This window comes from Pongo pygmaeus, chromosome 21, assembly GCF_028885625.2.
Source record: "Pongo pygmaeus isolate AG05252 chromosome 21, NHGRI_mPonPyg2-v2.0_pri, whole genome shotgun sequence".
NCBI lineage: Eukaryota > Metazoa > Chordata > Mammalia > Primates > Hominidae > Pongo > Pongo pygmaeus.
In genome coordinates, this window is record NC_072394.2 from 16,990,225 (window position 1) to 17,062,313 (window position 72,089).

Sequence of the window (72,089 nt, forward strand, 5' to 3'; positions counted from 1 at the left end):
CTCTGGCTTCCAAAGGTCCTGTCATCCTCTGGTCCCAGGGGCCAACAAGGGAGTGAACGATAAGTCCTCGCCACTCTTAAAACCCTAGATGTCTTCCTGCTCTCAGTCTCAATTTAGATATCCAATTTTGATGCTGCCTCTATGAGTTTCTCTTGAGTTAGGAAAGGTTAAGGGTTTGGACTGGTTCCTTGGTGAAGAGAAGAGGAGAAAATCCAGAAAGATCAAAATACAGAGGGGATTGAATATCAGGTTTGCAACGCCTGATGAAACTTAGACAACCCACAGTGTACTCTGTTACTTTTGGTAACTTCTGTGGAACCAGACAGTGTTCTCGCTTTCTTAGAAACAGGTATTGAAAGAGAACAATAGCTGCTGAACCCAGCAAACCCTCCATATGGCAGGGCACTGTGGGAATCCCCCAGCCTGCTTGGCAGAAAGAAGCCTGGGAGAGTTCACAGACAAACCACAAAGATTTTTTTCCCTGTCTTCAAGAAAGGGTCAATTCAAGATTTGATTTAAGGATCATTTAATGGCACCAACTGAAGATATGCTTATTTAACTTAATTCCATTTTTTGGAATACAGTTTATTTAATGTTCTTTCAAGTGGAAAAAATAAGAAACAAATAACATTTGAAAAGTAGACTTCTATTTTGAAAAGTTACATGATGGTTAAAAGTTTCTCCTCTCCATTCTAGGGACAGTAAAGAACAACCCAATTATAATAATAATTTTACTTAAATACCATTATGAAAAGATTTGACAGGAAATCACTATTAGGCTGCCATTATTGATAATTTTAATAATACTTAAAGAGAGCTGTGTGTATAGTAAGCATTACACACGTATGCATTCAAAGGCTCTGTTATTCCATGTGGTCTATGCTGACTAGGTCAGCATAATTATGTGACTTGGTCTCCAAAGCTAAAGAAAAAATGCAGTTTAAAAAAGAATGCAGTTTCTCAAGAGAATGGTTAACAAATTCTAAAAGAAATGAAAAGGCAGAGAAGTTCCACACTAAATTTCCCACTCTGACTCTTAGCCTTTTGGAGGGGACAAGTCCTAGTTTCTGCCTTCATAGAAAGCAATGTGGGACTGCAGATGGGTGGCCACTGCACCTCCTTCTGTCCTCTGGCAGTGGGGTGGGGTGGGGGGGGTAAAGAGCCAGGGGCGTTTTTAATGTAATTTAGTCCACCTTGCCAGGGTATGAAAGAAAACTGACTTTAGCAGATCTAGCCATGTGACTTTGGACAAGTCACTGAACTCTCTAAGACTTCATCTTCCCCATCTTCAGCTCTCATTGTCTGTGATTTGCATGATTCCACCTTTCAAAGAACATACAGCATGGTTCAAAAACTTTGAAGTTAGATAAGCTGGTTTAAATCCTAAAGCCAGCTCTTGAGTGCTGTGTGACTTTGGGTAAGTTATAGAACCTTTCTGGGCCTCAGTCTCTTTACCTTTTAAATGAGGCCAAGTGTGTACATGATGCTAATTAAGTGAGACAGTCCATGTGAAGGCTTAGCACAGTCTCTGGCATTCAATAAGAACACAGTGAATGAGTTGTTTTTCTTCTTGTCATTTTAGGGGTTGTAGCAATAGTGTTTTTGATCGCAGTGGGTTGTTGACTGCCAAGTGAATGATTATACATGGACATGGAAGATGAGATATGAAAAAAGTCACGTGGGTCAGAGTCTCATGGTCAGCTACCATGGCAATCCTGAAAAGCTCCTCTACCTGAATGGCCTCGTCTTGCAATAACTCCCCTGGAGATACAGTTCCCTTTCTAAACCTTGGAACTCCATATATTCAACCAGTTGAGTCAACCCCCAATGGAGTGAGATCAGGCATCTTCAGTGACCTTAAAAAGCCAGCTTGACTCTCTAGCCAAGACTCAGAGCGCTGGAGCCAAATCAGAATTACAAAGATACAGAAAAGAATGCGTGGTCGGAAAGCTGCAGTTGCAGCCTCAGGAGACACTGGTAGAAATGCTGTTCGGGAGAACGTGTGTGGATCTGGTGGGCTAGGCACCCCAGGCAGCCCCCTGGCCTGGGTGAAACACTCCTGCTTGCTCTTCCCTTTACCAAGGAAGCTTCGGGTAAGAGCGAACTTTACCTATCCACTAAAAAGGCAGAGGGAGGGAGGGTCTGGTGGTCTGACACGCATCTACTGAGGCAGAAATGGAGAGTGTCTCCCACATCCAAGCATCTTAGGGCCTTAGTAAGAGGGGGGTGATGTCTGAAGGCCTGGCCATGGGCTGCCCTTAAGACAGGTGGCTGGCCAGTTGGCCAAATGGCCTTCCACTCGTGACATAACAACCTGGAAGTGTTCCCTCTGCCTTTGTTCCCTTTCAGTCAAGTAGTGGCACTCTTAATAGAGAGAACAACACCTTGGTATGAATTGATTTGTCATATTTTTGACCAGGCCCTAAGGAAGGGCTCAGCGACACACTTAGGAGGAAAGGGTAGGAATATTCACTCCTGGTGACAGTGAGGTTTGGGGTCTGATGACTGATAGTTTCCCCCAACTTTTCTGCTCATCTGAAACAATAAAACCTCTGCCTAGGTTTTAATCATTGAAGGAAAGCTAATATCTGACTTGTTGCCCTGGTTTTTTTGTTTGTTTGTTTTTTGTTTTTGTTTTTGTATTTTAGATAGCAGTGTATTTATTGCATGTTTCTTACTGCCTTTGGAGGGATTATCTGGTGCAGGTAAGCTCTGACTCCTTAGAAAAACTGAGCATCGAAAATAATAAGAGCAAACTGTAGGATATTGAATAACATGACAGAGGGAAGACTGCAGTGGTCTTTTCTATTAAAGTAAAGCAGTACTAATATTCTACATTAATGTCCAAATTATGCAAAAACAATAATCAGTGCTCTGTGAATGATCAGCCTAAGGATTAGTTATGGTGCACAGGGGTTTTGATAGGGCATTAGGTTTCATTTCTGGACCAGTGGATGAACATTTTAAGAAAGTGCTCTTTACTCTGTGTTAACCGCAAGTAATAACAACACTCCACTTTCATAAGGTGGATTTTAACTCTTGTGGTAATACTGGTGCTCTCGAAGTCAAATCATCATGGCCAAAGAGCTTCTCCAGTGCCCATTCTTTCCGGCACTGCCATGGTCTTCATGAGCTCTTTATGACATCCTGAACCAAGGCCAAATCCCCTTCTGGACGTGCACAGACCTGCCCCACCTCTTGCCCATGCCCTGTGCCATCTCTTAAGCCTCCCACCCATGCCCCTTCCTGAAGTCATCCTGACTGCTCTGAGGTTCCCGTGGCTCTTTCTTTGTCAGCTTTGCAGACGAGGGCACATCAATGCCTTAAGATCCTTCAAGCACATGGACTATGACTTCGTGCCTCTATTGTCTTCTCTGGTAACCAAAGGTACTTTGCTATGAAGAGAAAACACCTTGGTAACCAACGTGGCTCTTAATCACATCCTGCACTTTCTCTTTTCTTTTATTTCTTTCTTTTGTGTGTGTGTGTGTGTGTGTGTATTTAGTATTTCTCAGCCGCTGGCATTTAATCCACCAAGGGGGCACCTGTGCTTCTGTATCCACACGGGGTGCTGGAGACACCCTTAGGGTCAATCAAAATGTCCCCTGTGTCCAGCACTGCCCCAGACTGCAACATGCATTTCCCTGGGAAAATCAGAAATGATGTATTTTGTCCCAATTCTTCCCTATATCAAGCATTTAGGGGCCCCAAGAGAGACCCACATAGAAGTACTTCCTTTTCTTTCCCTGTTCAATAAATAACATTCTGAGGCCGAGGACAGGGAGATGTGGAGAGCAGAATCCAATAGCGGAAGCCACCCAGACTGGATAAACAGGAGGGGGCAAATGAAAATAAGCAGGTGAGGAGGAGGTTGGGAATGGCCGGGAGGGCTGGGGGTGTGTGGCAGGGAGCTTGGATTGTGGACAGCTATTGAGCAGAGCACCAAGGCCAGGCACGTGTGTGGCTGAGGTGAGCTTCAGCACAGCAGAGGTTCTGTCCTTGTAGGGGGCAGGGCCCAACCTCCAGGACAAGGAGTGGACCTAGCAGTTACCATGTTCCCACTCAGTATCAGAGACACTGCTGAGAGCTTGGCACCAACGCTTTTCATTCTGATGAGCGCCCAGCCCTTCAGATTATCCATAATTACACTTCTGTATATGGAGAAAAAACAGACTCAGAAAGGTTAAATGCACCTGTGTTCCCATGTCACTAAGACAAAACTGAGGTTGGAATCCATGTTTGATTTCAGTTTTTGCTCTTTCTATTGTACTGGTGTTTCTCGAATTGCTCCGATGTGAGAGAACCTGGATGGTCTGTGCATTCTTTGTGGTGTATGAATCATGTGGAAATACTGGATGGGTCAAGCTTACAATAGCTGAATATACAATTCCACATTAAATCAGATGCCGCCTTATGTAGATTCCATTTATGAAGTGTTCAATGATTTTTTAAATTACAGGAGAGAAACACAAAAACATTGAGAAAAATCTGTTGATTTGATTTTTCTGTGGCCCAGGAAAAAGGTACCTCTAAAAGTGAATAATAGCAGATGCCCCATGTCTGGCTTGGGGACCACTACGTTTTCCGAAAGTAGAGTCAGAGACCACCCCTCACCTGGACTCCGGCTCTCCACTGGAGAGCAGTGAGGAGGTGAGAGTCCCCTGCCCTGCCTCCACCTCCCTCAGGTCCGTCTGGCTTGCTACAAATGCCCACCAGAAAAACAAGGCAGTGATTTTTGTTTTAGATTTTATCGTTTCATTTTTACATAAGTCACCCAAGCTTCTTGTTAAAAATTACAAAACACAGATAAGCCAAAAAGTATATATAAATGAATTAGTTGTAAACATTCTCCACTAATATGCCACCAGCAATAAAAATTTGGACCTGTAATCATTCAGATACTTACTTTCTGTGCATATCCAGGCTGTAGATTTTTTTTTCCTGGCATACTTACTGTTCTACATCAGTTAATTCACAACTGCACTAGCATTTCCCAAAGATGGGTTCCCACGATGTATACAGTAAAATTGTCCAAGATACAATTTAAAAATGAAGATTCCTAGACTCTTTATTCTATAAAATCAGGGTCTTGCACCCCAGTCATGCTGACAGTCTGCTTTTAACAAACTTCCTGGTGATTCTCACATGATTCTCACAGTCCTCATTTTTATCTTGCCCAGGAATACTTCAATGTATTCCAGAGCCTGATTTAGTTATTCAGAGCCCTACTGATAGACATTTAGGCAATTCCTGATGTTTTTCTCAATGGTGTCACCTATATCAATGTATATATTGTTTTCTTTGAACAAACCCCTGTTAGTGGAGTTGTAGGGTTATGGACTCACTGGTATACTGACACTTCTTATATGTGTTGACTGTTGCCCTCTGAAGCAGGAATAGTGATGGGCAGACCCCAGTTGCACCCCCAGCAGGCAACACAGTGTTTTAAGCTCACGTAAAGATTTGAAGTATCAAGAGGACGTGCTGAAAGCTGAGGGCTGCTGAGATAAGGGAGCCAGCCTTTGTAAGTGTGAAGCCCAGAGATGAAAGCCGACTTGAGCCATGCCCCACATGCATTGGACCTGGTCCTGCCCACTAGAGCAGTCACCCCCATGATCCCTGCATCTGCCATGCACAGAGAGGCTCCCAGAGTAATCACTCCCACACTGTCATCTCCGTGAATGAATCTTCCACGGGGAGACTTCAAAAGGGGTTTGTAGGGGAAAGAAGAGCGGCCCCCATTGGCACCTCCATGGTTGGCTCACACACCAGACCTGGCAGAGGTGGATGAACTTTCACACATCCCATGTGGCATTCCTTCATTCAGCAGATAAAGGTTAGAACATTCACCTGTCAGCAACTATGATGGGTGCTAGAGCCACAGTAGCAGGTGGGACTCAGTCCCTGACCTTGAGTTCCTTGGACTTAATTTGGGGAGACCAAATTATGGAACAATTAGAATGCCACATGAGTGAAAGTGTAGCAGAGGTAAGGCTTATTATCCAGGGACACAGGGAAGAAGCCCAGACCTCCTGGAGGTCCCAGGAAAGTCATCAGAAAGGTGACACTTTCTCCATCATCTAAAAAGGAAATGTTTTTAATTATGAAAGGAATACACAATTGCAAAAAGTCTAAAGCATACGGAGGCATAGACAAACTTTAGAAACCCAACACATCTTCATTTCCCTAACATAATTACTGTTAGGTTCTGGACTCTAAAAATGTATATTAAAAAGATATATGTGTAGGTATATACATAATGAGATCATAGTTTACAGGCTTTTCCTTCAACTAGTTTTCTCACTCAACAGTATAGCATGGGCGTCTTCTCATGTCAATATATTTGTGGCCTCCTTTCACAATTATTTCAGTGGCTATAGAGTCATCTACATCACAGGTGTTCCATGAGGCATTTAAAACGATAGCACTCATCCTTGTTATTGATTAGTGTTGTATTATGGATTTTGTGGCCAGGCTCCCCTCAGGCCCTATCAGAGATTCCACTTTGAGCTGCTTTTTTGGACACAGATTCCCTTATCAGCACCAATGGGTCTCTTAATGAAAATCTAGCATCTTAATAGATGATTAAGTTGAGTCCTGAATATACTGTCTTACAAGTAAGCCTTAAATGTAAAAATCAAGGAAGCTCAAGTTACGATAGACCTACTAATATTATAGGTGAGAACACTAAAACTAGAGACAAATTTTCCTGAGGAATGTTCTAGACTTCAAAATGTTGGCACTGTGGGGGCCGCCTCTCAGCGAGTTGACTGCTGGTGACCTCTAATGGCAATCCAAGATACTGCACAAAAACCCCGTGGAAAACTGGGAACTGCTTGTATTATGTGTGGTTAATTCAACTGCAGTTGTGAATTCCCAAGGTCTTTGAAAAGGTGCTAAGTTATCTCATGATTAGAAGGGGGCTTAACAGAGTATCATGATGTAGATCCAGTGAGCCATGCCTCAAATTGGACCACTTATTTTCTGGCTGGAGCAAACGATCATTTTCATAGATGCGTAATATTGTGCATAATGTAAAGATATACACACATTTAAATGTCCACATTAACTCACACACTAGTTAAATATCAGAGGGCATATTAATCCTATGCCTTGAAATGTCCTGTTATTTAGCACAATATTACCAGGGCAGTCCGGAAATACCTGCAACCATTCATTGCCTGCCTAATGTTTGGTTTTGAAGGAGTGGGTCAGGCAGAGGGTCTTAGGCCACTGCTGGTAAATGCCAAACTAACTCTGAGGTCAGAAGTGCTTGGTGCTACATCCCCAGGTTCAAAAGCCTAAGAAGCCCTCATTTGGACTGGGCAGTGTCCCTCCACCTGAGAGAAATCAACAACAGTGAGCTTCTGAATAACTGCTGAGATCCACACCCGAACCCGGATGGACCAGAGCGGCCACAAAGGCTTCAAAGCACCTGACCAGCTCCCTCCGTGGGCTATTTTTGTAGAAAAAGAATGAGTCCTAGAAAACAACCAAATACCCATTGTTTGGCTGCGTTTATTTTCCATCAAGAGTGATGCAGATGGCTTGCCCAGTAGGGACCCACTCAGCGTCTAAAGACTTTAGGCAAATGGAGGTGGGTGGACTTTGGCAGTGCATGGTACTCAGTGGAAGGAAAGAGCAGGGGAACCAAGGAAAGAGTGAGGAAAAAAAGATCCTGACCATCAGGAAAAGTACAGCCAAGAGAAACTGCTCAGATAGGGAAAAGGAGGAGCACTGGGGGTACATTTTCACATAATGCAATGACACAGTGGTGATGTGAGAACTCATTTAAGTTTTCTCTCCAAAACTTCAGGGTGAGACTACTGGAATTAATTTCTATTTTATCAATACCAGAGGGAAAAAAAGGATGAATTTTGTTATTTTTAGCAATACAATATGTGTCACATTCAGACACCAGAAAGACCAAGTCTGGTTTTTAACCACTACTTTATGAGGCTGAGTAAGCTGCTGAGACTGACAAAGAGATCTTCTCCTCCAACTTTACAGAGTTCGTTTACCCCCAATCACCTTTCCCACTCCTGGAAGATGAAGGTGTGGCCATAATGCAATGAAATAATTAATGGTGATGTTTGAAAATTAAGAAGGCAAATCATTATAGGCTATTGGTGTTCATTTTTTGTATGTATTTTAAATGACATAATTACATGTGCTGAAATATATATATATATGCTGTTACATAGATGTATATTCACTGTAGAAAATTTATGAAATACATAAAAATAGTAAGGAATAGTTAAACCACTCAGTTCTACTACATGACAATGATAATGTCCAATATTTTTATGTGTATTCCTGTAATTCTTTATTATTTATATCTGCTGCCACATCTCTATTTCTTTATCCACTAATACAGAGTTGGAAATAAATTACTATTGTATTTTGTGAATCTGTTTTATTTTGCTTTAAAGTGATAAAGATGTGTATTACACATTCTTGTAAAATATGACTTAAGAGATGTACAATATTCTGTCATAAATCTACCACAATCTATCGTTTAAATCATTTTCTTTGCTTTGTGACTGAAAATAACGCTGTAATGAACATTCAATAACATTTCCTTTGTTTACTTATGTGTTTTACAATTTACTAATCATTCGGATCACTGAATAAAGGTGAAAGGGCCTTCCCAATTTCTTCAGTTAATGGGTGAAGATGTTCAGGTTCAAAGGTGACAAATGGCTTACCTGAGGCTACTCAGAACAAGTGATGATATAAGACAATCAGTAGGGAAATGAGAAAGAACCCTCCCCTGAGCCCATTGCCTGGTTCAGGACAAGTGTCCTGTGTCCCTGCCGGTTCCAAGGCTCAGTGGGTTGGCTTTCATGCATGGTTGCTACGGAGGCCTGAGTGGAAGGGAGGTGCCCACATTATGGCTTGAAACCTTTCGCTCTTCACCTCGTTTCATCCTCACAGCACACCAGGAAGTTGGTGTGAAGTTTCCATCTGACAGATAAGGAATCGGAGGACCGGGGGCCCAGAAAAGGCTCCAAGGAACAGATCAGAGATGGGGCCTAGTTTCTAGAGAGTTAACTGAAGCCCTTTTGCGTCAAGGCCTTTGGAAGGAATGGGTGAGGAGGAAAAGAAAAGTAGGGGGAGAGGAGGAGGAGGAGGGAGGAAAGAAGCATAGCAGGAGGGCTGGAGCAGGAGGAGGGAGAGGGAGGAGTGGAGGGGTCAGGAAAGAGTGGAGGAAGAGAGGAAGAAGTGGCTCTGCATTTGTAGGCTTCAAGGCATGCTGGATTTTGTTTATGAGTAAAGAGACCTGGCTCTCAAGGTTAACTTTTATCCTGACACCAGCTACGAAGGTCAAGGGGTGCAGAGCATCCAGAACTGTGCTGGTGTATGATTAGGCAGATCCATGTGAAACTGCCCTTCTTCTAGGCCAAAAGGGATGACTGCTGGCAAGTTCATGGGGTTTAAATCAATCTTTTCTCCTCTGTCTCACTATTACGAAGGGGTTACTTGTTTCTACAAATGCAGAAACCGCAGAACAGAGAAGTCAAACAACTTCCAAGGGATTTTACTTGTGAGTAAACCGGTTTTTATACCTGAGCTATGTGACTCTGGAATCTGCCTGTTCAGTGCACATTTAAACAAGTGCCCTTTCTGCAAGTGTCTCTCTGAGCTCTCTTTCTGTGATTTAAAATGTCATGTATATAAGAAAATACTTCCACTGCTTGACCCTACCCACACTCACACCAATCACTTCTGCCCCTCAATGGCCACAGAACATTAGCAAAAGCAATTGCACAGTATGATATGAAGTAAAGAAAAAGGTTGCCACAGTCACTAAAAGGGAGAAAATGCACAGACCATGCCAACCGCAGCACAAAAACAAGCATAAAAGAACAAAACAAGAGAAATTCAAAAAGAAAATTGAACACATTTGGGATTTTAAAAACAAAAGTGGAGCTCTGCTCTAGAGAAGGCTTGTGTCCTGCAGGAGCCAGAGGAGCTACAAACAGCCCAGCCGACAAAGGCAGATGGAGCACAGGAGCCGCAGAGTTCTCTCTGCACATTCACAGAAGCACTGTACATTTCACTGGGAAAAGCAAATGCACAAAAAAGTTGTCTTTTTTTTTTTTTGTAAGTGGTTGACAAAGAAGAAATCAAGGATTCTCTGATGATCTCCATGCTTGTAATGTTCTCTTTCTTTTTCCCCCACCAATATGTGGACCACAGTCTTCTTAACAAAAGAGCTGCAATATGTGGTATTAATTATTATGTACACACACAGACACATACACAAATACAAAGGAGATTTGCTATTAACTTAGATTGTAAAATTAAAAACCAAAAGCCAGTCATTACCTGTGTTTTAGTTCCAATACCAGGTAAATATGTTATTACTGAACTAACAATGTAAGAAAAAAATATAGCTTCAGTGATGAAGCAATATCACATGTTAGAAATATATCAACTTACCATAGTGAATGCTTGAAATTGATGCAAAAGCAGAGGTCAAGTGCTAACAGTTATACTTCTTGACCTGCGCAGTGTTTTCCTTTCAAGATGTGTGGCACCCAATGCAATGGAATGACTCAAAAATATAGTCTCTGGAAGCCACATCTGTTCAAAAATGGGGCCAATTCAGTCATACAACTGGATAATATGTTGAGCAAATCCAGTGAAACCCAGTTATGTCACCATGTGTAGCATCCCAAAATAGAGGCCATTCCTGACTCTCAAGTTTGAATGTTGCGAGTTTGCAGACAAAGACAAAGATAACATCTCTGGGAACATGTTCTGAACCCTGCCCAGGGCATGTAGAACAGACAATCTCATTAAGTGAGGCTGCTCATGGTTTGAAGATGAGCATTGGTCTTGCTGCCCTCTAAATGAAGACATAGGACACTCAGTTGCATCCTTATAAGTGGGCCAGTGAGAGGGAGGCATGGCATGGCTCACGGAATTACAGACATATTACAGAAGAAATAGAAAACTTTATAAGCATGAGGTTGTCATAGAACCTTGGATTTTGGTAACAGAGGCAGAGAGCTTCATTTCTAAAAAAGTCTCTGAGGCAGTCATTATGAAAAAGCAGCTCTTTGAGTACAAAGATAAATGTTCACTTGGGAGATGTCACCTTCAAGCTTTATTTCTGATGCCAGTACAGGGAATGATCGATCCTGTCACAAAATAGAGCTGCCCCTTGTAGTGCCTGAGGTCTGAATGGCCTTGAAATTGGCCTGCCTCGCAAGAGCAATTGGCCAACTCTCAAGGGAGGAAAACATCTGTACATATTTTTTGATGACCATGTATCTCACTAATAAAAAAAATTACTAATCAAAGAGGAAGGTGTTTGCAGACTACTTACATGAAAAAAGACCTAAAGTATGTCAATGCTATTATCATGATTAACCTAATAGAGAACTCGTCTCTTACCTAAAAAATGTACTCTATTTCTCAGAAAATTCTTAAATTGGTGATGTACATGAGTGCTTCTACAGGGTATTAGGTTTAGCTGTTTCAGCTGTTGAGTTGGTTGACATTTGTATTGCTTACTGTTGTCTTGGTCTCTCTGTTTATGCGCAGACAGTCTAACAGTAAAACAAACAAACAGACAAAACCAAAACCAAAATTTCAAGAGTGGAAAGGAGTTTTTCCCCAGATTGACATTCAAATTCATCTGACCACGAGTTTTGGGAGGCATGATATATGATGCAGTGTGAGTATTCTATTCTTGAAACTAGGAAGCAAGGTGCACAGCAGCCCAGCCAAGCCTGCATAGATGATAATGTGTTGTCTCTGTTTTATACTGTTATTAATATGAAATGCTTCCTCATTACATTACCTTAATTTGAGCTTTCAGCAGGATGGTGACAGTTACACTGCTTTAGGAAAGCAGATAGCTAGAACATCATGGGAAAGCACTTATATAAAAACTCTCTCTTTCCTTCTTTCTTTCTGGCTTGCTTTTCCTCCTTTGCTGCTGGTGACCACCCATGCTTGAGCAGTGTTTTGGCTGCTTTCCCACTGATGAGTTTTCCAAACCTTGTCAGGAGCTGGCAGTTAAATGTTCTGCTGCCAGCTTACAGAAAATACAAGTTGGATTGCCTTGTTCCTGCTTTCTTTCAGACTTGCATGTTTATCCATCTTCACCTTGATTCCTAGAAGAGTCAAACATCTGATCCTCAGGTCAAGCCTGAAGGAAATGGTAGTCCCAGCTGAAAATAAGATCGATCCCAATTTGCTTTATAGTGCTCTTGTTAAAGATCAGTGTTTAATATTTTCTCTGTGTGATGCAATGCTTCTTAATAAAAACAAAAAGGGATGTTTGACATTAACTTTAAAAGGTCCAAGCAACAGTGACATTCAGCAGAGAGAATATTATTCCATTTGCATGGGTCCGATGAAAGAAATAATTCTGACATTGGATACCATAGCATAGCTGAGAAGGGAGGAAAAGAGGAGAAATAAAGACAGAACTAGGTGACGGGCCCCAGCAAAACAACACACCACAAGACATTCAATTCCAGATTAGATCTTGCTTTTATTCCCTTCTCTCGAAAAAGATGCTTTAAATTATTTAATGGAGAAAGGTAGTACTTTGAACTCCAGGAAAATCAAAATGTTACAGCTCTGAGGGGTTTTTTGGTCTTACGGTATCTCGTGAATAAAACCAGCTTTAAAAAAAAAAACTAAAAAGCAAAGTTGTCTCATCTTTTATAAAAGCAAGTTCAAACATTTGGTACAGATGAAGGCTGGTCAAGCATTTAAACACATAATTTCAATGTCTGATGGCTCTAGAATAAAAGGCACTTGATTCAAAACGGAATGTCATATTGGTCAGCAATATATGCTTCCACTAAATAACCAAATACACAAATTGAAATAAAGTGAAATTCTTTTTCCAGAGTTAATGAAAGGTTCCTGTTTGTGAATTTGGGGCTTTGAAGTCCAAGCCTTCCAAACAGCACCAGGAATTTACTGGTGATTTATTACTATTTGGACAAGTGGCGAACAGAGCATTACTCTACGGAAAGTCCGCATTCCCTACCTGTCAAGGGAGCCTTCCTGAAATGGGGACACCAGTTCCCCTTGCTGCAACTCCTCTTAGGGCTGTGCCTCAAGTGGGGTCCACATAGTCTGGTGTGGTCATCTCTCCTGGGCCAGCACCCTCCCCCTCTCTCTCCTCTAACCCCCACCCCATCCTGTGTCGCTCATCTCCCAGTTGCTCTTCCCACTCACCCCAGGATCCAACAAAGCTCACTTTCTCTGCCCTGATCCTTTCTTTGTGACACTTGGGTTATACCATGAACTGATTCCAGGGACAGTTTCGCCTGCATTATTGCTCCATAATAACTGAATGTGGAGAGACTTTTTCAGACCCTTCTCAGTTTCTCCCAGGTGGCCAATTCCACACATACAAATAGTGGCCACTCTCCCTCCCCATGCTTAGATGCCCACACTGTGCATCCTGGGAAAGGACCATGCCCTGGAACTGTCTAGACTGAAAGGACCTCTGGGAGACAGGGGCTTCCCTGACATGGGTGGGTTCTGAAATAAGAGCATCTGTGTGCTCAGGTGTTGGGGCACTCACAGTCATTGCTGAATGGGACCCAAGGCAGCGACTCAGGGTGGGGGTGAGTATGTGTTTTGACACTACTCACATGGGGATGGCTGGACAACCCCCCCCATAACTTACTACAGTGTGGTCTTACATAAAACTGATCATAACACATTCACAAAGCTTAGGGGTATTACTGGATTATTTTCTTATTGTATTATTTGCTTGGAAACAACACGATTCTAATGACCATTAATATAAACTACCACCAATAAGCTATAGAATGATTACCTTATTTAAAGTTCAGTTTGCTATTTTTCGAGTCTCTGGTTTTACATATCCACATATCCTCACATGATCCATCTCAATCAGTGCACGTATGATAGACTCCTGCAGGTATTCTTTTGTGAAGTGGCTATCCAGATGCAAAAAAAAGTACAAGACAAAAGCTGTCATCAAGGGCTTCGTGGTTTAGTTGAACATAAAAGAATAGGCCTTAAAGGAATCCATGCGTGAGGTTAACACGGAGGACACAGCACTGCAGAGAGTTTCAGCATGGACCCCTCTGAAGCTGGACAGTGGGGTCGCAGACCCTGACTGTTCACTTACTGATGTGTATGGCCTTGACACATAGACTGGTGACAGGACCTCTGAACTTCAGCTTTCACATCCAAAAAGTGAAGACGATGTGGCACCCACCTCACAGGTTCCAGGGAGCATGAAATGCCACCACTGTGCTGTACTTGGAGCTCTAAAATGTGTGGGGAAGGATATCCACAACAACGGCTGATAGAACGTCCTGGAGTCACGAAGAACAAGCACTCTTAGGAAAGGTGCCATTTTAGTTAGATATGACACAGTGAATAGGGTTTGGATCAGAAGGGAAGGACTGTCTATTTCAGGAAGTGGAAAAAAAAAGAATGAGCAATAAGTCTTCGTCTGCCTTTGTGTCCCACATTATGTCTTGTCTTCCAGGTCTTATGGAAACACTTCCCTCATGTAAAAGAGAAAAAAATAAACATAATCGTATTACATTTTGGGTGAAACATTTAAAATCAGAGACATCACGCACAGCTTTGCTGCATACTAAAACCCTAAAGGAGAAAGAGGAACAGAAAAATGTTGTTTAATTTGTATGGAGGTTGGAGGAAAGAATGATCTTCAAATAGTTCAGAGTCCTGTCATTTGGCTGAAATCCATTTCTAAGTAAAACTCTCCATAGCGCCCTCCCTGCTCTTCTTCCCCGCCCTTCCTGTCCTAACCAGCTCTTCCCTAGAAGAGCTCTCACCTTCCCAAAGCAGAATAAAGCCCAGGACAGTGTTGAAGGAAAATTGCACTTTTACATTTCTAGATGATTTCCTAACAGAAAACATATGAACTCTCAGAAATAAAACAGGTGAGGATTCCAAGCTCCAACCTATGACCTGAAGAAACCAAGTTCATTGGGTGACTTACAAATGTGTTGATTATAACTCTCTTCATAGAATGACATCAGGACATTTGAATAGGAAATTAAAGAATTTACTCACCCGCCTTCTTACTTCCATCAGGCCAAGCAGCTGGAAAGACAGGGTTTTTGCTTTTTCCAGAACATAGCAATATTCACTTTCATTCACATTAAACAAGCTGAAAAGTTGTTGAAGTTTCCTTGAGATGTTTGTAAAGAATAGTGGAGCAAACATTTGGAAATTTGGGTGAGGAAGAATGCATCTCCAACACTGTACTAGACTCTTGCTTTTTAGTAAATGTTATGTCTGGCTTCACTTTGAGTGTGAAGGATGAATGTTTTTCAAAACTGTCATTGCCGTACAAATATGATGTGTTAATGCCTCAAAATCACTGTTTACCCAGCTGCTTCCATGTAAGGTACCTGGAACTCTCGCCAGAACTTTTTCTCTTTATGCATCTACTCTCATTTTCATTGCCATTTCTGTAGATTATTCTAAGAGGCAAAAGAAGCATGGTGATTTTGAGGAGGTGGCTCCAGATACTCTTTTATTTCCACAGGCACCAAATCCAAGCTTGATGGCAGGATGGAAGTTAACTTGGGCAACATAGGCATGATTAGAGAATCCATCATCGGGGCATTTCCACCCACAATTTTCCTCCCAAGATTCTGTTATTCTTTGTTAGGACAAAGACTACCCAGGGGACATAATTGGAAAGTCTGATGTAGCTATGAACCACAACTTTCCTGCAGAAAACCCTACAGCTGTCCTTGTAATTAGATATGTTCAATTTCAGAAGCCTGGAAAAGTGGAAATACTAGGTTGGCAGTTAGAATAAAATTCAGGAAAGATTCACATAGTTGGTAATTGAAGCTATAAGCATGCGCGAGGTCATGAAGCAAGAGAATAGAAAGAGAGAAGGCCCAGAACCAAGCTGCAGGGTTCTCCAACATTTAAAGATCAAGAAGGTGGTTTATTCAGGTATGATATACAACAATTCAAAATCTTTAAAATGTAAGGTATTATATCTGAAGTGGATCAGTGAAATGAGAGCTTCAGAAAGACTCCAGCAAGTCTCGTATCAGAATCAGTTACTGAGGGGCTGTGGCAAGGGGTGGGGACAGAGTGGAGAGGAAAATGGGAACTAGGAACCCCCAGCACCCCTCCACAGGTGCTGAGGTTGGTAAGGTTCTGCAGCCCAAGGTAAACTCTATGCAGTGCATACCTAGTCACCTTCAAAAGGCAAATGGAGAGTTTCAAGCAATGCTTCACTTCCAAGATCAGGAGACATTTCTAATCATCTTTACAACCTCCCAAGTAAAGATGTTCAGAGGCTTTCCATGTCAACAGCAGGAGGCTTATATTCCATAAAGTTAAGCCTGTGCCATTCTCAGCCTCAGCCAGTATGTTATGAAGAGCATTACCATGGCGATTTCACATTCTGGAACTGTGCTTGTCTCTCAAATGCCACATGCCAATGAGTCATAGAGGTGTTTCATTCTAGAACAATGTACACCCCAAAAAAGGAGTTTGTACAGATTTACCAAGAAACTATTGTTATTGTCTACAGTTCACACAGTTCCAAAACTATCTTTGCCTCCTTTTACTTACAATTCGAGCCCAATCTTTTCTAAGGCACTGGCCTCCCAGTATTGCTGTAGATAATTCAGCCTTGGTTTCCTATGGTTAAAGATTATGACTCACACCAGCCTACAAGCCTGGAGAATTACACTGAAGTTGATGCCCACAGTGATCCGATCTGGAGATTCCACACATAGAATATGCTGCTACTACCATGAGAGACTTATATTGACACAAATCATGTATTTACCTCTTTATGACAATTAAGTTACAAAATAGTCTATGCAGTGATCCACAGTGTCATCTCATCTTGATAAGGAAGGGGTAGCTAGAGGAAGAATTGCTGGATGCCTTTAAGTCATCCTTCAACATGAATCACTTTCTTATAAAAGATGAGACAGTTTCGTTTACATATCCAAAGCTAGCTGCTATATTTTCTAAGTCATGTCTCAAGTAGAGCATCTAGAAAAAACTTACATCAGTAGTGCCTAAGTCTGGCACTGCAGGGAAGCTGGTTTAAAATTACAGAGCCTCTGGAATTTTCAAATGTTCAAAACATCCAACCTACAGCCTGGGAATCTGTATTTTTAATGAGCATCACTCATGCCTTGCTATGGAACACACATTGCATATGTAGCATTTTCTAATATATAGGATCAGGCCAGAGGAAGAATGTCTGTGTATGAGAACTCCCTAAATGATGCACAGTTGCACTGTCTGGTTAGAGTTGAAACCATTTTTGTACTTACGACCATCCCATACAATGTCACTGGTTACATATGGTTTACCAGATATGATCATTACTGCACTCACCTTGGTTGATATACGGATAATAAAAGGGCCTTATTAGAGGTTTTTATTATGCCCCACAATCTTTGAATACCTGCTGATTAGAAAAGTTAGAGCAGTTATCTAAGAGAGCCTGAAGGATGTCTTCAGTATATGTCATCAACAAACCCCATGATTACTCCTCTCTTGGCTTGGCACTTTGGTGGGTTAACAATGGAGAGGTGTTGCAAGGCTTGTTCCCACCACCTCCACATATTTGCATGAGGCTTGGAAGGATGTGTTCCAGGCATTGGCCCAGACTGCATCTATGTATTCCTTTCTTACACAGGATCTCATTGCCTGTGGGATCTTTGTCTGTCAGAGGTAATCCAGGAGAGACCAGCTGATGGCTGATGGGGTCACCTCAGCAGCCCAGGAGACATGTGTCCTTCAGGTTGTTTTTGACAACACCAAAACCATCAGGAGCATCCCCTCCATTATGGGACTTCTCGGAGTGTGGTCCATGGATTCCTGCATCAGCTTCCCCCGGGTGGTTGCTAAAAAACACTCAAAGGCCAAGCATGGTGGCTCATGACTGTAATCCCAGCAGTTTGGGAGGACAAAGCAGGAGGACCACTTGAGGCCAGGAGTTTCAGACCAGCCTGGACAATATAGTGAGACCTTGTCTCTAAGAAACTTAAAAAAGAAAATTAGCCAGGCATGGTGGCTCATGCCTGTAGCTACTCCGGAGGTTGAGACAAGAGGAAAGGTTGAGCCTGGGAGTTCAAGGCTGCATTGAGCTATAATTGTGTCACTGCACTTCAGCCTGGGCAACAGAGCAACACCCTGTTTTACATCATAATAATAACAAAATAAAAAAATAAAAACCACTCAACTTCTGAATACTTCCCCAGGCCTACTGAGTGGGAATTTCTGCTGGCCTCTGGAATCTGTTTTTAACAATTTCTCCTGGTAAGTCAAATATACAGTAATGTTTTGGAATGAAGGTGCTAATTACAGAGGCTGAGAGGGAAGGAAGCAGTAACTTGCCACCTTTCACCATGCCCAGCTCTGGAATAACACAAGGAAGCCTTGGAAGGGCGAGCTCCACTCTAGTACCTGGCTGTTAGCATAGGAGTATTATTGCCAGATCCTAAACCCACTACACCTTTGGGATTACTCATCTCAATAAATGATATTTCCACTTTATTTATGTATTTATTTATTTTGAGATGGAGTCTGGCTCTGTTGCTCAGGCTGAAGTGCAGTGGCGTGATCTCTCCCAGGTTTAAGCGATTCTCCTGCCTCAGCCTCCCAAGTAGCTGGGATTGCAGGCAGCTGCCACCATACCCAGATAATTTTTGTATTTTTAGTAGAGACGGGGTTTTGCAGTGTTGGCCAGGCTGGTCTCAAACTCCTGACCTCAGGTGATCCATCCGCTTCAGCCTTCCAAAGTGCTGGGATTACAGGCGTAAGCCACGGTGCCCAGCATTTTCCACTTCTGAGGGTCTCTTTAACTCTTTCCCTCACCCTCCTCATCCAAAATACAGCAGGAAATTCTGCCTGCTTTCACCAAGTGCCATCACTTTTACCACTTTGCCTGTACCATGGCAGGTGCATCTGCTTCTCCCCCCAGGCCCCTCACCCACTGTTGATGTCCATGTAACAGCCAAACTGCTCCTCTGAAAACAGGAGTCAGGATATGTGATATCACAGCCCAAACTTCTCAATGACTTCCAACTTCGCTATAGAATAAAACTGAATGTCCTTACAGTGGCCACTGGGTCCCTAAATATCACATCAACCTCTGAGAAGCCACACTGACTTCTCAGACCTTCCTTGTCTCCCTCCACTTCCCCAGGACCTGCCCCGCCACCGCTCCTGAAGGACATCAGACTTGCCTCCCCCAGGACTTTGCAGGGCTGCTCCCTCTGCCTGGAATCCTCCATCCCTAGAAGCCCCTCCAATTATGCTGGTCTCTGCACAAATGGCATTGCCCTGTGGCGTCTCAGATGACCTGTCCTGTAGAGCTTCTCACCACTTCTTCTCCCTTGCCTTACTTCACTTTCATTCATAGCCCATTTTATTTCCTGACATGTATGTTTTATTCGGTCCAGTTCTGTTGAGAGCCCTCTCCCAGGAAGCAAACTGCCAGTTTCTCACTGTATCTTCCATGGCACAAAGGGAGTTAGCTAGCTAGCTCTCTGGCCACTGCTGCTGCTTCTTCTTCTAAATAAATTTTATTGTGCATATTTGGTGCTTACAACATGATGTTATGGGATATGCACAGTAAAATGGTTACAACAGTGAAGCAGTTTAACCTGTCATCTCAGTTACTTTTTTTGTGGTAAAAGCAGCAAAAATCTACTTACTTAACAAAAATCTCTAATGCACTGCAGTGTTATTAACTTTAGTCCCCAGGATGTGTATTAGGTCCCTAGACATGCCACGCTACATATCTGCTATTTTATATCCTTTCACTTATATCTTCCCATTTCCTCTACCCCCACCCCACACCTACCACCACCTGTGGTAACTACTGTTTCATTCTTCGCGTATTTGAGCCTTTAAAAAACATTCCATCTATAAGTGAGACCATGCCATATTTTTCTTTCTGTGTCTGGCTTATTTTACTTGGCACAATGTCCTCCAGGTCCATCTATGTTGTGGCACATGGCAGAATCTCCTTTTTAAAGGCTGATTAATATCCCTGTGTATGTGTATATATCACATTTTCCTTATCCATTCCTCTATTGATGGGCATTTAGGTAGTGTACCTAATGATGCAATAACATGGGAATGTTGATAACTTTAGAAGATGGTGATGTCATCTCCTTTGGATATATACCCAGAAGTGGGCTTGCTGGGTATTATGGCAGCTCTATTTTTAATTTCTTTAGGAACCTCTATGCTGTTTTCCATAATGGCTGTACCAATCTACACTTCCACCAGCCATGTACTAGGGCTTTATCCATACCCTGGCCAACATTTATTATCTCTTGCCTTTCTGATAATAGCCATCCGTACAGCTTTGCTATTTCAGAGACAGTCAGAGATATGACATAATATCTCATAGTGATTTTAATTTGCATTTCCCTTATGATTAGTAATCTTGAACACCTTTTCCTATACTTATTGGCTGTTTGTATATCTTTTTTGGAGAAATGTCTGTTTGGGTCCTTTTTTTTTTTTTGAAACGGAGTCTCACTCTGTTGCCCAGGCTGGAGTGCAGTGGCGCGATCTCAGCTCACTGCAAGCTCTGCCTACTGGGTTCACGCCATTCTCCTGTCTCAGCCTCCCGAGTAGCTGGGACTACAGGTGCCCGCCACTACACCTGGCTAAATTTTTTGTATTTTTAGTAGATACGGGGTTTTATTTATTTATTTTTTATTATTATACTTTAGGTTTTATGGTACATGTGCTCAATGTGCAGGATAGTTACATATGAATACATGTGCCATGCTGGTGTGCTGCACCCACTAACTCATCAACTAGCATTAGGTATATCTCCCAATGCTATCCCTCCCCCCTTCCCCCACCCCACAACAGTCCCCAAAGTGTGATGTTCCCCTTCCTGTGTCCATGTGTTCTCATTGTTCAATTCCCACCTATGAGTGAGAATATGCAGTGTTTGGTTTTTGGTTCTTGCGATAGTTTACTGAGAATGATGATTTCCAATTTCATCCATGTCCCTACAAACGACATGAACTCATCATTTTTTATGGCTGCATAGTATTCCATGGTGTATATGTGCCACATTTTCTTAATCCAGTCTATCATTGTTGGACATTTGGGTTGGTTCCAAGTCTTTGCTATTGTGAATAATGCCGTGATAAACATATGTCTGCATGCGTCTTTATAACAGCATGATTTATAGTCCTTTGGGTATATACCCACTAATGGGATGGCTGGGTCAAATGGAATTTCTGGTTCTAGATCCCTGAGGAACCGCCACACTGACTTCCACGAGGGTTGAACTAGTTTACAGTCCCATCAACAGTGTAAAAGTGTTCCTATTTCTCCACATCCTCTCCAGCACCTGTTGTTTCCTGACTTTTTAATGATTGCCATTCTAACTGGAGTGAGATGGTATCTCATTGTGGTTTTGATTTGCATTTCTCTGATGGCCAGTGATGGTGAGCATTTTTTCATGTGTTTTTTGGCTGCATAAATGTCTTCTTTTGAGAAGTGTCTGTTCATGTCCTTCGCCCACTTTTTGATGGGGTTGTTTGTTTTTTTCTTGTAAAGTTGTTGGAGTTCATTGTAGATTCTGGATATTAGCCCTTTGTCAGATGAGTAGGTTGCAAAAATTTTCTCCCATTTTGTAGGTTGCCTGTTTACTCTGATGGTAGTTTCTTTTGCTGTGCAGAAGCTCTTTAGTTTAATTAGATCCCATTTGTCAATTTTGGCTTTTGTTGCCATTGCTTTTGGTGTTTTAGACATGAAGTCCTTGCCCATGCCTATATCCTGAATGGTAATGCCTAGGTTCTCTTCTAGGGCTTTTATGGTTTTAGGTCTAACATTTAAGTCTTTAATCCACCTCGAATTAATTTTTATATAAGGTGTAAGGAAAGGATCCAGTTTCAGCTTTCTGCATATGGCTAGCCAGTTTTCCCAGCACCATTTATTAAATAGGGAATCCTTTCCCTATTGCTTGTTTTTGTCAGGTTTGTCAAAAATCAGATGGTTGTAGATGTATTGTATTATTTCTGAGGACTCTGCTCTGTTCCATTGGTCTATATATCTGTTTTGGTACCAGTACCATGCTGTTTTGGTTACTGTAGCCTTGTAGTATAGTTTGAAGTCAGGTAGTGTGATGCCTCCAGCTTTGTTCTTTTGGCTTAGGATTGACTTGGCGATGCGGGCTCTTTTTTGGTTCCATATGAACTTTAAAGTAGTTTTTTCCAATTCTGTGAAGAAAGTCATTGGTAACTTGATGGGGATGGCATTGAATCTGTAAATTACCTTGGGCAGTATGGCCATTTTCACGATATTGATTCTTCCTACCCATGAGCATGGAATGTTCTTCCATTTGTTTGTATCCTCTTTTATTTCCTTGAGCAGTGGTTTGTAGTTCTCCTTGAAGAGGTCCTTCACATCCCTTGTAAGTTGGATTCCCAGGTATTTTATTCTCTTTGAAGCAATTGTGAATGGGAGTTCACTCATGATTTGGCTCTCTGTTTGTCTGTTATTGGTGTATAAGAATGCTTGTGATTTTTGTACATTGATTTTGTATCCTGAGACTTTGCTGAAGTTGCTTATCAGCTTAAGGAGATTTTGGGTTGAGACAATGGGGTTTTCTAGATATACAATCATGTCGACTGCAAACAGGGACAATTTGACTTCCTCTTTTCCTAATTGAATGCCCTTTATTTCCTTCTCCTGTCTAATTGCCCTGGCCAGAACTTCCAACACTATGTTGAATAGAAGTGGTGAGAGAGGGCATCCCTGTCTTGTGCCAGTTTTCAAAGGGAATGCTTCCAGTTTTTGCCCATTCAGTATGATATTGGCTGTGGGTTTGTCATAGATAGCTCTTATTATTTTGAGATACGACCCATCAATACCTAATTTATTGAGAGTTTTTAGCATGAAGGGTCAATGAATTTTGTCAAAGGCCTTTTCTGCATCTATTGAGATAATCATGTGGTTTTTGTCTTTGGTTCTGTTTATATGCTGGATTACTTTTATTGATTTGCATATATTGAACCAGCCTTGCATCCCAGGGATGAAGCCCACTTGATCATGGTGGATAAGCTTTTTGATGTGCTGCTGGATTTGGTTTGCCAGTATTTTATTGAGGATTTTTGCATCAATGTTCATCAAGGATATTGGTCTAAAATTCTCTTTTTTGGTTGTGTCTCTGCCCGGCTTTGGTATCAGGATGATGCTGGCCTCATAAAATGATTTAGGGAGGATTCCCTCTTTTTCTATTGATTGGAATAGTTTCAGAAGGAATGGTACCAATTCCTCCTTGTACCTCTGGTAGAATTCGGCTGTGAACCCATCTGGTCCTGGACTTTTTTTGGTTGGTAAGCTATTGATTATTGCCACAATTTCAGCTCCTGTTATTGGTCTATTCAGAGATTCAACTTCTTCCTGGTTTAGTCTTGGGAGGGTGTATATGTTGAGGAATTTATCCATTTCTTCTAGATTTTCTAGTTTATTTGCGTAGAGGTGTTTGTAGTATTCTCTGATGGTAGTTTGTGTTTCTGTGGGATCGGTGGTGATATCCCCTTTATCATTTTTTATTGCATCTATTTGATTCTTCTCTCTTTTTTTCTTTATTAATCTTGCTAGTGGTCTATCAATTTTGTTGATCCTTTCAAAAAACCAGCTCCTGGATTCATTAATTTTTTGAAGGGTTTTTTGTGTCTCTATTTCCTTCAGTTCTGCTCTGATTTTAGTTATTTCTTGCCTTCTGCTAGCTTTTGAATGTGTTTGCTCTTGCTTTTCTAGTTCTTTTAATTGTGATGTTAGGGTGTCAATTTTGGATCTTTCTTGCTTTCTTATGGGCATTTAGTGCTATAAATTTCCCTCTACACACTGCTTTGAATGCATCCCAGAGATTCTGGTATGTTGTGTCTTGGTTCTCGTTGGTTTCAAAGAACATCTTTATTTCTGCCTTCATTTCGTTATGTACCCAGTAGTCATTCAGGAGCAGGTTGTTCAGTTTCCATGTAGTTGAGCGGTTTTGAGTGAGATTCTTAATCCTGAGTTCTAGCTTGATTGCACTGTGATCTGAGAGATAGTTTGTTATAATTTCTGTTCTTTTACATTTATTGAGGAGAGCTTTACTTCCAAGTATGTGGTCAATTTTGGAATAGGTGTGGTGTGGTGCTGAAAAAAATGTATATTCTGTTGATTTGGGGTGGAGAGTTCTGTAGATGTCTATTAGGTCCGCTTGGTGCTTGGTGCAGAGCTGAGTTCAATTCCTGGGTATCCTTGTTGACTTTCTGTCTCGTTGATCTGTCTAATGTTGACAGTGGGTGTTAAAGTCTCCCATTATTAGTGTATGGGAGTCTAAGTCTCTTTGTAGGTTACTCAGGACTTGCTTTATGAATCTGGGTGCTCCTGTATTGGGTGCATATATATTTAGGATAGTTAGCTCTTCTTGTTGAATTAATCCCTTTACCATTATGTAATGGCCTTCTTTGTCTCTTTTGATCTTTGTTGGTTTAAAGTCTGTTTTATCAGAGACTAGGATTGCAACCCCTGCCTTTTTTTGTTTTCCATTTGCTTGGTAGATCTTCCTCCATCCTTTTATTTTGAGCCTATGTGTGTCTCTGCATGTGAGATGGGTTTCTGGAATACAGCACACTGATGGGTCTTGAGTCTTTATCCAATTTGCCAGTCTGTGTCTTTTAATTGGAGCATTTATTCCATTTACATTTAAACTTAATATTGTTAGGTGTGAATTTGATCCTGTCGTTATGATGTTAGCTGGTTATTTTGCTTGTTAGTTGATGCAGTCTCTTCCTAGTCTCGATGGTCTTTACATTTTGGCATGATTTTGCAGTGGCTGGTACTGGTTGTGCCTTTCCATGTTTATCGCTTCCTTCAGGAGCTCTTTTAGGGCAGGCCTGGTGGTGACAAAATCTCTCAGCATTTGCTTGTCTGTAAAGTATTTTATTTCTCCTTCACTTATGAAGCTTAGTTTGGCTGGATATGAAATTCTGGGTTGAAAATTCTTTTCTTTAAGAATGTTGAATATTGGCCCCCACTCTCTTCTGGCTTGTAGGGTTTCTGCCGAGAGATCCGCTGTTAGTCTGATGGGCTTCCCTTTGATGGTAACCCGACTTTCCTCTCTGGCTGCCCTTAACATTTTTTCCTTCATTTCAACTTTGGTGAATCTGACAATTATGTGTCTTGGAGTTGCTCTTCTCATGGAGTATCTTTGTGGCGTTCTCTGTATGTCCTGAATCTGAATGTTGGCCTGCCTTGCTAGATTGGGGAAGTTCTCCTGGATAATATCCTGCAGAGTGTTTTCCAGCTTGGTTCCATTCTCCCTGTCACTTTCAGGTACACCAATCAGACGTAGATTTGGTCTTTTCACATAGTCCCACATTTCTTGGAGGCTTTGCTCATTTCTTTTTATTCTTTTTTCTCTAAACTTCCCTTCTCTCTTCATTTCATTCATTTCATCTTCCAGGGCTGATACCCTTTCTTCCATTTGATCGCATCAGCTCCTGAGGCTTCTGCATTCTTCACGTAGTTCTCGAGCCTTGGTTTTCAGCTCCATCAACTCCTTTAAGCACTTCTCTGTATTGGTTATTCTAGTTATACATTCTTCTAAATTTTTTTCAAAGTTTTCAACTTCTTTGCCTTTGGGTTGAATATCCTCCTGTAGCTCGGAGTAATTTGATCGTCTGAAGCCTGCTTCTCTCAGTTCGTCAAAGTCATTCTCCGTCCAGCTTTGTTCCGTTGCTGGTGAGGAACTGTGTTCCTTTGGAGGAGGAGAGATACTCTGCTTTTTAGAGTTTCCAGTTTTTCTGCTCTGTTTTTTCCCCATCTTTGTGGTTTTATCTACTTTTGGTCTTTGATGATGGTGATGTACAGATGGGTTTTTGGTGTGGATGTCCTTTCTGTTAGTTTTCCTTCTAACAGACAGGACCCTCAGCTGCAGGTCTGTTGGAGTACCCGGCCGGCCGTGTGAGGTGTCAGTCTACCCCTGCTGGGGGGTGCCTCCCAGTTAGGCTGCTCGGGGGTCGGGGGTCGGGGGTCAGATGTCAGGGACCCACTTGAGGAGGCAGTCTGCCCGTTCTCAGATCTCCAGCTGTGTTCTGGGAGAACCACTGCTCTCCTCAAAGCTGTCAGACAGGGACATTTAAGTCTGCAGAGGTTACTGCTGTCTTTTTGTTTGTCTGTGCCCTGCCCCCAGAGGTGGAGCCTACACAGGCAGGCAGGCCTCCTTGATCTGTGGTGGGCTCCACCCAGTTCAAGCTTCCCGGCTGCTTTGTTTACCTAAGCTAGCCTGGGCAATGGCGGGCGCCCCTCCTCCAGCCTCGCTGCGGACTTGCTGTTTGATCTCAGACTGCTGTGCTAGCAATCAGTGAGACTCCATGGGCGTAGGACCCTCTGAGCCAGGTGGGGGCTATAATCTCCTGGTGCACCGTTTCCTAAGCCCGTCGGAAAAGCACAGTATTCAGGTGGGAGTGGCCTGATTTTCCAGGTGCCGTCTGTCACCCCTGGAAAGGGAACTCCCTGATCCCTTGCACTTCCCGAGTGAGGCAATGCCTTGCCCCTGCTTCGGCTGGGGCATGGTGCGCTCACCCACTGACCTGCGCCCACTGTCTGGCACTCCCTAGTGAGATGAACACGGTACCTCGAATGGAAATGCAGAAATCACCCGTCTTCTGCGTCGCTCACGCTGGGAGCTGTAGACCCGAGCTGTTCCTATTCGGCCATCTTGGCTCCTCCGGGCGAGATGGGGTTTCACCGTGTTAGCCAGGATGGTCTCAACCTTGGTCCATTTTTAATCAGGCCATTTTATTTTCTGCAGTTGAATTATAAGAGTTTCTTATAAATTTTAGGTATTAACCCTTTATCACATACATGGATAAGATAAGGATCCAATTTCATTCTGGTCTCATAAAGGCACTAATCCCACTCATGGGGGCTCTATTCTCATGACCTGTATTAGCCAGGGTTCTTCAGAGAGACAGAACTAATAGGATATGTGTATATATGAAGGGGAGTTTATTAGGGAGAATTGACTCACATGATCACAAGGTGGAGTCTCACAATAGGCCTTCTGCAAAGCTGAGGAGCGAGGAAGCCAGTAGTGGCTCATTCCAAGCCCCAAAGCCTCAAAAGCAGGGAAGCCAACAGTGCAAAGCCATCTGTGGCTGAAGCCATCTGTGGTCAAAGCCCCGAGTCCCTGGCAAACCACTGGTGTAAGTCCAAGAGTCCAAAGGCCAAAGAACCTGGAGTTGATGTTCAAGGGCATGAAGCATCCAACATGGGAGAAAGACCAAAACCACAAGACTCAGCAAGCCAGCGTATTCCACCTTCTTCCACCTGCTTTTTTCTAGCTGTGCTGCCATTTGATTGGATGGCGCCCACCCAGATTGAGGGTAGGTGTGTGTCTCCCAGTCTACTGACTCAAGTGTTACTCTCCTCTAGCAACACCTTTACAGACACACCCAGAAACAATACTTTGCATCCTTCAATCCAATCAAGTTGACACCTAATATTAACCATCACGTGACATAATCACCTCCCAAAGGCCTCACCTTTGAATACTAGCACATTGAGAGTTAGGATTTCAACATATGAAATTTGGAAGGACACAAACATTCAGTCCAATACACTGCCCTGCTAATTCAAATGGTGCCTGGCACACAATGGGCCATGAGTAAGTGTTTGTTGAGTAAATAAATGAATGAGTGCTCGGACACTGACACTGTGCTTGGAAATTGCTGGAGCTTGTGAGTTAGGTATTGACTTTTGTGTTTTGCCTGGATCATCTTGGTGAATTCTCACCCAGTCTTGTGTTGTGGTTGTTCTTGTCTCAATAGAGACAAGTAATCATGGCCAATTGTGGCACATGGTGCTTTTCCCTCTTCTTTCACTTAGTTGGTGCCACCGTAGTAATGTGGACCTATGACTGACAGCTGGTAGCCCAGGATACATTTCAGTTGGAGGCTTTGCTGCTCCTAGGCCGACCTCATTTCACCAACACCACAGCTGACATTTTTCAGAAGCCTACTCCACTTGTAGCCTCATTTCCACATCTCCCTTTCCCACGTGATTTCACATCTTCTGATTCCTTCTCTGCTTCTTACATTCTCAACGTGCTTTGTGAGCTCCAAGGTCAAGGGCACCTCATATTCCCTCTTCCCATTTGCTGGTGTCCTCTGTTACTGCTGCTGCTTCCCCTCCCTTAGAGCCATGCATAGAAGTGGTGCCCAGAAACTTTCAGAACATGTTATTTGCCAGGTGGAAGATGGTCAGTGTCAGAGCTGTGTATAGGAGACCTGTTTGCAGAGCATGGATTTTTCCAAAGGTTTGCTTCTGGGAATGCATTTTAAATCCACTCATCTCAAGTAGGCTTAGAGTGGGGGCCTGGGACACAATTTCTCATTTCTAACTCAACTCAAGGCCCTTTCTTGCACAAATTTCCCTTTTTCAACCTGCTTTGGAAGCTTTAAATTGAATGAATTTAAAGAAATTTAAAATAAATGTGATTAAGTAATTTGAAAAACAAAGAAAAGGTAGCAGCTGCCCAGATCTCCATCTGCTCTGATTTGTCTGCAAGAAGATAAGATGTTTCTTTCTCTCCTCTGTTCGTAGTATTCAGCTCATATCTGACATCCCCAACAAAAAATGGACTCGTAGCCCAGAACCATGCCAAATGAGAAACACAAACACAGGCATGATGTATGAGGTCTTCATCTCTTCCCTGTGATCTTCTCTGTAGTGCCATTCCCTCCAAGGTCCTGAGGTAACAGATGTCCCCATTAACTCAGCCAGGAGGGGCTGAAAGGCACATCAGACTAAAGAGAGAGAGAGAGGTAAAAGGTCCTAACTCCTCAAACTGAGTGCCAGTGGATAGTGTTGCATAGAGTGGGAAGAGGGTTCATGGCAGGAGCCAAACCCAAGTGTCCCACGGGATGTGTGTCTTGAGACAACATGGCCAGCCCCACCCCTCACCTCATCCCTCAGTGAAAATGACATCCAGGTGGGACAGCCCAGTGCCATGGCAGCAAGACAGCTGAAGCTGGAAGCACAGGGGAGTGGAGAGATCTCTGTGGGCTGGTGGTGGGGCTGCTGGTTTATGCGGTCACCCCCAGGCACCTGTCGTGCCACGGGATGCATGGATGGATCTACAATAGTGTGACCGTGAATGTGTCTGTGATGGTTAGTGGCGGTGGGGATGGAAATGCTGCCATGGTAATTTCAGTCTTGGTCTTAACTCAGACTAGCAGTGCAACATTTAACTTCTGTTTGAGGGGGTACTGTAAAGGCGCCCAACATCAAGACTCTGCCCTTTGTGGGTGAGGACTGTGCAGTTCTCCTTCTGTCTTCCTTTTTTATTTTTCAGAAGAGGAGTTTTACTTTTACCCACTTATGGTAATATTTGCAATATTACAATATAATTAGGTTAAATAAATCAAATAAGGAATCCAGAAGAAACTGTTCTTGAGTTAAGCCAAGTAAACACTGGCAATTTCAAGAACAGAGAATTCTACGCATTAACAAAAAGAACACACAAGCTCAAATGCAAGTTTATATGGTGAGTGTCTTTAAAGGATTTAAAAAGCATGCTCCATCAGCATAATAGCTTTTTCTCATTTATGTAACAGATGCATTTCTGTCTGCTTGTGTACAGCAAAGGGTTAGAACCTGAATAAACTTATTTATGATTTCAGAAAGGTGCTATTTTAGAAATGTACTCCATAGAATTTACTTCACTGCTCCTACCACCGATACTTCAAATAAACAAGGTACGGAAGGTCTTATCCCTTGAAAATGTTTTTAAACACTAGCACTTTAAATTGAAACATTGGTAGAAAAGTAGCAATGTCAGGTACAATGCCTATACTTAGTCTTACTTAAAATAAGAATTGAATGCACAACAGAAAATTTATCATTTTCTTTATCATTGGAGCGGAGGGAGAGAAAGCAAGCAGAGGTGGGGGTATGGTTACACTGTTTAAGGAGGAGCTGAATACAAAGATAATGAGTCTTTCATAGTCTCAACAACTCCACAATGAATAACTGTGGATTATCTCATTTATAATTCACATTGGATAAAAAAAATTGTTTCCCCTCTGTTTATATCAATTTAATTCAAACCTTATTATCTTCAGAATACAAAGATGAATACTACAAGGTAAACTAACTGCAATAAGTATTTTCTAAGTAGAAGAACAAACACCAAGGGGAATCCCTCTTTCCAGTGTCTTCTGATATGGCAAGATTTTGCCAGAATGGAAGTCTAACACTTAAATAAGCATTCTCTTGGCCAAGTAAGAGACTACAGTTGTTGTGGGTATTACCCTAAAATTACCATATGTATTACATATTAAATTAAATTCAGCATTAAATATGCTTGTATAATTATGCTGTTAATGATGATAGCAGTGATGATGCTGGTGGAAAAAGCCTGTCTAGCAAAAGAAAAGTAAGGGAGAAAAATGTAACAAGCAGAAAGCTAACACAGAGTTGGGCAATTTTTGAGTAGGAAAGAGAATTTTAAACACTTTTTAAATCTTCAAAATATTTAAAACAAATTTAAAGGGTCTGTTAATTCATATATTTTTCTTTACTAATCATTTTAGATTTTTTTTCTTTGAATTATTGGGCAGGGAAGATATTTATGTATGGAAGATTATTGCTCTAATTTGAGTGAAATAAAATTTATTAGTGTGAGGCAAACATAACTCATTTGAGGATAAAGTTTGTGTTGGATATGTGGTTCCTGATGCATTTTTACTTGTCTTTTTAAATGCCTTATCTTTTTCTTTAAAGATTTATTTCAATAAAACTAATTGGGACCACCCATATTTCAGCAGGACCTGAGTATGGATTGGAAGTACTTGGCAGGGCAGCAGCAATCTTGCTGTGTTTTATTTAACATGCATCCTTGGGCAGGTTGCCCTTAAATCTTACACTGTGGTGAAGGGATGATTTTTTTTGTAATGCTGCAGTAGAGTTGGAGTACTTAGTTCTCTTGTTGTCCAGTATATCTAATAAGTGTTTCATATTATTTCCTCATAAGGGAAATAAGGGAGTACTTTTCTTTTTCCTTCTGTCTTTCTATCTAGACATCACCATTCATCCATCACTTAGGCAGCCATTGATTCAGCATGTGTACATGCATGTGCAAGTGTGTATGTGTGTACATGTGTGTGTACATGTGTGTACGTGTGTGTACATTATCTACTGTGTACCAGGCCATATTTCTGGTATCAATCTCAGTTCCTCTTCTCCAGTACACAGATTCCTCTTGTCTATAAATTTCTGTGATAGAAATTACTTTCTGTCACCAGATAGAAATTCTGTCTGGTGCTCAGATTGTTGTTGTTGTTTAATTTATAGTACATTTTTAGCTCTTTATTTCTAATTTTTAAATGTACATCATGTGTCCCTGCAGGCACGGCTCCAGGAGCTCTGCATTCCCACGCAGGCTCAGCCACTACACACTGGAGCAAGTGTCCTGTGGCCTCCTCTGTGATCATGACCACTCATGGCCTGAGCTGGCCACGGGGAAGAGCAGCCGGCTACACTTCAGGTTTATAAGCGACTTTGAAGGCACAAAACATGATGTCTGACTCTCCCTCTCCTGTGATTCCCAGGGCCCAGACTGGGATCTAAAGAGAGGAAGAAGGGACACAGGCCTCCTTATTACTCTCCTTCATTAATTCATTCACTAAACAAGTACTTACTGAGTGCCTACCAGTTATCAAGTATGATGTTAGTGTTGCGAATCCAGAAGGGAGCAAAGCAGGAAAGTTCTGCTCTCGAGGAGCCACGTGTTTCCTGTTCCCAGGAGCATCAAGGAAGCCCCTGCAGGGTTGCGTCATCACCGCCAGCAACAGTTGAACCAAATGGGAAAAGCAATCAGGGAATACTGTTTCACAGTACCAACTATTTACATATTTGGTAACAATTTAGCTGTTTTTTAGTCTTACTTTGATGATTTTTCTTTTCATTTCTTATCCAGTCTTTTATTCAACAATTTTCTGCTGATTTAAATAATAAAATTGCTTATTTAAAATCAACAAATTATTACACTAGTGATTAAAAATAAATCAAAGTAAAGGTACATTCTAATGCACATTCTCCTTCTCTGCTGATGAGAATGTAAATTGGTACAATCTTTCTATCCTTAAAACTTTAGTGCTCATTAATGAAATAAGTCACCCTTAAGCAGTGTATTCTAAAGAAACAATCAGAGATTGTCAAGGATTTATATAAAGGATGTTCATGACTATGATTTTAAAACCAAGGGAAATTTAAAGCAACCTCAATGCTCAACAATAGCCATTAAATTAGTGATGGCATATTTTTTTCATTATACTTTACGTTCAAGAAATACATGCGCAGAATGTGCAGGTTTGTTACATAGGTATACACGTGCCATGGTGGTTTGCTGCACCCGTGATGGTGTATTTTTGTGAGAGAATATTATGTAGTTATTTAAAAGGATGCCTTTATAGTATGATTTTTTTTAAAAAAAATAGTGTATCAGTAAAGAAAGTACTCTTGTATAAGACTCAGTATGTCTTCATTAACAGCAAGTCTTGCCAAGCTAATTTCTTTTTTGAAGCAGTAACTAGACTAATGTATAGGTGGAATTCAACACATCTAAAAGGGCATATAGAACTCTTCATATACATGAGCTCCTGGAGCACCTGGTGGGTTGTGGTTGCCAAGTGCTAGAAATATACAGGTAAATAAAATATAGCCCCCGTATTCAAGAAGCTCATAATGCAAAGATAGGGGAAACAAACAAATGGAAAATTACAAGAATACAACGTTATTCAACAAATGTTGACCACACATTTACTGTACGCTGACTCTGCTGAACAAGCCATACATATAGCCTCCCTTTTGGAGCTGTCCAAACCCATTTTTAAAAGCTGATATAACAGAAAAGCTAAATTCAAGGAAGCACAAAAGCAAAGTTGCCTATCGAGTATCTTCAGTCTAAATTTGGTGACCTGAGTGGGGATGGGAGAGTGGAGGATGATGAGTGAGTGAGACGTAGCACCAGCCCTCAGGAAGGGTGACAGCAAAATGTGTAGGGACAGAAAGACTAGAAAGGGGAAAACAGGGGAAGGAAGTCACAGGGTAGAAGGAATCCTGCTTTATATTAGGAGCCATCATCTTTTGAGGGTCAAGGAGAAGTCTCCAGAAGAAAAATGAAGATTGAAGAATGAACGCTAATACAAATAGATCATGGTTCTAAAAAGGAAAGAAAGCTGAGTTCAAGGGCAAAGAGTTCACTTTGACAAGGAAAGAGGTACTTACTCCTCAAATATGGCAGGCAAAGAAGGAGTCAGTAATAATAGAATCTGAACTGGAAATAAAGGAAGTTGAGAAAGTTCATAATAAAAAATAGTAAATTTCAATCTTCCCAGAAATAATGAGCTCATCACCTGTGAGAAAAGGCTTAGAAATGAGAACTTAAGGGAACAAAAAGATCTATGGCAAACTTGCTAATTGACTGATCTCTTGCAAAACATTGAGTATTTACCATATTCTAAGTTCAAATACCCATGACTCTGGGAGGACATGGAGCTGGCCTTGGAACCAGTTCACATGATGAGGGGACCTGCAAACACACCTGGAACATCTACAGGAGCAATACGCATCACAGAAACATGCATGTCATGGCCAACACCCACACATGGCCTCAGAAAAGCTAGGTAAGCTTGGCTGTTCCCTTACTTGCCAAGGATCATCAGAAACTCAATGTTGTAGAGTAGAAAGACCGTGGGCTTAGGGTCGCATGGACCAGGTTGTAATCCAGCTCAGTGGTTCACCAACTGGATGGCCTTGCAGAGAGCTCAGTATCTGCCCAGCTCCTCCATGGGCACCGAGGTGCCTGCCAGCCATGTGAAGCTGTGGAGCAGACTGATGAGGAAGTGGAGGTGAAGCACTGAACACACAACAAGAACTCACTACATAACTTATTTGTCTGGTTATGCTTTTTCAGATTTTGCTATAGGACAAAGATTGACTAACAGGAGGTGGCTTTAGGTTCAGATTTTCCGTTGTCCCCAGTAGACCTATGAAGATGATACCTCTATTAATATTTAATGCTGTCATATTTTAGGTACAGCCACTGCAAACCACCCTGCCTAGAACCCATATTTATTTAGTAGGATCTATCTATCATCTATCAGTAAATCAAAAATGGCCTTACTGCCCAAGGTAATTTATAGATTCAATGCCATCCCCATCAAGCTACCAACAACTTTCTTCACAGAATTGGAAAAAACTACTTTAAAGTTCATATGGAACCAAAAAAGGGCCCACATTGCCAAGACAATCCTAAGTCAAAAGAACAAAGCTGGAGGTATCATGCTACCTGACTTCAAACTATACTACAAGGCTATAGTAACCAAAACAGCATGGTACTGGCACCAAAACAGAGATTATAGACCAATGGATAAGAACAGAGCCCTCAGAAATAATACCACACATCTACAACCATCTGATCTTTGACAAACCTGACAAAAACAAGAAATGGGGAAAGGAGTCCCTATTTAATAAATGGTGCTGGGAAAACTGGCTAGCCATAAGTAGAAAGCTGAAACTGGATCCCTTCCTTACACCTTATACAAAAATTAATTCAAGATGGATTAAAGACTTAAATGTTAGACCTAAAACCATAAAAACCCTAGAAGAAAACCTAGGCAATACCATTCAGGACATAGGCATGGGCAAGGACTTCATGACTAAAACACCAAAGCAATGGCAACAAAAGCCGAAATTGACAAATGGGATCTAATTAAACTAAAGAGCTTCTGTGCAGCAAAAGAAACTACCATCAGAGTGAACAGGCAACCTACAAAATGGGAGAAAATTTTCACAATCTACTCATCTGACAAATGGCTAATATCCAGAATCTACAAAGAACTCAAACAAATTTACAAGAAAAAAATCACACAACCCCATCAAAAAGTGGGCGAAGGACATGAACAGACACTTCTCAAAAGAAGACATTTATGCAGCCAACAGACACATGAAAAAATGCTCATCGTCACTGGCCATCAGAGAAATGCAAATCAAAACCACAATGAGATACCATCTCACTCCAGTTAGAATGGCAATCATTATAAAATCAGGAAACAACAGGTGCTGGAGAGGATGTGGAGAAATAGAAACACTTTTACACTGTTGGTGGGACTGTAAACTAGTTCAACCATTGTGGAAGACAGTGTGGTGATTCCTCAGGGATCTAGAACTAGAAATACCATTTGACCCAGCCATCCCATTACTGGTTATATACCCAAAGGATTATAAATCATGCTGCTATAAAGACACATGCACACATATGTTTCTTGCAGCACTATTCACAATAGTAAAAACTTGGAACCAACCCAAAGGTCCATCAATGATAGACTGGATTAAGAAAATGTGGCACATACACACCATAGAATATTATGCAGCCATAAAAAATGATGAGTTCATGTCCTTTGTAGGGACATGGATGAAGCTGGAAACCATCGTTCTTAGCAAACTATCGCAAGGACAAAAAAACAAACACCACATGTTCTCACTCATAGGTGGGAATTGAACAACAAGATCACATGGACACAGGATGGGAGACGAGGGAGGGATAACATTAGGAGATACGCCTAATGTAAATGACCAGTTAATGGGTGCAGCACACCAACATGGTGCATGTATACATATGTAACAAACCTGCACGTTGTGCACATGTACCCTAGAACTTAAAGTATAATGAAAAAAAAAAAGAAAATCAATCTATCTACTAATCTATCTATCTATCTCTGTGTGAAGGGTTTCTTAATGGTTATTTCCTTTCATTTGGTTACTATTATGCCCTATCTTCTCACTTTCACTTAAAAAAATAGAATTTTCCCCAAATTATCAGTACTTATGTAAATAAGTAGCTAAAACATAAATACTAATCCATAATAGTAATTAATACTAATTTTATTATTAATAAGTAATAGCAAGTAATAATAGTGCTTCCTTGACTATTTTATCACCTGCAATTTACTTTAAATACTGCAGCACAGACACTGTGGGATTACATGCCTGTTACTTGGGTTGAGCTAAAACTCAGGCCCTCACAGAATTCATCCAGGCGGCACACTTGCCTCAGGTGAGAGAGGAAACCCCTCTGCTGGAACAAGTATTGCAGAGCTTCTGTTATCTGTATCTAACTGTGGCTTGTCTGATTAGCATGCAGATTTGGGTTAAACTTGTGGCTTGTTAATAAGCTGATGCATGCTTAAAAGTGTCCTCTTTTGGTGAAATTGAAGGTAATCAAAGTATGTGGATTGGCTAAAATCTTATGGAAATACTCCCCTGTATTATAACAGGGTATAAACAACCAAAGGATCAATGATATTTGGTGATTTTACCTGAATCTTGATCTTTTTATGGTTCTGTGTCCAGCCAGGAATCCCCAGGGCTCTGCCTGCCTGAAGCTGCCCATACGGTTAGCAGAAGCCCCTCTGCGGAATTGCGGGTGTCTATCTCGAGTGAACTTCCAAGGAAGGTCTGAGCACCTAACAGGACAGAAGCCTGAGACTTCAGTGAGCTCACAGAACAAGTTGTATGAGCTGCTTCTGTGCTTGCTTGATAATAACTCCTCAACTGAAAAGAGCTGGATGTGTGTCAGAGTTTTCTTTGAAATTAGCTTTCCTTAGAGTCTCCTAGCCAGATTGTAGGGGGAGAAGTGAATGCTCAGCCACCTCTAACCTCTTTAAAAGCTGCCATTTTCTACCAAAACAAAAACAAAAACAAAAGAAAACAAAAACAAAACAAAACAAAAAAACCCTAAGAGTTTTGTATGACCAAATTGCCTGAGGTCAGCTGGTATGCTAATACATTAAGCAATAATCATAAAAGTATTTCTACTAATATTTAAGTAAAAGTTCTCCTTGAATTCCAGATAGAAGGAGTTTCTACAGTAGGAGTAACAATTTAGTTAGTATGCTCAAATCTTCACATTTTGGTGTTCATGTCCATCAGATGGCTTTGAATTGTTACATTTGTGGCTTATGTATATGCTAGCCGAATTGTGCTTTGGCCTTTCTTTTCTGATCAGCCATTAATCTGGGTAAAAACTGCTAGCTAAATGAGCCCCCTGGTATGACACTCTCTATCCAAATCTCTAGAGCAGAGATACCACTGTAAGTCCTATAAGGGAAAGACAATGACTGTCTTGTTCGCTTCATGTCCTCAATGCCCAACATGGTCTGGATCATAGTAAGTACTCAGTAAATACTGGTTAAATGAATGAAAGAAACAAGGAATTAATGAGCATTTCTCCCTTTCTATTCATGTTTGTGAGTGGCTTGCTATCTTCCTATCTGTCTGCCCCATAGGAGTCTGTATGGGAAGGACTGGCAGTTGGTGCTACTAAATAAACCCCATCTTGGGTAAATCACTGTCGATGTGTCTTCTCATCTCCAGTTTGGTCTCCACTGGTTCTTGGGCAGAATTTCCCTGAGATGTATCCAAGTCACAGAATTAAAAACTGAAAAGGAAGTTTGAATTCTCTGGAAATTATGATGTACTCCTCTCAATGGGGAAAAAGGAAATTATACATATGAAGAGCTGCTTAAAATAAAAACAGATACAAGCAAATGTCTCATTTCACCCAGTTTTGGAGGTCAAAGCTCTTGTCCATGTAAAGCAAAGAACTGAGGGTATAATTTATCTTGTGCAATCCTTGAAGAAGCCATTTCCTTGAGCACAAGACCCAAAATTTTCCTCAGAATGGCTTGTAAAATCCCTCGGGGGGTCCTGTGTCCTACGTCAGAGGTGGTAAATCCTGGCTCTTGGTCAAACTCAGCCTGATGCTTGGTTTTGTAAATAAAGCTATATTAGTGAACAGCCACACCCATTGATTTACATATTATCTATGGCCACTTTCCCACTACAACAGCAGCATCAAGTTGCACAGAGACCTTCCTGCTGGTAAAGCCTAAAATATTTACCATGTTTAGATAAAAGGTTTGCTGACTATATCCTAAGTGTCTGGAAAGATTTATCCATTAGCCAGGATGGACAGTGATCCTTTCTACATCATTAAAACAACCAAAATGATAGTAGAAGTTATATAACACACTTCAAAAGCACTAAGATTAATGTCAGACTTGTTTCAATTATGCCAATATAAAAATAGTTGCATGTCTTGTCTGTTCATTTATACTGTGCCTCATTCTACAAAGGATGTGAGCTGGTATATAAAAACACATACAATATAATAAAAGGTTAAAGAATTAATAAAATTCTAGCCTGAGAAGATACAAATTAAAATAGGAGGTGGAAACAAAATGAAAGTGTTTTTCCATTTAGGAGTTAACCTTTTAATTCTATATTATTTTATATTAATTTGCAACCACTGCCTTTTTCTATTTGCTGTTATATTAAATCTATTTGTTCTTTTACAGGTTTTTTAGAATTATCAAATATTTCAAAAATTTTAGTTTTTTGATTAATATTACAAACACTCATAACACATTTTTCAAACTAATATTCAAAATAATGGTGCCATATTTGTTTAGAACATTAAAAAAAGTACAATGTTAGCTGGCACAATAACTTTCCCTCATCCCACTGGCTTCTCTCACCCAAAAAGACCTCTGACCTCTGTCTTGAAGGTGGTTTGCATCTTTTCAAATCATATTTTAAAATTTATAACATGTGTATGTAACCATTGTATATGGTGTTGCTTTCTGTTTTTTAAAGTTTACATGAATAAGGAATTATTTCATTCATAATATTTTCAACTTGCTTTTATTTCCCAACACTAGATGTTAGAAATTCATCTATTCTAAAATAAGTAGATTTAGTGTATTTATTTTAACAACTGTGTAGTAGTTAAAATATACCCCCACTTTGTTTATCCATTACCAATGAATAAATATTTTGACTGTATTTTAAAGTATTTTTTAAAAGCTTCAGTGGTCATTCTCATACCTTCCTCCTTGTGCAAGGCGGAGGTTTCTCTAGGGCTTATTTTTGGAAGAGAAATGGGTAGGTCTTAGAGTACCTCATGAAGATGAACTTTACTAGATGATAGCCAAATTGCCCTCTGAAGTGCTTACACTACTTCATATTTCCACCATTAGCAGAGAATTTTCCTATTTTGCTGTATTCTAAAGAGTAAACTCTCAAAAGGAGGTAGAGGCAGAACAGGAAACAGATAAAATTTAACAAGAAGATACGGCTGGGGATTGTAAGATCCAGTACCATGGAAGACTTCTTAGGTCCTCCTGAAATGTCCTGACTTTACTTTGTAAGTAGTGGAAAGTCTTCAAAATCTTTAATATGGATTTTCATTAACACGGAAATATTCTCTTTGCTTCTTTCTTGAACTTTAAACAAGTTTCTTAAGCAAAAGTTCTAAAAAATGACCATAGCCTCAAATATTTATTGATTCAGATCTCAGGAATCTAGGAGATGAAGGGCTAAGAATCAGGTGTGGGTGGCTCAGTTCTGTCCTTAGTTTCTTGGAGATAATTTGCTGAATGTTCTCTTCCCCTCCATATCTGCCAGTTGGAAATCTTATGAGAAATGCTCCCTGTTCAAGGACACGAATGACAAGATCCGCATCCAGCACCCTCTGGGCCTATGGGGAAGCCACCAAAGTAGACCCACATTTTGTTTAAAATGATAGGTGATTGTTCCATCAAGCTCTGACGTTAATGGCTTTGGTTAATCTGATACAATTGAGACAATATTTTCTCTAGTCATTATTTCTTCATTTTTATCAAAGGTCACTCACTGTTCTGGGTAAAGGCAGATCTAGCCTTCTTCTGAAGCTGCACCTCCAACTTTACGTGCTGACTTGAAAGGATGGCTATTTACAGGACTCCTGGGTTGGTTCACCTTCCTTGGATACTCGAGTACTGGAGTGCTCAGATGCATATGTTCTAGAGACAGTTTGTTTCATTATAAGATGTGACTAAATATGAATCTGAAAGAGCCAATCCAGAAAGATGGATCCCAAATGTAAATAAAGTTATATTAGTGAACTGGGCCCAAATTTAAAATGAAGCCAAGTAGCTATTTGCTGACTAGACATCACACACATACTTTGAGTTCCCTGAAAACCGACCCTTGTGTTCAGCTTTGGGACTTGGTTGAAGCTGAGCCCTTTCTCAACCAATCATTGTTCAGCTGCCTCAACCAATCAGGACTCAGCTGCCTTGACCAATCAGGGTTTATTTGCATAGGTGAACCTGATTGGGAACTTGGGCAGGAACTTTCACTAGAAAACCAGAGCTCTCCCTTTGCTTTCTGGCACACATCTTAGTTTTTACACTGAAGGCTGCATGTCCCCAGTTTGCAAACTGTACACCAGAATAAAATCTCTTTTCTCCAAACTCCTTTTCAAAAAAATTTTCATTCACAAAAACATGTTCAACATTCTTTTCTCCCTGAGCAAACCCACTTACTTTTCTCCTCCAGCCTTCCTACGTCAGAGTCACAAGTTGTGCCAGAGGCAGAACAAACTAGACACTTAGGAACACAATAAATAGCAAGCACCCGCTCCAGCACCGCTGAGGAAGGTGTGTACATACATACAGAGTAGGGCTTCTTTCATTTATAAATGCCCTACATCTGGAGCCTTTTTCATTTGCAATTAAAAGAAAAAGACTTTAAAAATAGGAGAGATGAAAACAGAAGCCAAAGCCCTAAGCAGTGTGGGTGGGGACATGGAGCTGGGTGGGGACTTGGAGCTGGCCCTAAGGATGGCTGGGGACTGGTCCTCTGCTTCCTGCATCCGCTTCTCTCTGGTGCTTGCCTCGTTTTCCCTGGCCCACTGTCAGAGTGAAGCCGGGATAATGGCTTCTTCTGGAACTGTGGGGCTTGCCTCTTCACAATATTGGGACCAGTGAGGAAACAGGACCCTCCACATTGATTCCAGCTACAGTCCTCATAGAGAACTCTGACTGGATCAGCCTGGGTCAGGTGCCCACCAGGGTCCAGGATATCAGAGAATGATGATTGATAATTCCAACCTCAACAAACAAGTAAACAGGAGGAGTAAACATTTTACCTGAAAGACAAGAAGTACTGTTCTGGACAGACAAAACCATAGATGTGATATACTCTGATTTTGCCACAAGGGCTTTATGCCACAACATACCAGAATTTTCCAGCCTCAGATAGCTTTGTCTTGACGAATGTTGCATAGTAAAGACTTTTCTTCGGTTACAGAATCCTTTTTTGGTTTTCCAATTCTAATGATTATTTTACTTGTTATTTCAAATATCCGAGCATCCTCTGAACTTTCCTTTGGCCTATGTATCTCTTGAGGGCAAATAATTGCTCCAAACATTACCCAAAACATTAAGGTTCAGGGGCTTTGCTGAGATCATAGTGCCGTGTCCTCTCCTGTGGTCAGTGATGCCAGTTTTCAAGTGGATCCTTGCCTTGTAGTCATTTTGGCTGGCTGGCGATCATGCTGAATGACTCACATGCAAATAAAATGAGGACAGCACAGAAGGAGCACTCTTAGGCCGACTGTGCGAAAGTGGGAGAGCTGCTCATGGCCGGTCCAACTGTGCTCCCTCCAAGTCTGCCTTCAGTGGTGGCTGCCTTCACAGGACAGATTTGGATTTAATGTGTGTTTCATAGAGAGTAAAGGGAAGACTTCATCTCTGGAAAGTCATTTTGCAGATGAGAAAACCGAGCCCCAGAGATGTCACATGACATGAACAAAGCCATGCAGCCCATGAGATCCCCTAAGGAATTTCACAACAGAAAACATTAATTAGGTGCCTGCTGTGTGCATCCATCGCTGGGCTCTTTGAGTAGGATAGAGAGTAGAGGAGGCTTAAAGCATGGTTCCTGCCCCCTGTGAGCCTCCAGTCCCAGCTCTGCAGCCACACACGTCAAACTCTAAAAACATAGGGGCACATTTGACATTTTTCCAAATAAAAGACCTCACAAAATAGTCAAATGAATTTCAATATTCAGGTTGTCACCAACCATCTATCCCGTATGTAGGGCTTACTTCACCAAGTGAACAAATTTATTACAACACGGAGATACTTCATGCTAATTCTAACACGTTGCCTGTTGTACCTTGGCCACAGCTCTGCAGGTAGCAACACTGAATAAATACTATGACCACCAGCGCCTCTTGACTAAGGATGATCTCAGGATTGGCCCCTGTGATCTTCTAAGGGTTAACTGGGGAAAAGAGTGTGGGATTCCAGGGTCTGCAGTTGATTTCCAAGAGTCACTCCTTGAGGGGCCACTGCCGGCGCAACATCTGGCATGCACCTGAATAAATCCCAGAAGTTTCCTTTTCAATATTGTATAAATTCTGCACCTTGGCTCATGGCTATTAAACCCACCGTGGCAAGATCTCCACAAGCATGGCAGTATTTCCTTCATGAGGGAGGACCACTCCAAGGACAGCAGTATGAAGCCATCTTTGCCCACCGCACACCCCAGAGCCTCCAGATACAGCTGTCGTCTATGCTCCTGCTAATAATTCCATTTAACTCGCTCATTTTTTGGAAGCAAGCTTTTCATTTGGAAATGGGCATTCTCATACACTTTCCTACCACCAGATTTCTTCTCCTCCTCTTCCAGACTCAATTTCACCCTGGAAAGCACAGCCATGGGTACCCTGCCAACCCCTCCCTGTGCATTCTGGTCAGCCAAGCCCTGTCACTCAATGTGGCTTCAATTAAAAGCAGACCCCTTGGAGAGGGCCGCCACCTGCCTGCCCTCCTTCTTTCTCCTTTGTTCCAAGCTCGTGTTGCTGAACAGAATTCTGTAAGGGACTCTTGGCAAGGTTGATCATCCACAGTCCTGGCCTCCAGTTGCTTCCCCTGAATGAGAGTTAGAGCTGGAATTACAGTATATTGGAGACAAAAAGGTTCTATAAGGTTATTTGGCCCCATAGCCGCATTGTGCAGATGAACAAAATGAGTCTCCAACGGGATCCTACTGCTCTCAGGCCAAGCAAGGGTCCTCAGGCCTCATAGCCTCATGTGTGCTCTGCCCTCTGCTTTGTGTATGCTTCTCATCACTGCAGCTTTCTGGCCAACTCCAGCTCACCATTCTTTGCTGAGCAATACGGGCACTTCTGGGAAATTATCTTTGCTCCCTCCCATCTCTTCCCCCCTCCCATGGAATTTGTTATTTTCTCTTTGGACTTCTAGTTTTTCACAGCACTTCCGTTACAGCTTCTCACAGGGTATCAGACATACAGATTCTGTCCTAGTTTGTCCCCTCTTCCCAAAAGCAAATCCTAAGACAAGGATTCCTAATGACAGCAGTGGATATAGGAGTCAACTCTGGGAACCACCAGTGGGATATGGGGAGGGATGAAAATCTATAAAGGATGAGGTATTGAGCAGGTTCCGCCTGTGCACAATGGAGGCTCAATCCCACTGGGACCCCGTGCATAGCCTGAGAAGGACACGCTTCAGTGCAGTAAAGAGCAGGAAAGCTGGGGCATTCATTTACCAACTGTGGGGCCTCATTTTGGGGGCCTGCTCCTGGAATATAAACTGTCTGGCACTTCCAGCCCCATCAAACTCTGAACAAAACACTGTCCTCAGCCAGAGGATGCTTCCAGCCAGAGATATCCTGAAACAGTCTGCAGGGACCCCTAGTGTGGTCCAAGGACTGACAGTGGCTTCTACAGATGCTAACTTGCCTGTGTCCCCCAGAGAAGCACAGCCTGGATTGCATTCGTCTCAGCAGACCCAAGATGTGGTGTCTAACAGGCACACTCGTTATTTTCATTTAACTTAAAAAGGAATTAAGCCAATTAATAACCTCACATAACTAAGGGAGAGGCACAGAACTTGTAGTTGGGCTTCTGATTGAATGTTTCTCCAAGGTATTGCATTTCTCAGAATTTTCAACCAGATCATCTCTTTTCTAATATCAGAAGTATATTCCCTCGAGTCCTGGGGACCTAGTCCAAAGTAGCCTTCCAGTAGCAAGATTTTAAAGTGTATTTCTGAATTGTTTATGAATTACATACTTTTCTACAATTCATGCACATTTCATTTAGTATTTTTAAACATTAAAATTACCAGTTAAAATTATCAACTATTTTTTGTACATATTTTGTGAGAAATTGATGTTCCAGCATAAATTTTCTGTGGCTATCTCAGGGCTTCATGTGTCTCCTAGCTCAGGCTATTCCCCAGGTTGAGAGTCACAATCCTCCTTTCCATGTGGAAACTACATGTGATACAGATTTAGTTCTGGTAACTCTGCCATCCAGGACGTTAGGGGTCTCCTGCTTTAACCTTGGGATCCATGTCGATAAGGGGAGTTGCTGAGCCGTTGGGCTAGGGCCCCATGAATATAGAATTGCTGCTGAAGCAAGTGAGAATCTGGGGAGCAGCATAGTGGGAAGAGGGAGGAACAGGCGCATGAAGAGTTAGACTTGAAATGTGTCTTCTGAAGGGGCTGGTTCATGCTTGGTGTTTTTCCCATGCCTGCTTCGTATGCATGGATTGTTCCTGACTATCTGCCCTGCCCCACATCACCATATACGCTACCAAGAAGAATGCTGTTACACCACAACCGTGGCCAGTGATAGAGATTCTCCTGAAGATTTTGTTAGGGGTGAAGGCATATAGTTAGTGGAGGTCTCCATAAAGCAACTTTTCCCAGGTCTTCCTTCTTGGCCATGCAGAAGATAAATAAATTTTTAAATCTTTCTCTTTCCTTAATGCATTGCCAAGCCTTTCAGCTTTTGGCTTCTCTGCTCCTGGACTCCCCTCTGACCCTTCTCCTGGCTTTGTAGGGGTGGTTTTCCCCACAGCCTTGGCCACATATCAGTACTCACTGCCATGCATACCCCATCCCTTCTCTCCATTAAACCGTAAAGGACCCTCCAATTACAAGTATTCTACATCTTTAGCAAGAATCTCCAGAATTATAAATATATGTGATTCTTTTTCCTCTTGTATTCCTTATAACCATGAGCAGAAATAGGAAAGTAAACTCCAAATCCATTTCACTTGGATGAAATAGATCAAACATCCAATATTTAATCTTTACTTTGAATGTTTAATAGAAGACATTAATAGATGGAGTTAGTTTGAATATCATCAGATACACACAGATACACACAAATTTATATGTATGTGAATGTATACAGAAAAAATAATATTTGAAAAGAGGAAGCTTGTGGATATTGCCTCTCTGCTTCACGTGCCTGCCTTTCTCACCTCCACAGCTCCCTAGTAAACATTCTTCCCTCGGCTCTGATGCCCCCATGGCTGGGAAGTTTACCTTGGAATCCCAACTAGAGACAGAATTGATTGTCACCTGTTTGTTCTTTCAGGCTTTGCTTGTGCCTGCATTATGGTGAATTAGATAGAGAGGCTATCTCAGATTGTGCACCCTCAAGAAAGATCATGAGATGAGGATTCCATTGAGAGCTGATCTCAGGCAAGTTTACTCAACATTTTATAAATGTTACCCCATCGTAAGCATAACCCCTTCATCTCAGTCCCTCTGAGAAGCAGAGCCTAGCACAGAAGTTCTGCCCTTCAGTGATTCACTGCCCACAGTCCTCTTGGCCCAGTCCCACTGCCTCTGACCTTGCTGTTACCCTGGGGTGCTCCAGGGAAACACTTTGTTTGGAAGTACACTGTGTTCCTTGGGTGGGGCTTCAGGTCCCTTGGTTCTGAAGCATTTTTCTCAATGCGTTCCCATCTACTCATCATCTTTCAGAACTTTCCTTCAGGTCTGGCCTGCCTGAAGCCCCACTCCCTGCTTTCCAGAACAACGATGGGTTTTGCTGAGTGGCACTTACTAATGGGCCAGGTGGGGAATCCACTGCATTGTGGGGGAAAGGTGTCAAGGTTCTCTGGCAGAAAAAAATGTGGTAAGTTAGTTATTGAGGGAAGAGTGTTCAGGTCAAGCAGACAGTGGGAGTGGCCTCCAGTACTAGGGGAGAAGCCAGCGGACTCATGGGCTGCTTTGTTTTCCTGCAATGGTTAGCATCAAGAGAGCTGAACACCAAGTATTTTACTGAGTATAATCAAGGCCTTGTCAAAGATAAAACCTGACTGACTACACCCCTGGTTACTGGAATATGCTGTCCCTCCATTATAATTAGAAAAAACACACCTGCATGGAGTGAAGGCTCAGTGTAGGGATATGCTTTTTCTACGTTACAATTAGAAAAAACACATGTGGATGGAGTGAAGGATAAATGGGGGCAGATCAAACTTTCTTCCTGCCTTGGAAAGTCTAGAGGTTTGCTCAGGAAAGAGCATCAGAGGGAAGATGAGATAATGAAGCACGACCATTTGGATTTTGTGTAGAAGGAACGTGGCTTGCAGGCTGCCGAGCTTCAGGGTAGTTTTCATCTCTGATTTCTCCCTATGGGAAGTGGCTGCCAAAGGCAATGAATCAGGCAGTAGAATGTCCACACCCTCTCATCTGTTCTAATCCATCTTTACCCAGAACTGCCTAAGGATAAATCAGCATGAAGCTGAGCGATGGAGGGGCATGCCGTGATCTGCTGCTGCCCGGTCATGATCAGCTATTTCCACACGTCAGCACGTTTATCTCTTTGCTTAAGGCTATTTAGGTTGGGATTCCTATACAGTGCTGTTGAAAGGCCGTATCTAATATATTCTCAATTTGGATGAAAGTTTTCAAGGGAGAATGATGGTTCTCAGCAAGTCAAGAGATTTCAGAAGAATGGTGTGAGAAAAGTATGGAATTTGAAGAAAAGTGCACAGCTGTTTAATAGCATGAAGTCCTGGTTTTTTACAAAGTGAAAAGTTTAGATCATAGGGTTAGTTGAAGATTAAATAAGATGATTTGCATACATATATATTTGTATATGTATACACATATGTATCCTGTATGTGTGTGCATGTCTACATGTATGTATATGTGTGTACCTAAATCCACATGACAATAATCCACGTTCCACATGATCCACTCTCCACATGAAGTGAACACAAAGACCCTCAGGCTAGTCACTGCAGAATAACTAAAAAGACATTCCATTTGTAGTTTCTGTCTACCATTTTACTATTTAAGGAACTAAATTTATTACCCACATCCACACTTGTAAAATCTTTTGAAATTTCCTTAAAGCACCCTGGAGCCTCTCCTGCCACACTTCAGCCCCAACCTTTGCCTGTGCTTCCCCCCTCCTTCCCCTTCTAGCCTTTCTGCTTTTTTGTCCAGAGATACACTGAAGACGTAGTTCATGTGTATTTGTTAAGTGAATGGAGCCTCAAAATATCAGCCTTCCTGGGCCATCTTAACAAGAACAGAAACTCACGATGCCCTCTTTCTACACAGATGTCAGAGCTTATCATTATTATGCCAATACAGTAACAGGCAAACTGCATAATTAGTAAGAACTTCATCAAGAACAGCATTTTCCCAGAGGGAAACAGAGAGACTGCAATCAGAAGGCAATGTGTTTGGTGGGGCAGGGGATGCTGGAAGCCCCCTGAAGGAGTGGGGAAGAAATCAGCTATGACACTCAGTGCTATGACTGCAAGACAGCTGCAGACACCCTGCTAATTTCAAACCTAGCTGTTATTCAATATGGATCTGGGCTTTATCATCTTTAGATAATTAGTAATGTTTGTCCTTAGGAAGTGTGCTTTCTTTAATGGGGGTCAAAGACATTTGAAGTTCTCTTTAGTGGCAATAGGGCGCTGAACAGTGCTGAAGTTCTCTTCAGTGTTAATAGAGAGAGAGAGAAAGAAAAACTCAAATGGAGCAAGTGTGTCCAATGTCACCCATATGAATAAAACTCCTCGTCCACCATGATGTAAGGGTGTAGGACAATGGCCAGGTTGCTCACACTGGGCTAGGCCACCCTTCAAGACTCAGACTTCGGGGAGATTGAAGGAGGTCACTTTCTGGGAAAGAGCTCATGTTTCCTCGGGCAGAGAGCAGAGTTTCATAGACAGAATTCAATAGTGAGGGATACAGCCTCCCACTCCCGCCCCCATCTGCATGCTGAAGGACCAGAGAGAGGTAGGGAAGTGTGCACAGAGCACCCTGGAGCAGATGCTGTGGGAGGCTGGACCAGACCTCCAGGTGCCTTTTTCTGGGTGCTTTGGGGGCTGCTATGAAGACTCTCAGTGGTGACTTCTCCAGAGGACTTCTGAGCTACACCTCTCCACCCTGGAGCACCTGGAGACCCTGATGGACTGAGGCAGTGTATGAAAGCCTAGCTCCCTTGCCTTAAACAACTTAGACTCTCTCCTGCAGCTGTGCTCCAGAACAGCTCCCCTTGGGATTTGGTTCAGGCCCATTTCACCAGAAGCCACACCTTTGCTCTGTTTCCCTTTCTCCATCCTCTCCCCTCTCCCTTCCAGGTGTCTCCTGTGGAAATCCCTCAATCAATCACCTACACAAGAATCTCCACCTCAAATTTTCCTTTCAGGGACCTCAACTTAAGACAGCTCCCAGCTTCATCCATGTCACTGCAAAGGACATGAACTCATTCTTTTTTATGGCTGCATAGTATTCCATGGTGTATATGTGCCACATTTTCTTTATCCAGTCTATCATTGATGGGCATTTGGGTTGGTTCCAAGTCTTTGCCACTGTAAATAGTGCCACAATAAACATACGTGTGCATGTGTCCTCAGCAAACTAACACAGGAACAGAAACCCAAATTCCGCATGTTCACATTCATAAGTGGGAGTTGAACAATGAGAACACATGGACACAGGAAGGGAATATCACACACTGGGGTCTGTCAGGGACTGGGGGGAAAGAGGAGGGAGAGCATTAGGACAAGTACCTAATACATGTGAAGCTTAAAACCTAGATGATGGGTTGATGGGTGCAGCAAACCACCGTGGCACATGTATACCTGTGTAACAAACCTGCATGTTCAGCACATGTAGCCCAGAACTTAAAGTAAAATAATAATAAAAAAAGACAGTTCCCTTGTGACAAAGGGCTGGCTTTCTTTTGGGGTTGCAAAGATGGGCCATGCCATCTCTCTGTCATAGTAATTGCATTCTGAATTATTCTAAATCTGTTGAAGATCCTCGGATCTAGATGTGCTAATTTTAATGACTCTGAAGAGAAGAGTAAGCATACTTTTCTGGCTACAGGCTAAAGTAGTTCTGCTGGCTAAAATGAGATGCCCATCTCTCAGACAGCCAATGGGGCTGCAAAGTTAAGAAAATAGTCTTTTATTCTTGATGACAGCACCATTCCAGTAATGTTAGTGGTGCTACCTGCTCTCGCAGGCATCTGATATCAGAACACATGCTCTGTTGGCGCTGGCCACAGAACACTTGCTGATGTGAGCCTTTCTTCCACTCCCAATGGAGGCGACGGTTTTGCTTCCACTCCAATGTTTTAAACATGAGGAGATGACCCCAACTGGCTTTGTTTTCTTTATATGATTCTAAAAATAACAACTATTTTCTTTTATGTTTTATTCAAAACTGGTCCATGAATTCCCCAAGATGCATCTCCTTTTAATGTGTGTTAATTTAGGAATCCCAAAAGCAACAGCAGAGAAGATAAAGTATCTCAACATATGTTATTTTTAAATTCTTAACATCTGAGAAGCAAAAAGCAAAATATGCTAAAAAAAAAAAATGAAAACATGTGAAGCCAAAATGTGCCTTCTGGCCTCTGAGTTTCTGTGTAGGTAAATCCTGCTTCCTTGAAGACTGTCTACCCGCTCACCAAAGCATTCCCCAGGCTAGGACTCCCAAGAAACACCATCTGGTCATTCCAACCCTGAACATTCCCTCCTTGTCTGATCACCTATTAATTATATGGCATATTTCTATTTAATAATATCACATAGCCATTGGGGCTGAGATCACTGGGATGGTTTCATAGAATTTGATTCAAACCCTGCCTGGCCCCAGGACATACTGTGATCCTGAAGGACTTACCTGAATTACTTGAGCCACAGTTTCTTCTTCAGGTGCATGAGTCTTATATTTTGACAAGGCTGTGTATAAAAATTAACTGAAGTATTGGATCTCAGAAGCCCAACAGAGCAGACTCTCAATACATATTCCCGTGTTCCTTGCTTTCCTCATGTTATTCATTATTTTTTTATACGGGGAATCTGTGTGTCATGGTGTTTGATTACATTGCAAGCTACTTATGAGGAGAGAATCAAAGTGCAAGTCATTAATTTGAGAGGTGCTCCCCGGGAGTCCCAGGAGGAGAATGTGGAAGTGAGACTGAGAAGGTGATATGATTTGGCTGTGTCCCCACCCAAATCTCATCTTGAATTGTAACTCCCAAAATTCACAGCTGTATGAGAGGAACCTGGTGGGAGGTAATTGAATCACGGGAGCAGGTCCTTCCCATGCTGTTCTTGTGATAGTGAATAGGTCTCACAAGATCTGATGGTTTTAAAAACGGAAGTTTCCCTTCACAAGCTATCTTCTCTTGCCTGCTGTCTTCCATGTAAGATGTGACTTGCTCCTCCTTGTCTTTCACCATGATTGTGAGGCCTCCCCAGCCAAGTGGAAGGAACTGTTAGTTCTCATTAAACCTCTTTCTTTTGTAAATTGCACAGTCTCGGGTATGACTTTATCAGCAGCGTGAAAATGGAATAATACAGAAGGGAAGGAGCTACCAGAGTTAGCAAGCAAGTCCTTACCATGGGTAATCAGAGCTTAATGCTGTGAAGAAAGTCAGAAAATGGCAGAAAGCATGTGCTCTGAAGTTATCCAGCCTGAGGGCCTGGGACCACCAACCCCCATCAGTCATGGGCTAAAAGCTGTCCCAGGGCACTTCCAGCCCGCTCTGTTCTCAGACAGAGTCATCTTCCAAGGCTCCAGAGAAAGACCCAAGTAAAAAGATGCAGCCATTGGATGCTTGAAATTCTGCCCTAAAGTGGGCATAATTAGGCCAAAGGAAATAAAAAGGATGGACACTGAGAGCACTTGGTACAGGAGCCTTTAGCTGAGAAAAAAATTCTATGATGATGACTGTGTTGAAAACAAAGTTTGAGTATAAATACTAACCTTTGCGCAATGCATGGAGTTAGTTGTGGACTGTTTTGCTGGCAAGAGGCAGAAAAGTGTCAGTCCTGCATCAAGGATCTTATTTACATCTAGCTGGAACACTTCTTTAAAAGCCCAGGCAGCTTGACTACATAAAGTATGGAAGGATGAAAGGGCATACATATACATGTTTATATGTGTACATATGTATTCACATAACAAACTGATCACAAAACCTCCCTCCCATAGGTTAGCCAAAAAGCCATTTGGATTGCTCAGAGTTAACATAAGGCAAAGGAGGAGTACATACTGGGAAGACCACAAAGGGTGAGATAGCGTCCAGACTCTGGTCAGGGGGCATGGTCCAAGAAAGTGGCACTGGCCTGAGAGCTGACAGATGTGTAGCAGTTAACCAAGTGAAGGGTCGAGAATGGAGCCGGGGAGGGCCAGAAAAGGACGTGGTGCTAGAGGCCCTGTGGCAGGATAAAGTGTGGAATGAAGCCAGCAGACAACTCCTAACTCCAGGGGTTTTGCAAAGTGACCTTAGTTGAGTCGTTTAGCTTCTTTGCCTCTCATCTTTTGCATCTGAACAGTGAAAACAATATACCCTACTTTACAGCAGCCTGTCCAATAGAAGTTCCTGGGATGATGATGGAAATAGCATATCTGGGCTGCCCGGTACAGTAGTTTCTGTCCACCTCTGACTGTTGAGCACATGAAATGTGTCTACTGAGGCTGAGAAACTAAGGTGTGTCTTCTGAGGTGATATGATTTGGCTGTGTCCCCACCCAAATCTCATCTTGAATTGTAGCTCCCATGATTCCCAGGTATCATGGGAAGAACCTGGCAGGAGGTAATTGAATAATGAGAGCGGGTCTTTCCCATGCTGTTCTTGCAATAGTAAATAAGTCTCATCAGATCTGATGGTTTTAAAAAACGGGAGTTACCCTGCACAAGCTCTCTTCTCTTGCCTGCCATCATCCATGTAAGATGTGACTCCTCCTTGCCTTCTGCCATGATTGTGAGGGCTCCCCATCCATGTGGAATGGTTAGGTCTCATTAAACCTCTTTCTTTTGTAAATTGCCAAGTCTTGGATATGTCCTTATCAGCAGCATGAAAATGGACTAATACAGAAGGGAAGGAGCTACCAGAGCTCCTTCAATGAAAGGAAAGCTTTCATTGAAAGCTTTTCATTGAAAGCTCCTTCAACGAAAGCTCCTTCATTCAATAAAAATGAAATTTTTATTGAATTTCAATTAACCTAAATTTAAATGGCCACAGCTGACTAGTGGCTATCCTATTGGAGAGTGCTTCTTGAAAGTATGATTTTAGGGATTAAAGGGAATTCATCTTTTTATCTAAAGTGTCTGGCACAGAACAGTCCTCCATCCGTCTTGGTTCCCCAGCCCTGAAGTGAGATCCTGGTGACATAAGCCAGGTCTCTATATCCAATGCTCATTTAAGATTGCCTCTTCAACAGGAGCGTGTTTGGCTCTAGTGTAGCTTGCCACCAGCAGTCCCCATTGGTAGTGATGGCATTCTTGGCATCCGTCCAGCGCCATGATTGACTTGGCCAGTAAAAGACAAAATTCAGATGGTAGCCACTAAACAGTATGAAATATCTCAGTTTTAACCTAAAGTGGAAGCAATAACAGTCTCCAAGCCTGCAGAAGCGGGGCTTAGCAGACGAACCAAAAGACAAGAAGAAAGTCCCGTTAAAAGAATAATAATCAATAGCTGAAAGCTATTAAGTTCACTCTTCTAGTTCAAAGGGATTTGAAATGGCAATTTGTCAGGCAACTGTTGTCACTTTAGATGCCTCCAGTGCTTTCTTTGAAGCCCTTGATTGACTACAGGAGGTTACGCCAGATTGTTCTAAGGACAGGATTTCCACAGTTGAACATACTTATATCCAAGTAATTATGACTCTTCTGAATTTAATCAACACAAGGCAAAAGAGAGCTAGTTTGAGAAAATATGCATGTGTTCTGCAAGGTCCAGGCGATGGCTTCGGTGGCTATGCCCAAAGCCAGACAACCAGCTGGATGGTTTCAGTCACTTAATTGTGCTGATCAGATTCTTCAGCAAGTTTCCCTGCTGGCCAGGGAAAGAGGGAGAATCATAGAGTGAGGACTTTCTCCATTCTGCTTGTTCTGTTCAATAATGAAACAGACTTCCGCTTGAGATGGGTTTTTTCTAGGAAAGAACAGCCAATGAGAAATAAGCAACCTAACACATTCACACAGTGTTACCTCTTCAGCTAGCAGAGGCGGAGCTGAGAGGACATTTTTGCCAACTGTTTTGGAAAATAGATGCAGAGGCAAGTGTGTCCCTGTGAAGCAATGGCTGAATGGCTCTAGGGGAGATGGGTCCAAAGGGGAATTAGCAAGTGAGAAAGAGGACTGAGAACTGTGGCAGCTACTGGGCCTTAAGTCAGACTTTCTTCTAGAAATGTGCAGAATGGACACAGAATGTGAGAAGCCCTCTGAAACATGTTTCCCTTAGGAACAACTAATTCAACTAATTGCAAGTTAATTTGCTACTTTTTTGTGGAGTTTTCAGGAAGCTGTTGATCAAGAATGGGAAGTGTGATCCTGGGTGCTTGCAGAGTGGGGCGTGCACGGTGACATCAGCCAGAGCTGTGGCCCTGTCCTAAGCAACCAAGAGGAAGGTCAAAACAGAAGGTGTAAAGGGATAGAAGCTGTTGTCAGAATCCAACCTCTTCCTAAACTTCTAAGCCCTCTATGACTCAGGCAAGAATGTGTCCTAGATAGAAGGGGGCAGAGTGACACAGATGGTAAAGATGGGAGCTGACGGGCCCTCAGGAGAGAACAAGCAAGGTTGACTCCTGCCCAGCAGATGTGTGCCAGATGTCCCTGCTATGCAGCCTTGGGGACACATTCATGCCAAATAACTAAAGAGTAGCTATGACAGGAAAAACAAAAACACACAACATGATATCTACATACAACATGTGGGGCTGGGGCCAGGAGTGAGGTCAGGAAGAGCACCCCACCACGGCAGGATGAACAGATGGAAGGAAGGTCAAGCCAGGAGATATCTGGAAAGAAAGGATGGGAGGAATCCACTTCTATTTTTTTATTTTTTTTATTTTTTCTTTTGAGACAGAGTCTCGCTCTGTCGCTCAGGCTCTGGTGCAGTGGCGTGATCTCTGCTCACTGCAAGCTCCGCCTCCCGGGTTCTTGCCATTCTCGCGCCACCACACTCGGCTAATTTTTTTTGTATTTTTAGTAGAGACGGGGTTTCACCATGTTAGCCAGGATAGTCTCGATCTCCTGACCTTGTGATCCACCCGCCTCGGCCTCCCAAAGTGCTGGGATTACAGGTGTGAGCCACCCCGCCCGGCGGAATCCACTTCTAGCTGTTTTTCAGGGAGTGTCCCAGGCACAGGACGCGAGGAGACAACATGTGTGGGCAGAAATACATACACTCACAGCAGGGGTCCAAGGCCAAAACCCACCAGGGCATTTGCTGTTCAGTCTGTGATGTGTGATTGTTGACCACGCAGCAGGGAGCATGTTCTGACAGAGCCACCCCACCCACGCCATGTGAGCAAGGTTAGCCCTGCGTTTATGCTGATGGATCTTTCTTATGGGACTCAAACGGCATTCATTCTCCCTGAACAAATTAAGAAGAAACTAATCCCAACATAAGATTCTTTATAAATTACTCAGACAAAAGAAAATTAATCACTATATGCATAAGCAGCAGATGTTATGTGACCTCAAAATTAATGCCTATTAGCAGGCCAAAAAGTTATGCAGAAGAAGAGAGGTAAGATTTCCATGCTGACAGGTTTGTTGGTCTAAATTCATTCTGGAAAAATTGTGTCTTTCAAGTAAGAAAGCATGGTAGGCAACATCTTTCCTGGAGTCTTCATCATCACTCTTGTGGCAAGAAAGTTGCCAAGAACTTGAGTTGGTAAGGCCACGACCAAAGTTCTGCAGAATTTTGAAGGAGGCAAATGTTAGATACTAATTGCATAACAGATGGGTCTATCTCCCAAGACATTTACTCATGGTGCTCCGTCAAAGGAAAAAGTGGTGACTTCACCCAAATTAAAAATATAAAGCCTTCACTGGCTCATGAGGAAGATATCCTTTTAAGTTATTACAGGTTGAGTATCCCTTATTTGAAGTGCTAGGGACCTGTAGTATTTTAGATTTCATTTTTTTTCAGATTTTGGAATATTTGCATTAATACCCATCTACTGAGAATCCCAAATCTAAAAATCTGAAACTTGAAATGCTCCAGTGAACATTTCCTTTGAGAGTAATGTAGGTGCTCAAAAAGTTTTGGATTGTGGGCCAGTTTGGATTTCAGATTTGGGATGTTCAATTTGTATTATTAGTTTTTAATTGTGGTAAAATATACATTATTTTAAGGTGGCAAAACTTACCACCTTAACCATTTTTAGGTTTACTGTTCAGTGGCATTAAGTAAATTCACATTCGTGTGCAAACATCACCACTATTCATCTCCAGAACTCTTTATCTTGCAAAACTGAAAGTTTGTACCCATTAAACAACTCCCCATTCTTCCATTCCCTCAGGCCTTGGAAACCACCGTTCTACTTTCTGTCTCAATGAATATGACTACTTTAAGTACCTTATAGGAGTGTAATCATACGATATTTGTCCTTTTGTGTCTAACTTATTTAGCTTAGCATAAAGTGTGCAAGATTCATCCATATTGTTACATGTGTCAGAATTTCCCTCCTTTTCAAGGCTAAAAATATTCCATTATATGTACATACCACATATTGTGTATTCGCTCATCTGTCCATGGACACTTGGGTTGCTTCCACTCCTTGGCTATTATGAATTATGCTACTTTAAACATAGTGTACAAATATCTCAAGGGTCACTGCTTTCAATTCTTTTGGGTATAAGCCTAGAAGTTGAATTGCTGAATTATATAGTAATTCTATTTACAAAATTTTGAGGAACCATCATACTGCTTTCCATTATAACTGCACCTACATTCTTACCAACAGCACACAGGAGTTCTAGTTTCTCCACATCCTTGTCAACACTTGTTATTTTCTCTTTTCTTTCTACCCTTTATTTGACAGTAGTGAAGGAGGTATCTTTAATTATATGGAACTTTCAGAGCTCACTGATTCGTTGATTCATTGGTTTATTCATATACTCAACTAAATATTTAACCGATGTTTACATAAACATCGGTTAAATATGTAGTAACTGGTTGAAAGAAGGTAACCAAAGGGTACTGGGTAACAGTGTAGTCACATCTGATAATCAGTACCCTTGGGTTACAGTCTTTCAATCAGTAACTAATTGAAATAATGTCTAGATTTCATACATTCAGATGTAGTCTAAATAGGTAGAAAATAAAAAGTAAATAAATAAGATGATACAAGATGATGATAAGAGCATTAAATAATAGATCAGGATAACATCACTGAGGAACGAATGGTCAGGAAAGGCCTCCCTAGTGAGGGGACTGTCTCCAGAGGAGCACAAGGAAAAGTGCTCCAGGAGGGGAAAAAGCAAAGGCAAAACCCTTAAGAAGACAAAAGTAGCAGGTGCCTGCCCTCTGTTTAGCATGCATTTCCAGACTTAATAATGACTTATACCAAGACTTTCTTGTTTAGGGCAAGGATTGTGCATCACACTTAAGGAAGGGTCTCATGCTTACAAATACATATACGTTTATATATCTGTATATGTATAGCACATATCTTACCCATGACAGGACTTGGCCTGTTCGACCTTTGTACATTTGAGGACCAGCCAGAGCTCATCCCTGTGATGAAGAGCAGGATGGCATGGTGTGGTCTCAGGGCCAGATTGCCTAGGTTGAATTCCAGCTCAACCATGTGCTAGCTGTATAGTGTTGGGTAAATTATTCACACTGTTTGTGCTTTTCTTTCCTCATCTGTAAAGACAATAATAGTACATCCCTCTTAGGATCATCGTGATAATTAGTGAGTGATTATATAAAGTGCCTAGAACAGTGCCTGGCACAGTAAGCACTTGGCAAGGTTTAGATATTTTTCTGATGTCCTCTCCATCATGCTACCAGGACACTTGTTGATATGTAGACATTCATGGGGGATTAAATAGACATTAAGCATAGCTTATTTTTACCCTGCTTGAATCCCCACATTCTCATCCCCCAAATGCTCTTCCAAATTTTCAACACTTGAACAACAGAGTTTCCTACAACCTGAGGAAACCTTTATGTTTCTAGGAAAAATCTTGTATATGTTCAATGGAAGCCTATGTCTTCACAGTTTTCCTTGTTCAGGTTCTACCTGTGGTGGCTGCACCAAACAAATCTGGTCCTACAGTAGTGCGTTTCAAGAACTTCAAGAGGATTCGCAAGGTCCCCTGAATCTTCTCTTCTCCAGGCCAACCACCTCCTAAGACATGGCTTTGAGCATCTTCCATTCCTTGGCCTGGTGCCTCTGAATGAGATCTCATTGATTTCTATACCACTTAAAATACAGTGCCCAGCACTGAGTGTATTTCTTCAAGTGTGATGTGTCAGGACAGAGTGGAGCAGACCAACAACTTTCTTCATTCAAGATCCAATTGTTCTCTTATGGTAACCAAATATTGAAGTCAAAATTGTGGTTGCCACGTATTATGATTCCTCCTAAAGATCTTATGTAAATAAGCACCATCACAAGTTCTGTAGAAATTTAGCTTCTGGGACACTTCTTGCTTTACCACTTTTATGCAGTGTTATTGGTGTTTGAGTTCCAAATGTTAAAAAATATATATGTATCATTTATTCCTGCCAATTGTTTGAAGGAATTTATCACTATTTGACCCCTAAATTTGTTAGACAATGTCATCAATAACTTATTGCCTCAGTAGATAATCTGAGAGATGCACCATTGGAATTTTTATTTAAGTTATTACAAATACATGTAAATCAAAAGGAGAGAGTTCAGAACCATGAGCCACTGTTGGAGTCCTTTTTTAGATTGACACTGCTCCATCAATAGAATATTAGAGGTTCCATCTTTCAACTAGTTACTGACCCAAACAATTGTGATTGAATTTTTTCCTAATTTCTCTTCATTTTGTAAAAGACATTGCGACACACCCTGTCAAATAACTAACACTAGTCTAGCAAGCCACTGCAGTCCAGAACCTCCTGGCCATTAGGTAGGGGAAATGCCTTCTTCACCAGTGGATGAAGGAGAATTATTAAACTATTGCTCAAGAGCAGAGTATGGCAGTACCAGGCATGCCACTGCCCACGGTAAGTTACACAGGTATCACACGGTGTCCCTGGAACTTTACTAATAGAGTTCTCTAGCTGGACAAGCTGAACTCAGAATCCCTGGGAGAGCTTATGAGCACACAGCCTTTGAGGCTCCATTTCCAGAGTTTCAGATTCAGGATGTCTGGGTGGTGCCTGAGAACTTGCATTTTTAACAAACTCCAAAGTGAGGCTGCTGCTCCTTATCTGGGGGCCACAATTTGAGAACCACTGTTTTACACAAACTTTTTTGGTGTGCTGCTATTAATATAGAAACAGGTAACAATAGAGGGTGAGGTGGATCCCTAGTTCTGCTTACACCTTTGAGACTATTCAAACAGAAAATCTCTCTACTAGAGGCCTGAGTAATTCTTAATGCTGTCTTTAGGTTTTATTAAAAGGGTCTTTGTCATCTTTTCTTATTAGAATTGTGATTTTTTTTCACTCACTGCCTTATAAATAAGCCTATTGATTTATTTATGGCAAGAAGCGCAAGGTCTTCTCTGATCTTTGGCCAAAAATTTCCCTATAACATAATACCTACTACATGGTTTAATCCAGTATTTCTTGAGAAAAAGAAATAGAGTTTAGTGTGAAATTGCTATTTCTCAGTGAATTCATGCTAGCTTCTTGTGATCACGGATTCCTTTTAAAAGTGAAGCAGAATGAGTAATGTATTCCAGAGTCTTGCCTGTAACAGGCATTTGAGGTGTCTGCTCCCCTCGTCAATGTTTGCTCAGAAGCAAATGGAATTTGAGGGATTCCCTTTTCTGCAAGTTGTTCATCAGCTTTCCACTGTGGTTTCCCAGCAGTGGGATGCTGCTTGTGGCCGTCCTCTGCCTTCCTTATGTGCTCAAGGACGCCTGTTTGTCTAGCATGCATTGCAGTCCCCTGCCCACTCAGAACTTGCAGGACACCTCACCTCCACAAGAACCTTCTCTTCCTAGTCCGTGTCCCCAGGCAGGAAGCATCCCACTGTCAAATGAATCTTGTGGGCCCAGTTCCTTTCTCCACGTCCTCAGGAATTGCACACTTTTGAGAGTGAGCAGCTACAAAGGCACCAGTGACCTCCAACTGATGTCCATGGCCACTTGTGTCCTGGGTTTGTGTTGGGAGAAGGTGACAAAAAAGGCCAATGAGTACAGACCCAAAGAAGGGTTGGTGTTGCCAGACACCCTCCTGATTCCAGTCCTTCTGGAAAGGGCAATCAAGGGTGGAGTACCCAATTTGTGCCATTGGACTAGATCTCACCATAAAAAAAAAAGCTCTATGAGACTGGACGCTGCTTCCCTGCAAGTCCTTCACCTCCTGTAGGTGGCTCTCGCTCTTCCCGGAACACGTAGTCCTTTTCTCTCTTCCTAGGATGTTCTTACTCCTGAAAATTGCATCATTTAAGCCTTTACCAAGACCCCTTCTCAGTGAGATTTTTCCTGAATGTTTTATCTAAATTTGTAACTGCTCCCACCTCCACTCTTCCAATCCCTTTTTCTTCTTTTTCTCATTAGCATGTGCTGATACTGAAAATCCAATTGATTCCATTGTTTATTGTCTGTCCACTCATGTACACAGAAATTTTTATCTACTCGTTCCACTGTTGTATCCTGAGCATTGGGAATGGTGTTTGGTGCATAGATGATGCTCCTCAATAAATACTGAATGAGTGAATGAGTGAATTAATGAAGTGGAAGAGGGAGACTGCAAAAGGGAAGGTAGGCATGGAAACCCAGCATAATATCTTGCCAGCAGACATGGTCTCAATTGCATCAACTTTTTGCTAGGAGGTCACGTGTAAGTCAGGTATCTGGCTATCTTAAAGCTCTCCAGGCCCATGTACACCATCAAAAAACTGGGCTCCCCATGGCAGTGACTACTACTTCAGTTTAAGTTATCTAGTCTAGGTAGCCTCAAAAGGCCTCCCCACTATTACATTTTGTGACTCTATGAGCCCTTGGATAGGGGCACTATAAAAAGAGCCTGCCTTCAGACAGGCAGGAGTCATTATTTTCCCCCTCCGTTACCAAATTGTGTAAGGTAGAATCAGACCTTTTCAACGTCATGCAAAGAGATGCCCTCAAATTCTAGATGAGGTTGGAAAACCTCCACACTGAACACTTGATCAGTTTCTACAATGTCAGACTGTCATTCAGTAAGAATGTAATCTACTAGCACTCCTTTTTGTCAGATAATTACTAATTATGATGTGATAGGGTCTTGCTAAATGTTTGCAGATATCATCTCATTTAATGATCACATTCAATCATTCAATTGGTTGGCTGGGGTAACACTCATTTCAAAGATTCAGAAACTGAGGTTCAGAGATGTTACACAGCTTTCCCAAGGATGTGCTGTTAGCAGACTGGGTAGCAGGATGGAAGCCAGGTAAGTCTAATCTCAAAGTCCATGCTGTCTGCAACTTCTGGGTCTAAATTTCAGCTCATCAGTCCTAGCAGGCAAGTAACTTTAAAAAGAGGACACTATGCAAATTGTGTGATATAGTTCTGCTATAATTTCCATTATAGCTTTTCCATGGGGGCTAGTTTCAGAAAGATCACTCAGGTCCATGTGATCAAGGCCTAGGCATCTGGACCTCTCAGGAGCTCATCAATGGCCTGTGGCTACAATCCACAATCCACTGGGATCCCAAGAGAAAGCATTCCTCTTTCTTCTTTTCCATCCAGATTTGGGGCCTACATTTTTCACAGTAAGCATGGCCAATGAGCCCAAAGGCACATTTGTGTTTCTACAGAGCCCCTCTTCACGTGCATAAATAAAATAAGAAATAGCCAAGTAGACACCTGTGTATACAGTCACCTGCTTTTGCCAGACAGATATTTATTCATTGTTGTATAAATGAGGAAAATTTGCACTTAGCCCTGAAAATTTGGCCACACTGGATCATCCTTCCTCCTCCCCAGCGATTTCTTCACTGAGAATGGCCACAGTTGGTTGACACTTCATTGTACTCTGCTTAAAGATCAGCACACAGGCATGGGAAGATCTGTTTTGCACCTGTATGTGGGTCTCATAAGGTGCTCAAGCTGTCAGGACAATCCTGTGCACCAACGCTAAATCATATCATACATGACAGGGAGGAAGTGCTTTTAAAGGCAGGTGTCTAATCCTATCACACATTATTTTATGAGATGGCTCTTTAAAATAGACCATGTGTAATGGGGCTTGCTTTAAAGAGGTCGGCCTGTCTCACTGGACTGAAAGCAGAAAAGATATAAAAACAAGGCAAGAACGTAAACAAGGAATGTCAAGTTCTACCCACGTCTTTACCCCACACACAGAAAGAAACACCCACAGAGAAATGTAAAGATTCTGCCTCAGCAAACTACAAATGTTTGATTTGTGGGCTACCATTAAGCTGATGGAAGAATATCTTATTCAGCTTGTAAGAATCTTATTCAGCATTCTTGTAACAGGTGGATGACGGCAAACAGCATTTCAGAATGGCTAGGGAATTAATTATATTTCTTAGCTAGTTATCCTTTTAAATTAATTGAAATAGTTCAGTCAATTCTCATTTAATTGCAGAATTTCTAAAACTAGTAAAAGCAATGGCATTTTAAAATGCCTTTTGAAAAAGCTTTCTGTGTTTGGAACCAGCATTCAAATGCCATGTCACTTCCTAGGGAATGGCTGAGGGGCTGGAGCGGGAAAGGCTGCACTGCAGATGAGCTCTTGAATACTTGAAGCAAAATAAGAGAAAACAGTAAAGCGAACACATGGCATCAGAACTGGGCCTAAGTCCCATCCCCTCTGGGGACATGGTCCAGCACTGGCTGCCTGCTCATGCAGAGGCCTTCATAGCATTAGTAAGTGGCCTGACTTCTGGGGATGCCTCATGCCATTTCCAGAGCTCTGCTAGGGAATTAAATTCCGATTTCTTGGGCTTATCTGTGGTGCATTCCACGCGCTTAAAAACTATTTGCTGCTTCTTGGCGCAAGAATACCTATTTGGGAAACACAGCACATGAACCCCTTCCTAGCTTTCCAACCTCCTTCTTGCAAATCTGCCCCCCCCCTCCCCCGTCTCCACCTTGGGTTCTAGTCGCTGTGCTCCTGTCCCCTTACTAACTTGCTTTGTCCACTATAGGCTCACACATGCTCAAGGTATTTCTACCAACATCCTCTTCATTACCCTCCAAGCCGTGCCTCGTCCGTTCAGTGCTGGATTTTTTTGTGCCTTAAGGAGTCTGCCAGTGCTTGCCGATGGAAGTGCCCTCCAGCAAAGCTGGTGTTGAGGGGAGATAGGTAAACAACGCATGCCTCAGCCGGAACGGAATGCCCTGTGCCTCACTCAGGACCGGCATCTTCAAAGGTGTATTTGTACCCTGAGCTGGAACAGAGGGGAGCAGAGACCACATAGTGTGAGAAATGGGAGCGGAGGTCCTTATCATTGGACAGCCACTGTAGATTCTAAAGTAAGAACACCGGTGTTTGAGGTCAATTTTGGACAGATATGGATGACGCACTAGGAAGGGCAGAGACAAGCATCAAAGAAGTCACTGGGGGACTGGATTCCAGGGCACTTGTCTATGGGGATGGGAACAAACCTTGGGTGGTGGACACAGAAAGGCAGAGTAAGTTATAAGTTGAAAAGGCATTTAAAAATATTTTAAATTTCTGTTTTATTTATACCCTGTTTTTATTAAGTAAATGTAAAAGAAGTTTATAAAATATGTGTAAGAAAAATAAGTAAAATAGATAAAAGGCATAATGGCAATAATACAGCAAGCACTGCCGACCCACCAACCAGATGAAGAAAAGGAACAGCAGCAGCAGCTTGGAGGGATCCTGTGGACACCTCATGCATCTCATTTCATTCTTCACATTCCAAAGTTTTCTCAATAGTTTTACTGCATATGAAAGTGTTTCTAAAATATAGCATCTAGTTTTGTATATTACCGAGTTTACATTGTCTTTGCAGTCACTTGCTTTTTTCACAATATTATGTTCCTGAAATCTATTCACAATTTCCATGAAGCTGTCATGTATCCAAAGACACAAAAGAAAAATTTTGCTTTTTCCAGATATGCCACAGTTTACTTTGCCATTTTCTTTTTGTGGGCATTTTGGTTCCTTCTGGTTTGGATGTGTGTGCGCATGTGTGTACACTCAGCATCAAAATCAAAGCTGCTATGAGTGCTTTTGCACAAGTATAAGAGCTTGCACTTCTCTATGGAACCTATGCAGAGAGTAGAATTGCTGGGCCCTGAATTGTTGGCCTTGTTTGCATTGCCAATATTCCTGGATAAAATCCAATTGTCTGCATGGAAGCTGTAGTAGTTGACAGGTTCCCAGTACTATATAATTGCTCCCATTTACTCACACCCTTGCTAACCGTCTATACTAACCAAAGTTTTTAACCTGTTTTAGCTGCATGAAAGTGAAATAGTATTTCATTTGGTTTTATGATTTGCAGTTCCCCTTTTCCTAATCAGGTTGAACTTCTTTCATATGCTTATTAGCCATCCAAATTTTCTCTTCTATAAAGTTCCTCTTCAAATGTTCTTTTTATTCATCTGTTGGGTTGTTTTCTTTTTTTTTAGTTTTGTTGACGTTCTTGGCATAATTTAAATATCCAATATGCTAACCCTTTGTTATGGGTTATGTATAATTTAAATATCCAATATTTAAATTATGCGTAATTTAAATATCCAATATGCTAACCCTTTGTCAGTTACATGCACTGCAAGGATCTCTTCCCAGTCTGTCTAGTCTGTGATTTTTTTCACATTAGTTATTAATTAAAATCTAATTAAATTAATTTATCTCTTTTCTTACAGTTTGTGCTTCTTATGAATTGTTTAAAAACTCTTACCTATTGCAACATTATAATCTCATATTACCTGCTGAAAGTACTCGTTTTACATTTTCATATAAAAGTGTGTATCACCATTTGTTGTTGTTGTTATGGTGTGAAGTACAGTGTTAACTTCATGCTTTTTCTACATAGATGATGCTATGGCCTGAATGTGTCTCCCCAAATTTATATATTGACACTTAATTACCAATGCAATAGTAATAAGAGGTGGGGCCTTTGGGAAGTGATTGAGTGATGGGGAGAGCCCTCTAACAGGACTAGTGATGTGATAAGATGGCTGGAGAGAAATAATTTGGCCCCTGTCCCTTCCCCCTCATGCCATTTGAGGATGTGCAGCAAAAAGATGCCACCTGTGATGCAGAGAGCAGCCCTCACCGGACACTGAATCTGCTCACACCTTGACTTTAGACTTCCCAGCCTCCAGAACCGTGAGAAATACAATTCTTTTGTTTATAAATTACCCAGCCTAAAGCATTTCATTATAGCAGCAGGAATAGACTATAATGGACGCCCAATCACCTTTGCATCATTGGTTGAAGTGCTTTCTCTCCACTAATCTGCAGTACAAGCTCTGCCTCAAGTCAGGGTTGCTTATATATTCATGGATATGTTTCTAGAACCGCTATTCAGTTCTGGGATTTTTTAGGGGGAGTCTATCCTTACATTAATACAACATTATCTTAGTTACTTTAGCTTTAGACAATTTGTCTTATTTTCTGATTTGGTCATTTTTCCCGCAAGTGTGTGTATAGATATTTTTTAAGTAGATCTTCATGCTTTTTAAGTTCTGTGATAATTTTGAATGGAATTGCGTTGACTCTAGGTTCCTAGAGAGCATTAGCATTTCTTCCCAATCTGTAAAGTGAAGATTCTAGTGGAGGTTTCTTCTTTTTCCCCCAGGCATTGAAGAAAAAGGGAACATTAGGCCAAATACCTATGGGTGATTGGCCAGCAAGCTTAAGCCTTGCTTTTATAAACCTGGAGCCTCTATAGTGTCAGTGTGACCTTTGGGCAGAAATGGAGAAATATATGAAGACAAAGCCAGCATTCAAAAGGGAGCCAATGTCAAGGAATATGAGATAACAGTACATTCTGGAAATAATGTTATCTTGTTAAATAGAAGCTATTTGTTCAATAAACCATCAATATACAATAATATTGCATTAAATCAAACTCAATTCAATATTTATTATGTATTTTGTTGAAAATATTTTCATAAGATACATCATACAAAAATATTTTTTCAATAAATTATGTAATACCATAAAGTTTTTAATGTTTGAATGATATTGTGTCTGTGGTGGAGAGAATGTTGGATTTTTATTTTCTGGCAGTAGAATTTATTTAATCTATATAAAATGTAGTGTCTTCATTTGGAAAATTGGGTTAATAATACTCAATTTTTGAAAGTTTGATAAAAATTAAATTAGATAATATATGTCAGTGTCCTCAAATGTGAGCTTTGGTTTAAGTTATTGAGGCTTTTGTCCAAAGGTCCCCTCTGTGGAAGCTCAGTGTGTACATTTGTGAATGGTAGATTCCTCTACGGTTACTCATGCCTCTATCCCCTCTCTCATCTGCTATGGAGTCTGTATCCTCCCAGTGCCTCTTGGAACTTGTTGTGTAAAAGAATCAAGGTAGTGAATAACTTAAGAGTACAATAGAGGAGAGGAAATTGCAGAAGTCTATGGGACTAAATTTTCTTTTGTTTTGTTTGTTTGTTTTTTGAGACAGGGCCTGGCTCTGTCACGAGACTGGAGTGCAGTGGCGTGATCACAGCTCACTGCAGCCTTGACCTCCAGGGCTCAAGTGATCCTCTTGCCTAAGCCTCCCAAGTACCTGAGACTACAGGTGCATGCCACCACATCCAGCTAATTTTTGTGTTGTTTGTAGAGACGGGATTTTGCTATGTTGTCCAGGCAGGTCTCTAACTTCTGGGCTCAAGTGGTCCTTCTGCCTTGGCCTCCCAAAGTGCTGGGATTACAGGTGTGAGCCACCACAGCTGGCCAATGGAACTAAGTATTTTAATGGGAAAAGTAAAATTGCTAGTTAAAAATGAAAGGATATATCAAGAAAGTAAATGAAGCAGAGAAAAACAGATAAGAATCTACTCTGTATTCAAGAGAGAAACTTTTTTATTATTCAGACAAGAAAACAGGCTCTGGTGCAACTGCTGCCAATTGTGAGAAGAATTAAAAATAGGTTTTAAATAATATATATATTTACATATAAAACTCCCTTAGGGCATTGTTTGAGAAAATGAAGTAAAGATTTAAAATGTCTTCTCATTGGATTGTGTTTCTTTGGTTGCTATTCTTTGCCAGAGCTGGACCTCAGGGTGGCTGACTGTTATACAGGTTATACAAGAGTCCCTTGGTATCCGTCATGGGGGGCTGGTTCCAGGACCTCCATGGATACTAAAGTCTGAGGATGCTCAAGTCCTACAGTCTACCCTGCAGAGCCAGTGGATACAGAAGGTGAATTCCATGTGAAACTCACGAAGGCAGTTGCTCTTATTCAATAGTCCGTGAGGATTTGAGGGCAGGTCTTCTCAGGAGTTGCTGGAAACGTTAAGGCACAAAGCAGGCACAGTTAAAACCTGTGGTCTACTTGAAAACACCGTAAACTTGAAAGTGACATGCACATGAAGTATGATCAATCATGAAAATTGGCTGTTGCATGCAAAGCACTCTTATTAAAGCGTGCTCTACATCTCTTCGAATGCTTGTTAAAATGCAGTTTCCTGGACCTGAATCAACTCTACCAGGCTTGCTTTTTCAGCAGGTTCCTTGGATCATTCTTATGTGTCCCCAAATTTTAGAAACACAGTGTCAGTGGAACAGGGAATTTGGAAGCCGACAGAAAGGCTTGCACAGGTCTATACCCCATCACAAACAGTAAGTTTTATGGCTTGCATATCTTGAAATAATACATGTGGACTTCACTTAGCTCAAGTGAAAACCATTTTTCCCCTGTCCTGAATATTCCTGAAAAAGCAAAGAGTTATTGCCGGGATCTGAAGTCCATTTGTGCCTGGGGTTTGAATCAATACTTTGGTTTGCACATATGTGTACTATAATTTGTCAAATGTAAGAGGATTTTGTTGCTATTTGTAAAATTAAAAATTAAAATTATTGTATATAAAGAAGTAGAACCACAAATTATAATTATGTGAGGATTGACGAAAAATTTTAAAAGGATTTCTGAGGTCTTTTTTTTCCTCCTAATTTGGGAGCCACCCAGTGTCCCTGGTAAGTGTAAGCTATCAGCCAGGGCAGAATTCCAAAATAGACACAGCCCCAGATATTGCCCTCTAATGACTGAACAGGCAAATTAAGTGGAGCTGACTGATCTGTGGATCTGTGTGGAACTGCCTGGCCACACGTTCTTGGCTAAGGGGTTACTTGGTGGCTACTCCATTGCTTCCAGTCTCTTCCCCATGCCATTCCAGAGGTGCAGTGACACACACACTGCAGAAATTTTGTGACCCATGTATTTATTTAGGAGACTCATATGACACCATTAACAAAAATTAGGGGTACAAGCAACACTCAGCAACCATTCAGTTTGGTCTATTCTTTGATTTGGGGAAATCTGGAGATGAACTTTCAGAGTTTTCTAGTACTTTAAAACTTTGGCCAAGCATTAAATGGACTTTAAAAGTCAATCTTTTCAGTAGTAGAGTGCAATCACATGAATGGATTTATACTTGATTTTTAAAATGTCAGTCTACAAAAAGCCAAAAAACAGACGGAAAAAACAAGGTTGCAGCAGGTGAAAGAGTTTCCTGCAGTCCATATTAGATGTGAAAAAGAAGCTGTCTGCCTCTTCATGTGTTAAAATTTGGTTAGAGATCCTCCCATGCTGTATTAGTCTGTTCTCATGCTGCTAATAAAGACATACCCAAGACCGGGTAATTTATAAAGGAATGAGATTTCATTGACTCACAGTTCCACATGGCTGGGGAGGCCTCACAATCATAGTGGAAAGTGAATGAGGAGCAAAGTCACATCTTACATAGTGCAGGAGAACTCCCCTTTATAAAACCGTGGGATCACGTGAGACGTATTCATGTGAGACGTATTCATTACCATGAGAACAGTATGGGGGAAACCGCCCCTATGACTCAATTATCTCCACCTGGCCCCGCCCTTGAAACATGGGGATTATTACAATTCAAGGTGAGCTTTGGGTGGGGACACAGCCAAATCATGTCACATACCTACAACTCAAACTATTAGAGGTTAAAAGTTTTAAAATTACATAAAACTTCAGTGAGAATGGGAAGGGATTTTATAAAACTGTTCTTTGTTCTTCCCTTCCTCCCCATATATTCTCTAGCACACACACTCATATCCACACACACACACACACACACACACCCACCACAGACACATGTTGCCACCCATGAAGTAAGAGTCAGGATTTTTTTTTCTTTGCATATTTCTTTTCCTCCAGGAAGCGGTAGAGGCAAAACATCTCTAAAAGAGTTAAGGATTTTTAAGACTTAAAGGTGTAAAGGATAGTAGTTAGTCCTGATTTTCTTTTTCCTCTTTTTTTACTCATGAGCCTAAATATGTTTCCTAAACTTGGAGCCAGAAAATGAGGAAAAGGGAAACATTCTCATGAAAACAAATCCAACCTCGGCTCAAAATATATGTAATGAAAGTTTTCCTCAAACCGATTTTTCTTTTTAGATTCCAAAAAGCTAATTGAGTTGGCTTTTTGAGCAACCAGTGTTTTCCAGTAGCAAGCAAATTTCCTTCCCAGTGGGAAATTTGCTGATAAAAACGACTGGAACCAGTGCGCCACCTGATGGTCTTTCCACACATTTCGGTTTACTAGAAAAAGGCAAAAAAACCATGGAAATTCCCTTTAGCAAATGTACTGTATTGTAACTTGAGTGAGGGCAGATTCTCATAGATTAACAGTTGCTGCTTAAACTAAATATTCATTCACTTTATATAAAACAAAAACTATTTTATCCATGACCTTCAATCTGAATCCTTTATTAGACTAATTTGTTAAGAAATACCAAGTTGATCTAGTTTGCTGATTATTTTCATTTTCATTTTTCAGTTACTGGTAAATATTTTAAAGGTACATATTAGAGGCCAAAGGACATTATCCAACATTATTCCCAACCCCCAAATTAAAATAAGCCCTCAGGTAATCTAGAATCAGCCTTCCAAATGTGGGAGCTGCCCAAGGTCATTTCATTCAACCTGAATCAAAAATTAATTGAGCTCAAAGTTAACACCATCAACAGACATCATGAGGATCCCAGAAAGATGCACTGAGAAGGGCCCAACATCACTTCTGTGGGTTTAGTGCCAAAAATGAAAGACACTAGAGAAATCCAGGGAGTAACAACCTAGAAAATAACTGGCCTCTACTCTTCAAAAACATCAAAGTGAAGAAACACAAAAAGAGCCTGAGGAAATGTTCCAAAACAAAAAAGCCTAAAGAGACATTAACCCAAGTGTGACTGGATCCTGGACTGGGGTAAATAGGAAAAAGGACATTGTTTGGACAAGTGATGATATTTGAAAATGGACTTGGGACTAAACAATAGCATTCTATCCATGCTAAATTTTCTTATTTTAATAATAATATGATGGCATGTAAGAAAATGTCTTTGGTCATTGGAAATATATGCCTTAAGAAAATCTGCATGAGTTGAATCAACATATGGATACAGAGCATTGAGGTCACTTTGCTTATAGGTGGCACATAAAGAAAATAGGTCCAGGTGGGAAGTCCCAAGCATCGTGGTTTCTGCTCCCTGTCCTTGTCTAGGGCTGTCTGGCTAGAGGCTGGGATTCTTGGTAAGATCTATCTTAGAGTTAGATCTTGGTAGATAAGATCTGTCTTAGAGTTAGATCTTGGTAGATAAGATCTATCTTATAGATAGGGAAGATCAGCTTCTATATCTCCTATATCTATAAGAGGAAATGGATATTCTCCCACCTGCTGTTTTTACCCTCCCTTCCTAGGATGTTCTGAGGATTAAAGTAGACAATAGTCTAAAGGTTAAGAATGTGTTAAACCCCTGTATGGTAGAAAGCAGGGAGAAAGGGAGACAGGGTACCCTCTACTGATGAAGGTTCCAGTAGCTGGGCAAGAGAAACTATCTGTATGTTTTCAGGAAGTAAAGTCAGATAACAAAATGCAACCAGTAATTAGGGATTTGTATCATGTATGTCAACTATAATTCTCAGTTTCACCATATTTCTGTCAACATTATCTCATCAGATTTGTACAATGACTTTGCATAGTATGTGGAGGAAGTACTATAAGCTATATTTTATTGATGATGACAGTAGAGCTCACATATAAATAACAGCACCTCTATTTTGTTTTGTAGATATTAGTCCCGGACAGAGCTGGTGTGAGTTAATTGGCCAACTGTCTCATGGACATTCACAGCTCCTTGGTTTGATCCAAGATGATCCTTTAGTAGAGGCACCATAGTATTGCAGAAAGAGCTGTATCTTTGAAATATTCCAGGCCTGGATTGGCATCTCATGTGTACCACTTCCTGAGCATACAGACTTCAGCTGGGGTTGCCCTACCTCTCTGGATCTCAGTTTCCCCAAGATCTTGTGCTTTTAACCACACTGCAAATCCATAATTGTTACAAGCATTGTTTTGCATGTGTATTCATTATAATTTGTTGTAACTTTATTGAAGTATAATGCAGATATGGAAAAGGGCTGTGTCCACAGTGTACAGCTCTGTGCACTTCCGCAAAGAACAAACTTGTGACACCATCACCCAAATCATGGAAGCAAATGCTACCAGCACCCAGAAGCCCTTTCTCTTGTGGTATTGACACCATAAATAGGATGTTACTGTACACATCATTTTGCAACTTGCTGTTTTCAATCAAAGTCATGTTTTTGAGCTCTAAACTGCTGTATTGAATGTAGTTCAAATTGAGAATAATAATTTATCTGGAACATTTTCAACAGCTTATCATTTAATGAAATAAGATAATGCACAGAGCGAAGAAGGCAGGAGAGAGAAAAAAGGAGGGGGAGGCAGAGAGGGAGAGAGACAGGGAGCTACAGAATGAATATGCTGAGCCATTTGCCCCACTGCCAAGCACAGTAAGTCCTTCTGACCAAACTAGGGGCAGCCTCGTCTGTGGCTGCCTGTATCTGCATCTCCACACATTATGCATGTGAAGGATAATGTTCTGGAATGTCCACTCACATGGTGTTCTCTGGCAAGTCATTTTTAATCCCTATGACCTCCTAGGGGAAACATCCTTCCCCCATTTCTTCATTGTAACTCATTTTCAGATCCCAGTGGATCTTTGCCAAGCATTTTATTATATTTATTTTTCTTCCTGGCTAACCTTGGTCTTTGCTGATTTTATAGCCAAAGTGGTAGAGATGAAAATCCTGTCTGTGGTCCTGGCTAAGGACACTGGAGGGCAGTGGGGGTCAGTCAATTGTACCTGTGGTGGAGAGGTGATCCCCAGTCTACTTTACAGGAGATCTAAGGAGCCTCCTTAGGAAATGCCATTTAAAGCCCCATCTCACCAAGCAGCTCTTGACCACAACTTGAAGTTACAGTCATTGAAAGCTCAGCCAAGATGGCTCCCAGCTCCATTCATGCTTCCTTCTGTAGCTGGAGGTCCTGGGTGGGGCGGGGGCCACAGTCAGAACCCACAGAAAGTGTTTGAGCTGGTGGTCACCATGATAAGTGCAGACATCTGCCTCCCTGTTCCCGGGACTCCTCCTCCTCCCTGCAAGGCATGACACGAATGGCAGGGAGACTGAGGGGCCTCTGGGGCCGGAACACCTGAGTTCCAAATCCTGCAGCCACCTGAGAGCTGTGTGACCATAGAAATGATGCTGAGCCATCCAAGAAGCAACTTGTTCCCATTTTGCATGAGAATTCAATGAAATCGAGAGTATAAACCACGGATCACAAAGCCCAGCCATGGTAGACAGAGATGTCATTTCCTTTTCTTTGTTCCTTCCTTTCCGTTTTTAACTCTTCTGCCTGCTCTTTCCTCTT

General features: G+C 41.6%; 2 long non-coding RNA genes across 2 annotated transcripts; both read right to left on the minus strand.

The window, feature by feature from the left end:
- Nucleotides 1-11,602: 11,602 nt before the first annotated feature.
- LOC129021727 (uncharacterized) lies at nucleotides 11,603-16,406 on the minus strand. Its single transcript, XR_008496135.1, has 4 exons — nucleotides 16,205-16,406; nucleotides 15,061-15,473; nucleotides 13,823-14,625; nucleotides 11,603-12,131 (listed from the first exon to the last, which is right to left on the minus strand). It is a non-coding gene; the product is annotated as an uncharacterized LOC129021727 (long non-coding RNA).
- Nucleotides 16,407-37,531: 21,125 nt separating this feature from the next.
- LOC129021403 (uncharacterized) lies at nucleotides 37,532-39,967 on the minus strand. Its single transcript, XR_008496059.1, has 3 exons — nucleotides 39,839-39,967; nucleotides 39,649-39,710; nucleotides 37,532-37,844 (listed from the first exon to the last, which is right to left on the minus strand). It is a non-coding gene; the product is annotated as an uncharacterized LOC129021403 (long non-coding RNA).
- Between the last annotated feature and the right edge of the window lie 32,122 nt (nucleotides 39,968-72,089).